This window comes from Caretta caretta, chromosome 12 (genome assembly GCF_965140235.1).
Source record: "Caretta caretta isolate rCarCar2 chromosome 12, rCarCar1.hap1, whole genome shotgun sequence".
NCBI classification, from domain to species: Eukaryota; Metazoa; Chordata; order Testudines; family Cheloniidae; genus Caretta; species Caretta caretta.
In genome coordinates, this window is record NC_134217.1 from 4512 (window position 1) to 76600 (window position 72089).

The following is a 72089-nucleotide window of genomic DNA, read 5'->3' on the forward strand; positions in this document are numbered from 1 at the left end:
AATAAACAAAAAATAGATAGCTAGATTTTCAGTGATTAGAAGGGAGAGCAAACAGAAGAAGGCAGATTGCTAAGCAACCACAAATACGCACGCGTGCTGAGCCTAAGATCTTCAAGAGAGTGGATTCAAGAAGTAATTTCCCCTCCTACATGTCTTTCGGCAACTTGAAGAGTTTCTGTAGCTTAGACTTCCCGTTGTTTCTCTCTACAGACTAGACTTCTGTTTTGGGCTGGACTTCCCCCTTCTCATTTCCTTTGTCACTTCAGGTCCTTTCAGCAGCCTTTCTACTGCCCTGCATGATTTTCGTCCGCTCCGACTTTTCCATGGCTCCCGAGACCTCACTGGTGGGAATGCACACCTACCCGTATCCTGTGAAGGGACACGGCACGAGGAGAGAAGAGGAGAGAAGAGAAAGAGAGAGTTGGCGAACACAGGAGAGAAAACAGAGAAACAGGAGAGCAAGGCGAGCAACTCACCACCTGGAGTCATCCTCTTGGATCCAAGCTTCAGTTGTGGAGAAGACACCGTTCCTGACCAGAGAAACGAGCAGCCTCTGAAAATGGGACCTTTTCTCCCTCGTAACCACAACTGATCAGGAACCTTTTCTTACAAACCGAACCCGAATGGACGGGGCTTCCCGACCCGGACTCAGGTGGGGCGTGAGCAGAGTCCTCACCAAACCAGACACTTCTCTCACCGAGACTGGCGAGAGCTCGGCTCCCAGATGGAGGGCTCTTGCCTGGCATCCCCAACGGTCACAGGCTCGCTGCTCTCACTCACATTCCGTCGCATGAGGGCAGTAGACTCTGAGGCTTGACTGCTTTTTCCTTGCTACTAAACCCAGCCCAAGGGGAAAAAGACAAGTAAGTTACCATCTCAGTCGGCAACGTCTCGGAGGCTCCTCTCTTTGCCTCTCCCGCACGGCGGGGATCCGCCCTCCACTCTCCTCCCATTACACCTGGAGCATCCCAACCAAAATCTCCTTTTCTAACGGCACCCCACAGAGTCACTCTGCTCAAGAGACTCTGGCCTCTCCCCACCTTCATCCCCCCGAGCCCCGTCCCCAGCGAGGACGCCCACGGCCGCTGAGGAGGACGACAGCGAGTGCGGACGAGGAACTGGAAGCACTGACCTGACAGCCAGGTCTGCAGAGGGCAGAGAGCGGAGGCCTGGTTCCGCCTCCTTGGAAAAAGGCCCAAGCGGCTCAGGCCCCCTCCTGCCGTTTTCCCCTCCGGCGAGAGCTCCGGCGCCATTCCTCGCCAGAGCCGCTGCGAAAGCCGAGCCGGAGCCCTCGCTCCACAGCGCTCGACACGTTGTGGGTCGTCTTGTGTTGAGTGAGTGTGTGTTTGTGAGATGCTGTGGGTCGTGTGTGTCATGTTTTTTGTGTGATGCTCTCCGTGTCGCTGTGTGTGTGTGTGTGTGTGTCTTTGTCGTGTGTTATTTTTGGGTGTCGTGTTCTGTGCCCTTCTGTGTCATCCTATCGAAAAGCATTTTGGTGAATCATTCGAGGAGAGCTTTAGCACTCGTACTTGTCAATAATTTAAGTCTCCTTCGGAGTAATTTTCTTGAACCAATCGCTACGAACTCACCAGGAGAGAAGCTGGATTGCTGGAGTCTTTACCACTAGGGACTTGTAAAGAATGATTTTCTACCTTGAGTCATTTGCACGAACCGATCTGTTCCAACGCACCAAGGGAGAATGCCTTTGCTTTTCTGCTGGATGATTCCGTGGGAAATTTATCAGAAGACGGATGAGGAATGAATTGTCTCATTTCTAGTCATTTTCACGAACCGATTTTAGTCCAAATCTCCAGGAGCTAATTATGACTATAGTCCGGAGGATGATTCCATGTGTAATTAATTGCGAACATTGATCAGAAAGAACTGCCTCCTTTTAAATAATTTCGAGCAAATCGTCAAGTGATATCTACCGAATCACAAGGAGCCAAATCTGAAAGGCTTTTGGAGGATGATTCCATTTGTCATTGATTATTAGCATTGATCAGTTATAACTTTCTCTTTTTTAGCAATTTTCACGATAAATCTCTGCCAAATGCCGAAGAGAGAATAGACTTGCTTTTTGGTGGATGGTTCCATGAGAAAGACATCGGGATACCTGATTACGAATGACGTTCTCATTTTGAGTCATTTTCGGCAACCTGCTCTGTACCGTCTGACGAGAAGTGAATCCTCGGGGTTTTCGGGAAGATTCCCTCTCAAATTTATCTGTCGCAGAGGTCGAAGATGAATTTCTCTAGTTTAGTATATTTCAAGAAACGATTTCTTCCAAATCACCAGCAGGGGATCGAAAAGCGTTTTGGTGAATCATTCGAGGAGAAATTGATCACTCGTACTTGTCAATAATGTATGTCGCATTCTGAGTAATGTTCTTGAACAGATCTCTACCAAATGATCAGGCGAGATTACGGATAGCTTTTCGAGGAAGAGTGCATGAGATATCAACGTCTACATCTGATTAGTAATGAATGTCTCATTTTAGGAATTTACACTTCCCATCTGTATGTTTGACGTGTTCTGTGTGTGTGCGCGCGTCGGTGTCGTGCTGCGTGTGATGTCTTGGGTGGCCACACAGGGTAATGCACAAAGCATTCCCCTCCTGGAGGAAGAGTGACACGACGTGGCCACTCAGGAGTAACACACAAACAATCCCCCGCCTCCTCCCCCACCCCCCACCCCGGAGCAACAGTGATGTGTGTGGCCAATTCAGGTCATGCACAAAGCATTTCCCTCCTGGAGCAACAGTGACACTGGGTGGGCCACTTGGAGTAATGCAGAAAGCATTTCCCTCACGGAGCAATGGTGACACTGCGTGGCCAATTCAGGTAGTGCTCAAATCATTTCCCTCCTGGAGCAACAGTGACACCGGGCAGCCCCTTGCACTCATACACAAATCATTTCCTCACGGAGCACCAGTTGCACAAACTGCGTTTAATAATAATATACCATAATAATAAACAAAAAATAGATAGCTAGATTTTCAGTGATTAGAAGGGAGAGCAAACAGAAGAAGGCAGATTGCTAAGCAACCACAAATACGCACGCGTGCTGAGCCTAAGATCTTCAAGAGAGTGGATTCAAGAAGTAATTTCCCCTCCTACATGTCTTTCGGCAACTTGAAGAGTTTCTGTAGCTTAGACTTCCCGTTGTTTCTCTCTACAGACTAGACTTCTGTTTTGGGCTGGACTTCCCCCTTCTCATTTCCTTTGTCACTTCAGGTCCTTTCAGCAGCCTTTCTACTGCCCTGCATGATTTTCGTCCGCTCCGACTTTTCCATGGCTCCCGAGACCTCACTGGTGGGAATGCACACCTACCCGTATCCTGTGAAGGGACACGGCACGAGGAGAGAAGAGGAGAGAAGAGAAAGAGAGAGTTGGCGAACACAGGAGAGAAAACAGAGAAACAGGAGAGCAAGGCGAGCAACTCACCACCTGGAGTCATCCTCTTGGATCCAAGCTTCAGTTGTGGAGAAGACACCGTTCCTGACCAGAGAAACGAGCAGCCTCTGAAAATGGGACCTTTTCTCCCTCGTAACCACAACTGATCAGGAACCTTTTCTTACAAACCGAACCCGAATGGACGGGGCTTCCCGACCCGGACTCAGGTGGGGCGTGAGCAGAGTCCTCACCAAACCAGACACTTCTCTCACCGAGACTGGCGAGAGCTCGGCTCCCAGATGGAGGGCTCTTGCCTGGCATCCCCAACGGTCACAGGCTCGCTGCTCTCACTCACATTCCGTCGCATGAGGGCAGTAGACTCTGAGGCTTGACTGCTTTTTCCTTGCTACTAAACCCAGCCCAAGGGGAAAAAGACAAGTAAGTTACCATCTCAGTCGGCAACGTCTCGGAGGCTCCTCTCTTTGCCTCTCCCGCACGGCGGGGATCCGCCCTCCACTCTCCTCCCATTACACCTGGAGCATCCCAACCAAAATCTCCTTTTCTAACGGCACCCCACAGAGTCACTCTGCTCAAGAGACTCTGGCCTCTCCCCACCTTCATCCCCCCGAGCCCCGTCCCCAGCGAGGACGCCCACGGCCGCTGAGGAGGACGACAGCGAGTGCGGACGAGGAACTGGAAGCACTGACCTGACAGCCAGGTCTGCAGAGGGCAGAGAGCGGAGGCCTGGTTCCGCCTCCTTGGAAAAAGGCCCAAGCGGCTCAGGCCCCCTCCTGCCGTTTTCCCCTCCGGCGAGAGCTCCGGCGCCATTCCTCGCCAGAGCCGCTGCGAAAGCCGAGCCGGAGCCCTCGCTCCACAGCGCTCGACACGTTGTGGGTCGTCTTGTGTTGAGTGAGTGTGTGTTTGTGAGATGCTGTGGGTCGTGTGTGTCATGTTTTTTGTGTGATGCTCTCCGTGTCGCTGTGTGTGTGTGTGTGTGTGTCTTTGTCGTGTGTTATTTTTGGGTGTCGTGTTCTGTGCCCTTCTGTGTCATCCTATCGAAAAGCATTTTGGTGAATCATTCGAGGAGAGCTTTAGCACTCGTACTTGTCAATAATTTAAGTCTCCTTCGGAGTAATTTTCTTGAACCAATCGCTACGAACTCACCAGGAGAGAAGCTGGATTGCTGGAGTCTTTACCACTAGGGACTTGTAAAGAATGATTTTCTACCTTGAGTCATTTGCACGAACCGATCTGTTCCAACGCACCAAGGGAGAATGCCTTTGCTTTTCTGCTGGATGATTCCGTGGGAAATTTATCAGAAGACGGATGAGGAATGAATTGTCTCATTTCTAGTCATTTTCACGAACCGATTTTAGTCCAAATCTCCAGGAGCTAATTATGACTATAGTCCGGAGGATGATTCCATGTGTAATTAATTGCGAACATTGATCAGAAAGAACTGCCTCCTTTTAAATAATTTCGAGCAAATCGTCAAGTGATATCTACCGAATCACAAGGAGCCAATCTGAAAGGCTTTTGGAGGATGATTCCATTTGTCATTGATTATTAGCATTGATCAGTTATAACTTTCTCTTTTTTAGCAATTTTCACGATAAATCTCTGCCAAATGCCGAAGAGAGAATAGACTTGCTTTTTGGTGGATGGTTCCATGAGAAAGACATCGGGATACCTGATTACGAATGACGTTCTCATTTTGAGTCATTTTCGCAACCTGCTCTGTACCGTCTGACGAGAAGTGAATCCTCGGGGTTTTCGGGAAGATTCCCTCTCAAATTTATCTGTCGCAGAGGTCGAAGATGAATTTCTCTAGTTTAGTATATTTCAAGAAACGATTTCTTCCAAATCACCAGCAGGGGATCGAAAAGCGTTTTGGTGAATCATTCGAGGAGAAATTGATCACTCGTACTTGTCAATAATGTATGTCGCATTCTGAGTAATGTTCTTGAACAGATCTCTACCAAATGATCAGGCGAGATTACGGATAGCTTTTCGAGGAAGAGTGCATGAGATATCAACGTCTACATCTGATTAGTAATGAATGTCTCATTTTTAGGAATTTACACTTCCCATCTGTATGTTTGACGTGTTCTGTGTGTGTGCGCGCGTCGGTGTCGTGCTGCGTGTGATGTCTTGGGTGGCCACACAGGGTAATGCACAAAGCATTCCCCTCCTGGAGGAAGAGTGACACGACGTGGCCACTCAGGAGTAACACACAAACAATCCCCCGCCTCCTCCCCCACCCCCCACCCCGGAGCAACAGTGATGTGTGTGGCCAATTCAGGTCATGCACAAAGCATTTCCCTCCTGGAGCAACAGTGACACTGGGTGGGCCACTTGGAGTAATGCAGAAAGCATTTCCCTCACGGAGCAATGGTGACACTGCGTGGCCAATTCAGGTAGTGCTCAAATCATTTCCCTCCTGGAGCAACAGTGACACCGGGCAGCCCCTTGCACTCATACACAAATCATTTCCTCACGGAGCACCAGTTGCACAAACTGCGTTTAATAATAATATACCATAATAATAAACAAAAAATAGATAGCTAGATTTTCAGTGATTAGAAGGGAGAGCAAACAGAAGAAGGCAGATTGCTAAGCAACCACAAATACGCACGCGTGCTGAGCCTAAGATCTTCAAGAGAGTGGATTCAAGAAGTAATTTCCCCTCCTACATGTCTTTCGGCAACTTGAAGAGTTTCTGTAGCTTAGACTTCCCGTTGTTTCTCTCTACAGACTAGACTTCTGTTTTGGGCTGGACTTCCCCCTTCTCATTTCCTTTGTCACTTCAGGTCCTTTCAGCAGCCTTTCTACTGCCCTGCATGATTTTCGTCCGCTCCGACTTTTCCATGGCTCCCGAGACCTCACTGGTGGGAATGCACACCTACCCGTATCCTGTGAAGGGACACGGCACGAGGAGAGAAGAGGAGAGAAGAGAAAGAGAGAGTTGGCGAACACAGGAGAGAAAACAGAGAAACAGGAGAGCAAGGCGAGCAACTCACCACCTGGAGTCATCCTCTTGGATCCAAGCTTCAGTTGTGGAGAAGACACCGTTCCTGACCAGAGAAACGAGCAGCCTCTGAAAATGGGACCTTTTCTCCCTCGTAACCACAACTGATCAGGAACCTTTTCTTACAAACCGAACCCGAATGGACGGGGCTTCCCGACCCGGACTCAGGTGGGGCGTGAGCAGAGTCCTCACCAAACCAGACACTTCTCTCACCGAGACTGGCGAGAGCTCGGCTCCCAGATGGAGGGCTCTTGCCTGGCATCCCCAACGGTCACAGGCTCGCTGCTCTCACTCACATTCCGTCGCATGAGGGCAGTAGACTCTGAGGCTTGACTGCTTTTTCCTTGCTACTAAACCCAGCCCAAGGGGAAAAAGACAAGTAAGTTACCATCTCAGTCGGCAACGTCTCGGAGGCTCCTCTCTTTGCCTCTCCCGCACGGCGGGGATCCGCCCTCCACTCTCCTCCCATTACACCTGGAGCATCCCAACCAAAATCTCCTTTTCTAACGGCACCCCACAGAGTCACTCTGCTCAAGAGACTCTGGCCTCTCCCCACCTTCATCCCCCCGAGCCCCGTCCCCAGCGAGGACGCCCACGGCCGCTGAGGAGGACGACAGCGAGTGCGGACGAGGAACTGGAAGCACTGACCTGACAGCCAGGTCTGCAGAGGGCAGAGAGCGGAGGCCTGGTTCCGCCTCCTTGGAAAAAGGCCCAAGCGGCTCAGGCCCCCTCCTGCCGTTTTCCCCTCCGGCGAGAGCTCCGGCGCCATTCCTCGCCAGAGCCGCTGCGAAAGCCGAGCCGGAGCCCTCGCTCCACAGCGCTCGACACGTTGTGGGTCGTCTTGTGTTGAGTGAGTGTGTGTTTGTGAGATGCTGTGGGTCGTGTGTGTCATGTTTTTTGTGTGATGCTCTCCGTGTCGCTGTGTGTGTGTGTGTGTGTGTCTTTGTCGTGTGTTATTTTTGGGTGTCGTGTTCTGTGCCCTTCTGTGTCATCCTATCGAAAAGCATTTTGGTGAATCATTCGAGGAGAGCTTTAGCACTCGTACTTGTCAATAATTTAAGTCTCCTTCGGAGTAATTTTCTTGAACCAATCGCTACGAACTCACCAGGAGAGAAGCTGGATTGCTGGAGTCTTTACCACTAGGGACTTGTAAAGAATGATTTTCTACCTTGAGTCATTTGCACGAACCGATCTGTTCCAACGCACCAAGGGAGAATGCCTTTGCTTTTCTGCTGGATGATTCCGTGGGAAATTTATCAGAAGACGGATGAGGAATGAATTGTCTCATTTCTAGTCATTTTCACGAACCGATTTTAGTCCAAATCTCCAGGAGCTAATTATGACTATAGTCCGGAGGATGATTCCATGTGTAATTAATTGCGAACATTGATCAGAAAGAACTGCCTCCTTTTAAATAATTTCGAGCAAATCGTCAAGTGATATCTACCGAATCACAAGGAGCCAATCTGAAAGGCTTTTGGAGGATGATTCCATTTGTCATTGATTATTAGCATTGATCAGTTATAACTTTCTCTTTTTTAGCAATTTTCACGATAAATCTCTGCCAAATGCCGAAGAGAGAATAGACTTGCTTTTTGGTGGATGGTTCCATGAGAAAGACATCGGGATACCTGATTACGAATGACGTTCTCATTTTGAGTCATTTTCGCAACCTGCTCTGTACCGTCTGACGAGAAGTGAATCCTCGGGGTTTTCGGGAAGATTCCCTCTCAAATTTATCTGTCGCAGAGGTCGAAGATGAATTTCTCTAGTTTAGTATATTTCAAGAAACGATTTCTTCCAAATCACCAGCAGGGGATCGAAAAGCGTTTTGGTGAATCATTCGAGGAGAAATTGATCACTCGTACTTGTCAATAATGTATGTCGCATTCTGAGTAATGTTCTTGAACAGATCTCTACCAAATGATCAGGCGAGATTACGGATAGCTTTTCGAGGAAGAGTGCATGAGATATCAACGTCTACATCTGATTAGTAATGAATGTCTCATTTTTAGGAATTTACACTTCCCATCTGTATGTTTGACGTGTTCTGTGTGTGTGCGCGCGTCGGTGTCGTGCTGCGTGTGATGTCTTGGGTGGCCACACAGGGTAATGCACAAAGCATTCCCCTCCTGGAGGAAGAGTGACACGACGTGGCCACTCAGGAGTAACACACAAACAATCCCCCGCCTCCTCCCCCACCCCCCACCCCGGAGCAACAGTGATGTGTGTGGCCAATTCAGGTCATGCACAAAGCATTTCCCTCCTGGAGCAACAGTGACACTGGGTGGGCCACTTGGAGTAATGCAGAAAGCATTTCCCTCACGGAGCAATGGTGACACTGCGTGGCCAATTCAGGTAGTGCTCAAATCATTTCCCTCCTGGAGCAACAGTGACACCGGGCAGCCCCTTGCACTCATACACAAATCATTTCCTCACGGAGCACCAGTTGCACAAACTGCGTTTAATAATAATATACCATAATAATAAACAAAAAATAGATAGCTAGATTTTCAGTGATTAGAAGGGAGAGCAAACAGAAGAAGGCAGATTGCTAAGCAACCACAAATACGCACGCGTGCTGAGCCTAAGATCTTCAAGAGAGTGGATTCAAGAAGTAATTTCCCCTCCTACATGTCTTTCGGCAACTTGAAGAGTTTCTGTAGCTTAGACTTCCCGTTGTTTCTCTCTACAGACTAGACTTCTGTTTTGGGCTGGACTTCCCCCTTCTCATTTCCTTTGTCACTTCAGGTCCTTTCAGCAGCCTTTCTACTGCCCTGCATGATTTTCGTCCGCTCCGACTTTTCCATGGCTCCCGAGACCTCACTGGTGGGAATGCACACCTACCCGTATCCTGTGAAGGGACACGGCACGAGGAGAGAAGAGGAGAGAAGAGAAAGAGAGAGTTGGCGAACACAGGAGAGAAAACAGAGAAACAGGAGAGCAAGGCGAGCAACTCACCACCTGGAGTCATCCTCTTGGATCCAAGCTTCAGTTGTGGAGAAGACACCGTTCCTGACCAGAGAAACGAGCAGCCTCTGAAAATGGGACCTTTTCTCCCTCGTAACCACAACTGATCAGGAACCTTTTCTTACAAACCGAACCCGAATGGACGGGGCTTCCCGACCCGGACTCAGGTGGGGCGTGAGCAGAGTCCTCACCAAACCAGACACTTCTCTCACCGAGACTGGCGAGAGCTCGGCTCCCAGATGGAGGGCTCTTGCCTGGCATCCCCAACGGTCACAGGCTCGCTGCTCTCACTCACATTCCGTCGCATGAGGGCAGTAGACTCTGAGGCTTGACTGCTTTTTCCTTGCTACTAAACCCAGCCCAAGGGGAAAAAGACAAGTAAGTTACCATCTCAGTCGGCAACGTCTCGGAGGCTCCTCTCTTTGCCTCTCCCGCACGGCGGGGATCCGCCCTCCACTCTCCTCCCATTACACCTGGAGCATCCCAACCAAAATCTCCTTTTCTAACGGCACCCCACAGAGTCACTCTGCTCAAGAGACTCTGGCCTCTCCCCACCTTCATCCCCCCGAGCCCCGTCCCCAGCGAGGACGCCCACGGCCGCTGAGGAGGACGACAGCGAGTGCGGACGAGGAACTGGAAGCACTGACCTGACAGCCAGGTCTGCAGAGGGCAGAGAGCGGAGGCCTGGTTCCGCCTCCTTGGAAAAAGGCCCAAGCGGCTCAGGCCCCCTCCTGCCGTTTTCCCCTCCGGCGAGAGCTCCGGCGCCATTCCTCGCCAGAGCCGCTGCGAAAGCCGAGCCGGAGCCCTCGCTCCACAGCGCTCGACACGTTGTGGGTCGTCTTGTGTTGAGTGAGTGTGTGTTTGTGAGATGCTGTGGGTCGTGTGTGTCATGTTTTTTGTGTGATGCTCTCCGTGTCGCTGTGTGTGTGTGTGTGTGTGTCTTTGTCGTGTGTTATTTTTGGGTGTCGTGTTCTGTGCCCTTCTGTGTCATCCTATCGAAAAGCATTTTGGTGAATCATTCGAGGAGAGCTTTAGCACTCGTACTTGTCAATAATTTAAGTCTCCTTCGGAGTAATTTTCTTGAACCAATCGCTACGAACTCACCAGGAGAGAAGCTGGATTGCTGGAGTCTTTACCACTAGGGACTTGTAAAGAATGATTTTCTACCTTGAGTCATTTGCACGAACCGATCTGTTCCAACGCACCAAGGGAGAATGCCTTTGCTTTTCTGCTGGATGATTCCGTGGGAAATTTATCAGAAGACGGATGAGGAATGAATTGTCTCATTTCTAGTCATTTTCACGAACCGATTTTAGTCCAAATCTCCAGGAGCTAATTATGACTATAGTCCGGAGGATGATTCCATGTGTAATTAATTGCGAACATTGATCAGAAAGAACTGCCTCCTTTTAAATAATTTCGAGCAAATCGTCAAGTGATATCTACCGAATCACAAGGAGCCAATCTGAAAGGCTTTTGGAGGATGATTCCATTTGTCATTGATTATTAGCATTGATCAGTTATAACTTTCTCTTTTTTAGCAATTTTCACGATAAATCTCTGCCAAATGCCGAAGAGAGAATAGACTTGCTTTTTGGTGGATGGTTCCATGAGAAAGACATCGGGATACCTGATTACGAATGACGTTCTCATTTTGAGTCATTTTCGCAACCTGCTCTGTACCGTCTGACGAGAAGTGAATCCTCGGGGTTTTCGGGAAGATTCCCTCTCAAATTTATCTGTCGCAGAGGTCGAAGATGAATTTCTCTAGTTTAGTATATTTCAAGAAACGATTTCTTCCAAATCACCAGCAGGGGATCGAAAAGCGTTTTGGTGAATCATTCGAGGAGAAATTGATCACTCGTACTTGTCAATAATGTATGTCGCATTCTGAGTAATGTTCTTGAACAGATCTCTACCAAATGATCAGGCGAGATTACGGATAGCTTTTCGAGGAAGAGTGCATGAGATATCAACGTCTACATCTGATTAGTAATGAATGTCTCATTTTTAGGAATTTACACTTCCCATCTGTATGTTTGACGTGTTCTGTGTGTGTGCGCGCGTCGGTGTCGTGCTGCGTGTGATGTCTTGGGTGGCCACACAGGGTAATGCACAAAGCATTCCCCTCCTGGAGGAAGAGTGACACGACGTGGCCACTCAGGAGTAACACACAAACAATCCCCCGCCTCCTCCCCCACCCCCCACCCCGGAGCAACAGTGATGTGTGTGGCCAATTCAGGTCATGCACAAAGCATTTCCCTCCTGGAGCAACAGTGACACTGGGTGGGCCACTTGGAGTAATGCAGAAAGCATTTCCCTCACGGAGCAATGGTGACACTGCGTGGCCAATTCAGGTAGTGCTCAAATCATTTCCCTCCTGGAGCAACAGTGACACCGGGCAGCCCCTTGCACTCATACACAAATCATTTCCTCACGGAGCACCAGTTGCACAAACTGCGTTTAATAATAATATACCATAATAATAAACAAAAAATAGATAGCTAGATTTTCAGTGATTAGAAGGGAGAGCAAACAGAAGAAGGCAGATTGCTAAGCAACCACAAATACGCACGCGTGCTGAGCCTAAGATCTTCAAGAGAGTGGATTCAAGAAGTAATTTCCCCTCCTACATGTCTTTCGGCAACTTGAAGAGTTTCTGTAGCTTAGACTTCCCGTTGTTTCTCTCTACAGACTAGACTTCTGTTTTGGGCTGGACTTCCCCCTTCTCATTTCCTTTGTCACTTCAGGTCCTTTCAGCAGCCTTTCTACTGCCCTGCATGATTTTCGTCCGCTCCGACTTTTCCATGGCTCCCGAGACCTCACTGGTGGGAATGCACACCTACCCGTATCCTGTGAAGGGACACGGCACGAGGAGAGAAGAGGAGAGAAGAGAAAGAGAGAGTTGGCGAACACAGGAGAGAAAACAGAGAAACAGGAGAGCAAGGCGAGCAACTCACCACCTGGAGTCATCCTCTTGGATCCAAGCTTCAGTTGTGGAGAAGACACCGTTCCTGACCAGAGAAACGAGCAGCCTCTGAAAATGGGACCTTTTCTCCCTCGTAACCACAACTGATCAGGAACCTTTTCTTACAAACCGAACCCGAATGGACGGGGCTTCCCGACCCGGACTCAGGTGGGGCGTGAGCAGAGTCCTCACCAAACCAGACACTTCTCTCACCGAGACTGGCGAGAGCTCGGCTCCCAGATGGAGGGCTCTTGCCTGGCATCCCCAACGGTCACAGGCTCGCTGCTCTCACTCACATTCCGTCGCATGAGGGCAGTAGACTCTGAGGCTTGACTGCTTTTTCCTTGCTACTAAACCCAGCCCAAGGGGAAAAAGACAAGTAAGTTACCATCTCAGTCGGCAACGTCTCGGAGGCTCCTCTCTTTGCCTCTCCCGCACGGCGGGGATCCGCCCTCCACTCTCCTCCCATTACACCTGGAGCATCCCAACCAAAATCTCCTTTTCTAACGGCACCCCACAGAGTCACTCTGCTCAAGAGACTCTGGCCTCTCCCCACCTTCATCCCCCCGAGCCCCGTCCCCAGCGAGGACGCCCACGGCCGCTGAGGAGGACGACAGCGAGTGCGGACGAGGAACTGGAAGCACTGACCTGACAGCCAGGTCTGCAGAGGGCAGAGAGCGGAGGCCTGGTTCCGCCTCCTTGGAAAAAGGCCCAAGCGGCTCAGGCCCCCTCCTGCCGTTTTCCCCTCCGGCGAGAGCTCCGGCGCCATTCCTCGCCAGAGCCGCTGCGAAAGCCGAGCCGGAGCCCTCGCTCCACAGCGCTCGACACGTTGTGGGTCGTCTTGTGTTGAGTGAGTGTGTGTTTGTGAGATGCTGTGGGTCGTGTGTGTCATGTTTTTTGTGTGATGCTCTCCGTGTCGCTGTGTGTGTGTGTGTGTGTGTCTTTGTCGTGTGTTATTTTTGGGTGTCGTGTTCTGTGCCCTTCTGTGTCATCCTATCGAAAAGCATTTTGGTGAATCATTCGAGGAGAGCTTTAGCACTCGTACTTGTCAATAATTTAAGTCTCCTTCGGAGTAATTTTCTTGAACCAATCGCTACGAACTCACCAGGAGAGAAGCTGGATTGCTGGAGTCTTTACCACTAGGGACTTGTAAAGAATGATTTTCTACCTTGAGTCATTTGCACGAACCGATCTGTTCCAACGCACCAAGGGAGAATGCCTTTGCTTTTCTGCTGGATGATTCCGTGGGAAATTTATCAGAAGACGGATGAGGAATGAATTGTCTCATTTCTAGTCATTTTCACGAACCGATTTTAGTCCAAATCTCCAGGAGCTAATTATGACTATAGTCCGGAGGATGATTCCATGTGTAATTAATTGCGAACATTGATCAGAAAGAACTGCCTCCTTTTAAATAATTTCGAGCAAATCGTCAAGTGATATCTACCGAATCACAAGGAGCCAATCTGAAAGGCTTTTGGAGGATGATTCCATTTGTCATTGATTATTAGCATTGATCAGTTATAACTTTCTCTTTTTTAGCAATTTTCACGATAAATCTCTGCCAAATGCCGAAGAGAGAATAGACTTGCTTTTTGGTGGATGGTTCCATGAGAAAGACATCGGGATACCTGATTACGAATGACGTTCTCATTTTGAGTCATTTTCGCAACCTGCTCTGTACCGTCTGACGAGAAGTGAATCCTCGGGGTTTTCGGGAAGATTCCCTCTCAAATTTATCTGTCGCAGAGGTCGAAGATGAATTTCTCTAGTTTAGTATATTTCAAGAAACGATTTCTTCCAAATCACCAGCAGGGGATCGAAAAGCGTTTTGGTGAATCATTCGAGGAGAAATTGATCACTCGTACTTGTCAATAATGTATGTCGCATTCTGAGTAATGTTCTTGAACAGATCTCTACCAAATGATCAGGCGAGATTACGGATAGCTTTTCGAGGAAGAGTGCATGAGATATCAACGTCTACATCTGATTAGTAATGAATGTCTCATTTTTAGGAATTTACACTTCCCATCTGTATGTTTGACGTGTTCTGTGTGTGTGCGCGCGTCGGTGTCGTGCTGCGTGTGATGTCTTGGGTGGCCACACAGGGTAATGCACAAAGCATTCCCCTCCTGGAGGAAGAGTGACACGACGTGGCCACTCAGGAGTAACACACAAACAATCCCCCGCCTCCTCCCCCACCCCCCACCCCGGAGCAACAGTGATGTGTGTGGCCAATTCAGGTCATGCACAAAGCATTTCCCTCCTGGAGCAACAGTGACACTGGGTGGGCCACTTGGAGTAATGCAGAAAGCATTTCCCTCACGGAGCAATGGTGACACTGCGTGGCCAATTCAGGTAGTGCTCAAATCATTTCCCTCCTGGAGCAACAGTGACACCGGGCAGCCCCTTGCACTCATACACAAATCATTTCCTCACGGAGCACCAGTTGCACAAACTGCGTTTAATAATAATATACCATAATAATAAACAAAAAATAGATAGCTAGATTTTCAGTGATTAGAAGGGAGAGCAAACAGAAGAAGGCAGATTGCTAAGCAACCACAAATACGCACGCGTGCTGAGCCTAAGATCTTCAAGAGAGTGGATTCAAGAAGTAATTTCCCCTCCTACATGTCTTTCGGCAACTTGAAGAGTTTCTGTAGCTTAGACTTCCCGTTGTTTCTCTCTACAGACTAGACTTCTGTTTTGGGCTGGACTTCCCCCTTCTCATTTCCTTTGTCACTTCAGGTCCTTTCAGCAGCCTTTCTACTGCCCTGCATGATTTTCGTCCGCTCCGACTTTTCCATGGCTCCCGAGACCTCACTGGTGGGAATGCACACCTACCCGTATCCTGTGAAGGGACACGGCACGAGGAGAGAAGAGGAGAGAAGAGAAAGAGAGAGTTGGCGAACACAGGAGAGAAAACAGAGAAACAGGAGAGCAAGGCGAGCAACTCACCACCTGGAGTCATCCTCTTGGATCCAAGCTTCAGTTGTGGAGAAGACACCGTTCCTGACCAGAGAAACGAGCAGCCTCTGAAAATGGGACCTTTTCTCCCTCGTAACCACAACTGATCAGGAACCTTTTCTTACAAACCGAACCCGAATGGACGGGGCTTCCCGACCCGGACTCAGGTGGGGCGTGAGCAGAGTCCTCACCAAACCAGACACTTCTCTCACCGAGACTGGCGAGAGCTCGGCTCCCAGATGGAGGGCTCTTGCCTGGCATCCCCAACGGTCACAGGCTCGCTGCTCTCACTCACATTCCGTCGCATGAGGGCAGTAGACTCTGAGGCTTGACTGCTTTTTCCTTGCTACTAAACCCAGCCCAAGGGGAAAAAGACAAGTAAGTTACCATCTCAGTCGGCAACGTCTCGGAGGCTCCTCTCTTTGCCTCTCCCGCACGGCGGGGATCCGCCCTCCACTCTCCTCCCATTACACCTGGAGCATCCCAACCAAAATCTCCTTTTCTAACGGCACCCCACAGAGTCACTCTGCTCAAGAGACTCTGGCCTCTCCCCACCTTCATCCCCCCGAGCCCCGTCCCCAGCGAGGACGCCCACGGCCGCTGAGGAGGACGACAGCGAGTGCGGACGAGGAACTGGAAGCACTGACCTGACAGCCAGGTCTGCAGAGGGCAGAGAGCGGAGGCCTGGTTCCGCCTCCTTGGAAAAAGGCCCAAGCGGCTCAGGCCCCCTCCTGCCGTTTTCCCCTCCGGCGAGAGCTCCGGCGCCATTCCTCGCCAGAGCCGCTGCGAAAGCCGAGCCGGAGCCCTCGCTCCACAGCGCTCGACACGTTGTGGGTCGTCTTGTGTTGAGTGAGTGTGTGTTTGTGAGATGCTGTGGGTCGTGTGTGTCATGTTTTTTGTGTGATGCTCTCCGTGTCGCTGTGTGTGTGTGTGTGTGTGTCTTTGTCGTGTGTTATTTTTGGGTGTCGTGTTCTGTGCCCTTCTGTGTCATCCTATCGAAAAGCATTTTGGTGAATCATTCGAGGAGAGCTTTAGCACTCGTACTTGTCAATAATTTAAGTCTCCTTCGGAGTAATTTTCTTGAACCAATCGCTACGAACTCACCAGGAGAGAAGCTGGATTGCTGGAGTCTTTACCACTAGGGACTTGTAAAGAATGATTTTCTACCTTGAGTCATTTGCACGAACCGATCTGTTCCAACGCACCAAGGGAGAATGCCTTTGCTTTTCTGCTGGATGATTCCGTGGGAAATTTATCAGAAGACGGATGAGGAATGAATTGTCTCATTTCTAGTCATTTTCACGAACCGATTTTAGTCCAAATCTCCAGGAGCTAATTATGACTATAGTCCGGAGGATGATTCCATGTGTAATTAATTGCGAACATTGATCAGAAAGAACTGCCTCCTTTTAAATAATTTCGAGCAAATCGTCAAGTGATATCTACCGAATCACAAGGAGCCAATCTGAAAGGCTTTTGGAGGATGATTCCATTTGTCATTGATTATTAGCATTGATCAGTTATAACTTTCTCTTTTTTAGCAATTTTCACGATAAATCTCTGCCAAATGCCGAAGAGAGAATAGACTTGCTTTTTGGTGGATGGTTCCATGAGAAACACATCGGGATACCTGATTACGAATGACGTTCTCATTTTGAGTCATTTTCGCAACCTGCTCTGTACCGTCTGACGAGAAGTGAATCCTCGGGGTTTTCGGGAAGATTCCCTCTCAAATTTATCTGTCGCAGAGGTCGAAGATGAATTTCTCTAGTTTAGTATATTTCAAGAAACGATTTCTTCCAAATCACCAGCAGGGGATCGAAAAGCGTTTTGGTGAATCATTCGAGGAGAAATTGATCACTCGTACTTGTCAATAATGTATGTCGCATTCTGAGTAATGTTCTTGAACAGATCTCTACCAAATGATCAGGCGAGATTACGGATAGCTTTTCGAGGAAGAGTGCATGAGATATCAACGTCTACATCTGATTAGTAATGAATGTCTCATTTTTAGGAATTTACACTTCCCATCTGTATGTTTGACGTGTTCTGTGTGTGTGCGCGCGTCGGTGTCGTGCTGCGTGTGATGTCTTGGGTGGCCACACAGGGTAATGCACAAAGCATTCCCCTCCTGGAGGAAGAGTGACACGACGTGGCCACTCAGGAGTAACACACAAACAATCCCCCGCCTCCTCCCCCACCCCCCACCCCGGAGCAACAGTGATGTGTGTGGCCAATTCAGGTCATGCACAAAGCATTTCCCTCCTGGAGCAACAGTGACACTGGGTGGGCCACTTGGAGTAATGCAGAAAGCATTTCCCTCACGGAGCAATGGTGACACTGCGTGGCCAATTCAGGTAGTGCTCAAATCATTTCCCTCCTGGAGCAACAGTGACACCGGGCAGCCCCTTGCACTCATACACAAATCATTTCCTCACGGAGCACCAGTTGCACAAACTGCGTTTAATAATAATATACCATAATAATAAACAAAAAATAGATAGCTAGATTTTCAGTGATTAGAAGGGAGAGCAAACAGAAGAAGGCAGATTGCTAAGCAACCACAAATACGCACGCGTGCTGAGCCTAAGATCTTCAAGAGAGTGGATTCAAGAAGTAATTTCCCCTCCTACATGTCTTTCGGCAACTTGAAGAGTTTCTGTAGCTTAGACTTCCCGTTGTTTCTCTCTACAGACTAGACTTCTGTTTTGGGCTGGACTTCCCCCTTCTCATTTCCTTTGTCACTTCAGGTCCTTTCAGCAGCCTTTCTACTGCCCTGCATGATTTTCGTCCGCTCCGACTTTTCCATGGCTCCCGAGACCTCACTGGTGGGAATGCACACCTACCCGTATCCTGTGAAGGGACACGGCACGAGGAGAGAAGAGGAGAGAAGAGAAAGAGAGAGTTGGCGAACACAGGAGAGAAAACAGAGAAACAGGAGAGCAAGGCGAGCAACTCACCACCTGGAGTCATCCTCTTGGATCCAAGCTTCAGTTGTGGAGAAGACACCGTTCCTGACCAGAGAAACGAGCAGCCTCTGAAAATGGGACCTTTTCTCCCTCGTAACCACAACTGATCAGGAACCTTTTCTTACAAACCGAACCCGAATGGACGGGGCTTCCCGACCCGGACTCAGGTGGGGCGTGAGCAGAGTCCTCACCAAACCAGACACTTCTCTCACCGAGACTGGCGAGAGCTCGGCTCCCAGATGGAGGGCTCTTGCCTGGCATCCCCAACGGTCACAGGCTCGCTGCTCTCACTCACATTCCGTCGCATGAGGGCAGTAGACTCTGAGGCTTGACTGCTTTTTCCTTGCTACTAAACCCAGCCCAAGGGGAAAAAGACAAGTAAGTTACCATCTCAGTCGGCAACGTCTCGGAGGCTCCTCTCTTTGCCTCTCCCGCACGGCGGGGATCCGCCCTCCACTCTCCTCCCATTACACCTGGAGCATCCCAACCAAAATCTCCTTTTCTAACGGCACCCCACAGAGTCACTCTGCTCAAGAGACTCTGGCCTCTCCCCACCTTCATCCCCCCGAGCCCCGTCCCCAGCGAGGACGCCCACGGCCGCTGAGGAGGACGACAGCGAGTGCGGACGAGGAACTGGAAGCACTGACCTGACAGCCAGGTCTGCAGAGGGCAGAGAGCGGAGGCCTGGTTCCGCCTCCTTGGAAAAAGGCCCAAGCGGCTCAGGCCCCCTCCTGCCGTTTTCCCCTCCGGCGAGAGCTCCGGCGCCATTCCTCGCCAGAGCCGCTGCGAAAGCCGAGCCGGAGCCCTCGCTCCACAGCGCTCGACACGTTGTGGGTCGTCTTGTGTTGAGTGAGTGTGTGTTTGTGAGATGCTGTGGGTCGTGTGTGTCATGTTTTTTGTGTGATGCTCTCCGTGTCGCTGTGTGTGTGTGTGTGTGTGTCTTTGTCGTGTGTTATTTTTGGGTGTCGTGTTCTGTGCCCTTCTGTGTCATCCTATCGAAAAGCATTTTGGTGAATCATTCGAGGAGAGCTTTAGCACTCGTACTTGTCAATAATTTAAGTCTCCTTCGGAGTAATTTTCTTGAACCAATCGCTACGAACTCACCAGGAGAGAAGCTGGATTGCTGGAGTCTTTACCACTAGGGACTTGTAAAGAATGATTTTCTACCTTGAGTCATTTGCACGAACCGATCTGTTCCAACGCACCAAGGGAGAATGCCTTTGCTTTTCTGCTGGATGATTCCGTGGGAAATTTATCAGAAGACGGATGAGGAATGAATTGTCTCATTTCTAGTCATTTTCACGAACCGATTTTAGTCCAAATCTCCAGGAGCTAATTATGACTATAGTCCGGAGGATGATTCCATGTGTAATTAATTGCGAACATTGATCAGAAAGAACTGCCTCCTTTTAAATAATTTCGAGCAAATCGTCAAGTGATATCTACCGAATCACAAGGAGCCAATCTGAAAGGCTTTTGGAGGATGATTCCATTTGTCATTGATTATTAGCATTGATCAGTTATAACTTTCTCTTTTTTAGCAATTTTCACGATAAATCTCTGCCAAATGCCGAAGAGAGAATAGACTTGCTTTTTGGTGGATGGTTCCATGAGAAACACATCGGGATACCTGATTACGAATGACGTTCTCATTTTGAGTCATTTTCGCAACCTGCTCTGTACCGTCTGACGAGAAGTGAATCCTCGGGGTTTTCGGGAAGATTCCCTCTCAAATTTATCTGTCGCAGAGGTCGAAGATGAATTTCTCTAGTTTAGTATATTTCAAGAAACGATTTCTTCCAAATCACCAGCAGGGGATCGAAAAGCGTTTTGGTGAATCATTCGAGGAGAAATTGATCACTCGTACTTGTCAATAATGTATGTCGCATTCTGAGTAATGTTCTTGAACAGATCTCTACCAAATGATCAGGCGAGATTACGGATAGCTTTTCGAGGAAGAGTGCATGAGATATCAACGTCTACATCTGATTAGTAATGAATGTCTCATTTTTAGGAATTTACACTTCCCATCTGTATGTTTGACGTGTTCTGTGTGTGTGCGCGCGTCGGTGTCGTGCTGCGTGTGATGTCTTGGGTGGCCACACAGGGTAATGCACAAAGCATTCCCCTCCTGGAGGAAGAGTGACACGACGTGGCCACTCAGGAGTAACACACAAACAATCCCCCGCCTCCTCCCCCACCCCCCACCCCGGAGCAACAGTGATGTGTGTGGCCAATTCAGGTCATGCACAAAGCATTTCCCTCCTGGAGCAACAGTGACACTGGGTGGGCCACTTGGAGTAATGCAGAAAGCATTTCCCTCACGGAGCAATGGTGACACTGCGTGGCCAATTCAGGTAGTGCTCAAATCATTTCCCTCCTGGAGCAACAGTGACACCGGGCAGCCCCTTGCACTCATACACAAATCATTTCCTCACGGAGCACCAGTTGCACAAACTGCGTTTAATAATAATATACCATAATAATAAACAAAAAATAGATAGCTAGATTTTCAGTGATTAGAAGGGAGAGCAAACAGAAGAAGGCAGATTGCTAAGCAACCACAAATACGCACGCGTGCTGAGCCTAAGATCTTCAAGAGAGTGGATTCAAGAAGTAATTTCCCCTCCTACATGTCTTTCGGCAACTTGAAGAGTTTCTGTAGCTTAGACTTCCCGTTGTTTCTCTCTACAGACTAGACTTCTGTTTTGGGCTGGACTTCCCCCTTCTCATTTCCTTTGTCACTTCAGGTCCTTTCAGCAGCCTTTCTACTGCCCTGCATGATTTTCGTCCGCTCCGACTTTTCCATGGCTCCCGAGACCTCACTGGTGGGAATGCACACCTACCCGTATCCTGTGAAGGGACACGGCACGAGGAGAGAAGAGGAGAGAAGAGAAAGAGAGAGTTGGCGAACACAGGAGAGAAAACAGAGAAACAGGAGAGCAAGGCGAGCAACTCACCACCTGGAGTCATCCTCTTGGATCCAAGCTTCAGTTGTGGAGAAGACACCGTTCCTGACCAGAGAAACGAGCAGCCTCTGAAAATGGGACCTTTTCTCCCTCGTAACCACAACTGATCAGGAACCTTTTCTTACAAACCGAACCCGAATGGACGGGGCTTCCCGACCCGGACTCAGGTGGGGCGTGAGCAGAGTCCTCACCAAACCAGACACTTCTCTCACCGAGACTGGCGAGAGCTCGGCTCCCAGATGGAGGGCTCTTGCCTGGCATCCCCAACGGTCACAGGCTCGCTGCTCTCACTCACATTCCGTCGCATGAGGGCAGTAGACTCTGAGGCTTGACTGCTTTTTCCTTGCTACTAAACCCAGCCCAAGGGGAAAAAGACAAGTAAGTTACCATCTCAGTCGGCAACGTCTCGGAGGCTCCTCTCTTTGCCTCTCCCGCACGGCGGGGATCCGCCCTCCACTCTCCTCCCATTACACCTGGAGCATCCCAACCAAAATCTCCTTTTCTAACGGCACCCCACAGAGTCACTCTGCTCAAGAGACTCTGGCCTCTCCCCACCTTCATCCCCCCGAGCCCCGTCCCCAGCGAGGACGCCCACGGCCGCTGAGGAGGACGACAGCGAGTGCGGACGAGGAACTGGAAGCACTGACCTGACAGCCAGGTCTGCAGAGGGCAGAGAGCGGAGGCCTGGTTCCGCCTCCTTGGAAAAAGGCCCAAGCGGCTCAGGCCCCCTCCTGCCGTTTTCCCCTCCGGCGAGAGCTCCGGCGCCATTCCTCGCCAGAGCCGCTGCGAAAGCCGAGCCGGAGCCCTCGCTCCACAGCGCTCGACACGTTGTGGGTCGTCTTGTGTTGAGTGAGTGTGTGTTTGTGAGATGCTGTGGGTCGTGTGTGTCATGTTTTTTGTGTGATGCTCTCCGTGTCGCTGTGTGTGTGTGTGTGTGTGTCTTTGTCGTGTGTTATTTTTGGGTGTCGTGTTCTGTGCCCTTCTGTGTCATCCTATCGAAAAGCATTTTGGTGAATCATTCGAGGAGAGCTTTAGCACTCGTACTTGTCAATAATTTAAGTCTCCTTCGGAGTAATTTTCTTGAACCAATCGCTACGAACTCACCAGGAGAGAAGCTGGATTGCTGGAGTCTTTACCACTAGGGACTTGTAAAGAATGATTTTCTACCTTGAGTCATTTGCACGAACCGATCTGTTCCAACGCACCAAGGGAGAATGCCTTTGCTTTTCTGCTGGATGATTCCGTGGGAAATTTATCAGAAGACGGATGAGGAATGAATTGTCTCATTTCTAGTCATTTTCACGAACCGATTTTAGTCCAAATCTCCAGGAGCTAATTATGACTATAGTCCGGAGGATGATTCCATGTGTAATTAATTGCGAACATTGATCAGAAAGAACTGCCTCCTTTTAAATAATTTCGAGCAAATCGTCAAGTGATATCTACCGAATCACAAGGAGCCAATCTGAAAGGCTTTTGGAGGATGATTCCATTTGTCATTGATTATTAGCATTGATCAGTTATAACTTTCTCTTTTTTAGCAATTTTCACGATAAATCTCTGCCAAATGCCGAAGAGAGAATAGACTTGCTTTTTGGTGGATGGTTCCATGAGAAAGACATCGGGATACCTGATTACGAATGACGTTCTCATTTTGAGTCATTTTCGCAACCTGCTCTGTACCGTCTGACGAGAAGTGAATCCTCGGGGTTTTCGGGAAGATTCCCTCTCAAATTTATCTGTCGCAGAGGTCGAAGATGAATTTCTCTAGTTTAGTATATTTCAAGAAACGATTTCTTCCAAATCACCAGCAGGGGATCGAAAAGCGTTTTGGTGAATCATTCGAGGAGAAATTGATCACTCGTACTTGTCAATAATGTATGTCGCATTCTGAGTAATGTTCTTGAACAGATCTCTATCAAATGATCAGGCGAGATTACGGATAGCTTTTCGAGGAAGAGTGCATGAGATATCAACGTCTACATCTGATTAGTAATGAATGTCTCATTTTTAGGAATTTACACTTCCCATCTGTATGTTTGACGTGTTCTGTGTGTGTGCGCGCGTCGGTGTCGTGCTGCGTGTGATGTCTTGGGTGGCCACACAGGGTAATGCACAAAGCATTCCCCTCCTGGAGGAAGAGTGACACGACGTGGCCACTCAGGAGTAACACACAAACAATCCCCCGCCTCCTCCCCCACCCCCCACCCCGGAGCAACAGTGATGTGTGTGGCCAATTCAGGTCATGCACAAAGCATTTCCCTCCTGGAGCAACAGTGACACTGGGTGGGCCACTTGGAGTAATGCAGAAAGCATTTCCCTCACGGAGCAATGGTGACACTGCGTGGCCAATTCAGGTAGTGCTCAAATCATTTCCCTCCTGGAGCAACAGTGACACCGGGCAGCCCCTTGCACTCATACACAAATCATTTCCTCACGGAGCACCAGTTGCACAAACTGCGTTTAATAATAATATACCATAATAATAAACAAAAAATAGATAGCTAGATTTTCAGTGATTAGAAGGGAGAGCAAACAGAAGAAGGCAGATTGCTAAGCAACCACAAATACGCACGCGTGCTGAGCCTAAGATCTTCAAGAGAGTGGATTCAAGAAGTAATTTCCCCTCCTACATGTCTTTCGGCAACTTGAAGAGTTTCTGTAGCTTAGACTTCCCGTTGTTTCTCTCTACAGACTAGACTTCTGTTTTGGGCTGGACTTCCCCCTTCTCATTTCCTTTGTCACTTCAGGTCCTTTCAGCAGCCTTTCTACTGCCCTGCATGATTTTCGTCCGCTCCGACTTTTCCATGGCTCCCGAGACCTCACTGGTGGGAATGCACACCTACCCGTATCCTGTGAAGGGACACGGCACGAGGAGAGAAGAGGAGAGAAGAGAAAGAGAGAGTTGGCGAACACAGGAGAGAAAACAGAGAAACAGGAGAGCAAGGCGAGCAACTCACCACCTGGAGTCATCCTCTTGGATCCAAGCTTCAGTTGTGGAGAAGACACCGTTCCTGACCAGAGAAACGAGCAGCCTCTGAAAATGGGACCTTTTCTCCCTCGTAACCACAACTGATCAGGAACCTTTTCTTACAAACCGAACCCGAATGGACGGGGCTTCCCGACCCGGACTCAGGTGGGGCGTGAGCAGAGTCCTCACCAAACCAGACACTTCTCTCCCCGAGACTGGCGAGAGCTCGGCTCCCAGATGGAGGGCTCTTGCCTGGCATCCCCAACGGTCACAGGCTCGCTGCTCTCACTCACATTCCGTCGCATGAGGGCAGTAGACTCTGAGGCTTGACTGCTTTTTCCTTGCTACTAAACCCAGCCCAAGGGGAAAAAGACAAGTAAGTTACCATCTCAGTCGGCAACGTCTCGGAGGCTCCTCTCTTTGCCTCTCCCGCACGGCGGGGATCCGCCCTCCACTCTCCTCCCATTACACCTGGAGCATCCCAACCAAAATCTCCTTTTCTAACGGCACCCCACAGAGTCACTCTGCTCAAGAGACTCTGGCCTCTCCCCACCTTCATCCCCCCGAGCCCCGTCCCCAGCGAGGACGCCCACGGCCGCTGAGGAGGACGACAGCGAGTGCGGACGAGGAACTGGAAGCACTGACCTGACAGCCAGGTCTGCAGAGGGCAGAGAGCGGAGGCCTGGTTCCGCCTCCTTGGAAAAAGGCCCAAGCGGCTCAGGCCCCCTCCTGCCGTTTTCCCCTCCGGCGAGAGCTCCGGCGCCATTCCTCGCCAGAGCCGCTGCGAAAGCCGAGCCGGAGCCCTCGCTCCACAGCGCTCGACATGTTGTGGGTCGTCTTGTGTTGAGTGAGTGTGTGTTTGTGAGATGCTGTGGGTCGTGTGTGTCATGTTTTTTGTGTGATGCTCTCCGTGTCGCTGTGTGTGTGTGTGTGTGTGTCTTTGTCGTGTGTTATTTTTGGGTGTCGTGTTCTGTGCCCTTCTGTGTCATCCTATCGAAAAGCATTTTGGTGAATCATTCGAGGAGAGCTTTAGCACTCGTACTTGTCAATAATTTAAGTCTCCTTCGGAGTAATTTTCTTGAACCAATCGCTACGAACTCACCAGGAGAGAAGCTGGATTGCTGGAGTCTTTACCACTAGGGACTTGTAAAGAATGATTTTCTACCTTGAGTCATTTGCACGAACCGATCTGTTCCAACGCACCAAGGGAGAATGCCTTTGCTTTTCTGCTGGATGATTCCGTGGGAAATTTATCAGAAGACGGATGAGGAATGAATTGTCTCATTTCTAGTCATTTTCACGAACCGATTTTAGTCCAAATCTCCAGGAGCTAATTATGACTATAGTCCGGAGGATGATTCCATGTGTAATTAATTGCGAACATTGATCAGAAAGAACTGCCTCCTTTTAAATAATTTCGAGCAAATCGTCAAGTGATATCTACCGAATCACAAGGAGCCAATCTGAAAGGCTTTTGGAGGATGATTCCATTTGTCATTGATTATTAGCATTGATCAGTTATAACTTTCTCTTTTTTAGCAATTTTCACGATAAATCTCTGCCAAATGCCGAAGAGAGAATAGACTTGCTTTTTGGTGGATGGTTCCATGAGAAAGACATCGGGATACCTGATTACGAATGACGTTCTCATTTTGAGTCATTTTCGCAACCTGCTCTGTACCGTCTGACGAGAAGTGAATCCTCGGGGTTTTCGGGAAGATTCCCTCTCAAATTTATCTGTCGCAGAGGTCGAAGATGAATTTCTCTAGTTTAGTATATTTCAAGAAACGATTTCTTCCAAATCACCAGCAGGGGATCGAAAAGCGTTTTGGTGAATCATTCGAGGAGAAATTGATCACTCGTACTTGTCAATAATGTATGTCGCATTCTGAGTAATGTTCTTGAACAGATCTCTACCAAATGATCAGGCGAGATTACGGATAGCTTTTCGAGGAAGAGTGCATGAGATATCAACGTCTACATCTGATTAGTAATGAATGTCTCATTTTTAGGAATTTACACTTCCCATCTGTATGTTTGACGTGTTCTGTGTGTGTGCGCGCGTCGGTGTCGTGCTGCGTGTGATGTCTTGGGTGGCCACACAGGGTAATGCACAAAGCATTCCCCTCCTGGAGGAAGAGTGACACGACGTGGCCACTCAGGAGTAACACACAAACAATCCCCCGCCTCCTCCCCCACCCCCCACCCCGGAGCAACAGTGATGTGTGTGGCCAATTCAGGTCATGCACAAAGCATTTCCCTCCTGGAGCAACAGTGACACTGGGTGGGCCACTTGGAGTAATGCAGAAAGCATTTCCCTCACGGAGCAATGGTGACACTGCGTGGCCAATTCAGGTAGTGCTCAAATCATTTCCCTCCTGGAGCAACAGTGACACCGGGCAGCCCCTTGCACTCATACACAAATCATTTCCTCACGGAGCACCAGTTGCACAAACTGCGTTTAATAATAATATACCATAATAATAAACAAAAAATAGATAGCTAGATTTTCAGTGATTAGAAGGGAGAGCAAACAGAAGAAGGCAGATTGCTAAGCAACCACAAATACGCACGCGTGCTGAGCCTAAGATCTTCAAGAGAGTGGATTCAAGAAGTAATTTCCCCTCCTACATGTCTTTCGGCAACTTGAAGAGTTTCTGTAGCTTAGACTTCCCGTTGTTTCTCTCTACAGACTAGACTTCTGTTTTGGGCTGGACTTCCCCCTTCTCATTTCCTTTGTCACTTCAGGTCCTTTCAGCAGCCTTTCTACTGCCCTGCATGATTTTCGTCCGCTCCGACTTTTCCATGGCTCCCGAGACCTCACTGGTGGGAATGCACACCTACCCGTATCCTGTGAAGGGACACGGCACGAGGAGAGAAGAGGAGAGAAGAGAAAGAGAGAGTTGGCGAACACAGGAGAGAAAACAGAGAAACAGGAGAGCAAGGCGAGCAACTCACCACCTGGAGTCATCCTCTTGGATCCAAGCTTCAGTTGTGGAGAAGACACCGTTCCTGACCAGAGAAACGAGCAGCCTCTGAAAATGGGACCTTTTCTCCCTCGTAACCACAACTGATCAGGAACCTTTTCTTACAAACCGAACCCGAATGGACGGGGCTTCCCGACCCGGACTCAGGTGGGGCGTGAGCAGAGTCCTCACCAAACCAGACACTTCTCTCCCCGAGACTGGCGAGAGCTCGGCTCCCAGATGGAGGGCTCTTGCCTGGCATCCCCAACGGTCACAGGCTCGCTGCTCTCACTCACATTCCGTCGCATGAGGGCAGTAGACTCTGAGGCTTGACTGCTTTTTCCTTGCTACTAAACCCAGCCCAAGGGGAAAAAGACAAGTAAGTTACCATCTCAGTCGGCAACGTCTCGGAGGCTCCTCTCTTTGCCTCTCCCGCACGGCGGGGATCCGCCCTCCACTCTCCTCCCATTACACCTGGAGCATCCCAACCAAAATCTCCTTTTCTAACGGCACCCCACAGAGTCACTCTGCTCAAGAGACTCTGGCCTCTCCCCACCTTCATCCCCCCGAGCCCCGTCCCCAGCGAGGACGCCCACGGCCGCTGAGGAGGACGACAGCGAGTGCGGACGAGGAACTGGAAGCACTGACCTGACAGCCAGGTCTGCAGAGGGCAGAGAGCGGAGGCCTGGTTCCGCCTCCTTGGAAAAAGGCCCAAGCGGCTCAGGCCCCCTCCTGCCGTTTTCCCCTCCGGCGAGAGCTCCGGCGCCATTCCTCGCCAGAGCCGCTGCGAAAGCCGAGCCGGAGCCCTCGCTCCACAGCGCTCGACACGTTGTGGGTCGTCTTGTGTTGAGTGAGTGTGTGTTTGTGAGATGCTGTGGGTCGTGTGTGTCATGTTTTTTGTGTGATGCTCTCCGTGTCGCTGTGTGTGTGTGTGTGTGTGTCTTTGTCGTGTGTTATTTTTGGGTGTCGTGTTCTGTGCCCTTCTGTGTCATCCTATCGAAAAGCATTTTGGTGAATCATTCGAGGAGAGCTTTAGCACTCGTACTTGTCAATAATTTAAGTCTCCTTCGGAGTAATTTTCTTGAACCAATCGCTACGAACTCACCAGGAGAGAAGCTGGATTGCTGGAGTCTTTACCACTAGGGACTTGTAAAGAATGATTTTCTACCTTGAGTCATTTGCACGAACCGATCTGTTCCAACGCACCAAGGGAGAATGCCTTTGCTTTTCTGCTGGATGATTCCGTGGGAAATTTATCAGAAGACGGATGAGGAATGAATTGTCTCATTTCTAGTCATTTTCACGAACCGATTTTAGTCCAAATCTCCAGGAGCTAATTATGACTATAGTCCGGAGGATGATTCCATGTGTAATTAATTGCGAACATTGATCAGAAAGAACTGCCTCCTTTTAAATAATTTCGAGCAAATCGTCAAGTGATATCTACCGAATCACAAGGAGCCAATCTGAAAGGCTTTTGGAGGATGATTCCATTTGTCATTGATTATTAGCATTGATCAGTTATAACTTTCTCTTTTTTAGCAATTTTCACGATAAATCTCTGCCAAATGCCGAAGAGAGAATAGACTTGCTTTTTGGTGGATGGTTCCATGAGAAAGACATCGGGATACCTGATTACGAATGACGTTCTCATTTTGAGTCATTTTCGCAACCTGCTCTGTACCGTCTGACGAGAAGTGAATCCTCGGGGTTTTCGGGAAGATTCCCTCTCAAATTTATCTGTCGCAGAGGTCGAAGATGAATTTCTCTAGTTTAGTATATTTCAAGAAACGATTTCTTCCAAATCACCAGCAGGGGATCGAAAAGCGTTTTGGTGAATCATTCGAGGAGAAATTGATCACTCGTACTTGTCAATAATGTATGTCGCATTCTGAGTAATGTTCTTGAACAGATCTCTACCAAATGATCAGGCGAGATTACGGATAGCTTTTCGAGGAAGAGTGCATGAGATATCAACGTCTACATCTGATTAGTAATGAATGTCTCATTTTTAGGAATTTACACTTCCCATCTGTATGTTTGACGTGTTCTGTGTGTGTGCGCGCGTCGGTGTCGTGCTGCGTGTGATGTCTTGGGTGGCCACACAGGGTAATGCACAAAGCATTCCCCTCCTGGAGGAAGAGTGACACGACGTGGCCACTCAGGAGTAACACACAAACAATCCCCCGCCTCCTCCCCCACCCCCCACCCCGGAGCAACAGTGATGTGTGTGGCCAATTCAGGTCATGCACAAAGCATTTCCCTCCTGGAGCAACAGTGACACTGGGTGGGCCACTTGGAGTAATGCAGAAAGCATTTCCCTCACGGAGCAATGGTGACACTGCGTGGCCAATTCAGGTAGTGCTCAAATCATTTCCCTCCTGGAGCAACAGTGACACCGGGCAGCCCCTTGCACTCATACACAAATCATTTCCTCACGGAGCACCAGTTGCACAAACTGCGTTTAATAATAATATACCATAATAATAAACAAAAAATAGATAGCTAGATTTTCAGTGATTAGAAGGGAGAGCAAACAGAAGAAGGCAGATTGCTAAGCAACCACAAATACGCACGCGTGCTGAGCCTAAGATCTTCAAGAGAGTGGATTCAAGAAGTAATTTCCCCTCCTACATGTCTTTCGGCAACTTGAAGAGTTTCTGTAGCTTAGACTTCCCGTTGTTTCTCTCTACAGACTAGACTTCTGTTTTGGGCTGGACTTCCCCCTTCTCATTTCCTTTGTCACTTCAGGTCCTTTCAGCAGCCTTTCTACTGCCCTGCATGATTTTCGTCCGCTCCGACTTTTCCATGGCTCCCGAGACCTCACTGGTGGGAATGCACACCTACCCGTATCCTGTGAAGGGACACGGCACGAGGAGAGAAGAGGAGAGAAGAGAAAGAGAGAGTTGGCGAACACAGGAGAGAAAACAGAGAAACAGGAGAGCAAGGCGAGCAACTCACCACCCGGAGTCATCCTCTTGGATCCAAGCTTCAGTTGTGGAGAAGACACCGTTCCTGACCAGAGAAACGAGCAGCCTCTGAAAATGGGACCTTTTCTCCCTCGTAACCACAACTGATCAGGAACCTTTTCTTACAAACCGAACCCGAATGGACGGGGCTTCCCGACCCGGACTCAGGTGGGGCGTGAGCAGAGTCCTCACCAAACCAGACACTTCTCTCCCCGAGACTGGCGAGAGCTCGGCTCCCAGATGGAGGGCTCTTGCCTGGCATCCCCAACGGTCACAGGCTCGCTGCTCTCACTCACATTCCGTCGCATGAGGGCAGTAGACTCTGAGGCTTGACTGCTTTTTCCTTGCTACTAAACCCAGCCCAAGGGGAAAAAGACAAGTAAGTTACCATCTCAGTCGGCAACGTCTCGGAGGCTCCTCTCTTTGCCTCTCCCGCACGGCGGGGATCCGCCCTCCACTCTCCTCCCATTACACCTGGAGCATCCCAACCAAAATCTCCTTTTCTAACGGCACCCCACAGAGTCACTCTGCTCAAGAGACTCTGGCCTCTCCCCACCTTCATCCCCCCGAGCCCCGTCCCCAGCGAGGACGCCCACGGCCGCTGAGGAGGACGACAGCGAGTGCGGACGAGGAACTGGAAGCACTGACCTGACAGCCAGGTCTGCAGAGGGCAGAGAGCGGAGGCCTGGTTCCGCCTCCTTGGAAAAAGGCCCAAGCGGCTCAGGCCCCCTCCTGCCGTTTTCCCCTCCGGCGAGAGCTCCGGCGCCATTCCTCGCCAGAGCCGCTGCGAAAGCCGAGCCGGAGCCCTCGCTCCACAGTGCTCGACACGTTGTGGGTCGTCTTGTGTTGAGTGAGTGTGTGTTTGTGAGATGCTGTGGGTCGTGTGTGTCATGTTTTTTGTGTGATGCTCTCCGTGTCGCTGTGTGTGTGTGTGTGTGTGTCTTTGTCGTGTGTTATTTTTGGGTGTCGTGTTCTGTGCCCTTCTGTGTCATCCTATCGAAAAGCATTTTGGTGAATCATTCGAGGAGAGCTTTAGCACTCGTACTTGTCAATAATTTAAGTCTCCTTCGGAGTAATTTTCTTGAACCAATCGCTACGAACTCACCAGGAGAGAAGCTGGATTGCTGGAGTCTTTACCACTAGGGACTTGTAAAGAATGATTTTCTACCTTGAGTCATTTGCACGAACCGATCTGTTCCAACGCACCAAGGGAGAATGCCTTTGCTTTTCTGCTGGATGATTCCGTGGGAAATTTATCAGAAGACGGATGAGGAATGAATTGTCTCATTTCTAGTCATTTTCACGAACCGATTTGAGTCCAAATCTCCAGGAGCTAATTATGACTATAGTCCGGAGGATGATTCCATGTGTAATTAATTGCGAACATTGATCAGAAAGAACTGCCTCCTTTTAAATAATTTCGAGCAAATCGTCAAGTGATATCTACCGAATCACAAGGAGCCAATCTGAAAGGCTTTTGGAGGATGATTCCATTTGTCATTGATTATTAGCATTGATCAGTTATAACTTTCTCTTTTTTAGCAATTTTCACGATAAATCTCTGCCAAATGCCGAAGAGAGAATAGACTTGCTTTTTGGTGGATGGTTCCATGAGAAAGACATCGGGATACCTGATTACGAATGACGTTCTCATTTTGAGTCATTTTCGCAACCTGCTCTGTACCGTCTGACGAGAAGTGAATCCTCGGGGTTTTCGGGAAGATTCCCTCTCAAATTTATCTGTCGCAGAGGTCGAAGATGAATTTCTCTAGTTTAGTATATTTCAAGAAACGATTTCTTCCAAATCACCAGCAGGGGATCGAAAAGCGTTTTGGTGAATCATTCGAGGAGAAATTGATCACTCGTACTTGTCAATAATGTATGTCGCATTCTGAGTAATGTTCTTGAACAGATCTCTACCAAATGATCAGGCGAGATTACGGATAGCTTTTCGAGGAAGAGTGCATGAGATATCAACGTCTACATCTGATTAGTAATGAATGTCTCATTTTTAGGAATTTACACTTCCCATCTGTATGTTTGACGTGTTCTGTGTGTGTGCGCGCGTCGGTGTCGTGCTGCGTGTGATGTCTTGGGTGGCCACACAGGGTAATGCACAAAGCATTCCCCTCCTGGAGGAAGAGTGACACGACGTGGCCACTCAGGAGTAACACACAAACAATCCCCCGCCTCCTCCCCCACCCCCCACCCCGGAGCAACAGTGATGTGTGTGGCCAATTCAGGTCATGCACAAAGCATTTCCCTCCTGGAGCAACAGTGACACTGGGTGGGCCACTTGGAGTAATGCAGAAAGCATTTCCCTCACGGAGCAATGGTGACACTGCGTGGCCAATTCAGGTAGTGCTCAAATCATTTCCCTCCTGGAGCAACAGTGACACCGGGCAGCCCCTTGCACTCATACACAAATCATTTCCTCACGGAGCACCAGTTGCACAAACTGCGTTTAATAATAATATACCATAATAATAAACAAAAAATAGATAGCTAGATTTTCAGTGATTAGAAGGGAGAGCAAACAGAAGAAGGCAGATTGCTAAGCAACCACAAATACGCACGCGTGCTGAGCCTAAGATCTTCAAGAGAGTGGATTCAAGAAGTAATTTCCCCTCCTACATGTCTTTCGGCAACTTGAAGAGTTTCTGTAGCTTAGACTTCCCGTTGTTTCTCTCTACAGACTAGACTTCTGTTTTGGGCTGGACTTCCCCCTTCTCATTTCCTTTGTCACTTCAGGTCCTTTCAGCAGCCTTTCTACTGCCCTGCATGATTTTCGTCCGCTCCGACTTTTCCATGGCTCCCGAGACCTCACTGGTGGGAATGCACACCTACCCGTATCCTGTGAAGGGACACGGCACGAGGAGAGAAGAGGAGAGAAGAGAAAGAGAGAGTTGGCGAACACAGGAGAGAAAACAGAGAAACAGGAGAGCAAGGCGAGCAACTCACCACCTGGAGTCATCCTCTTGGATCCAAGCTTCAGTTGTGGAGAAGACACCGTTCCTGACCAGAGAAACGAGCAGCCTCTGAAAATGGGACCTTTTCTCCCTCGTAACCACAACTGATCAGGAACCTTTTCTTACAAACCGAACCCGAATGGACGGGGCTTCCCGACCCGGACTCAGGTGGGGCGTGAGCAGAGTCCTCACCAAACCAGACACTTCTCTCCCCGAGACTGGCGAGAGCTCGGCTCCCAGATGGAGGGCTCTTGCCTGGCATCCCCAACGGTCACAGGCTCGCTGCTCTCACTCACATTCCGTCGCATGAGGGCAGTAGACTCTGAGGCTTGACTGCTTTTTCCTTGCTACTAAACCCAGCCCAAGGGGAAAAAGACAAGTAAGTTACCATCTCAGTCGGCAACATCTCGGAGGCTCCTCTCTTTGCCTCTCCCGCACGGCGGGGATCCGCCCTCCACTCTCCTCCCATTACACCTGGAGCATCCCAACCAAAATCTCCTTTTCTAACGGCACCCCACAGAGTCACTCTGCTCAAGAGACTCTGGCCTCTCCCCACCTTCATCCCCCCGAGCCCCGTCCCCAGCGAGGACGCCCACGGCCGCTGAGGAGGACGACAGCGAGTGCGGACGAGGAACTGGAAGCACTGACCTGACAGCCAGGTCTGCAGAGGGCAGAGAGCGGAGGCCTGGTTCCGCCTCCTTGGAAAAAGGCCCAAGCGGCTCAGGCCCCCTCCTGCCGTTTTCCCCTCCGGCGAGAGCTCCGGCGCCATTCCTCGCCAGAGCCGCTGCGAAAGCCGAGCCGGAGCCCTCGCTCCACAGCGCTCGACACGTTGTGGGTCGTCTTGTGTTGAGTGAGTGTGTGTTTGTGAGATGCTGTGGGTCGTGTGTGTCATGTTTTTTGTGTGATGCTCTCCGTGTCGCTGTGTGTGTGTGTGTGTGTGTCTTTGTCGTGTGTTATTTTTGGGTGTCGTGTTCTGTGCCCTTCTGTGTCATCCTATCGAAAAGCATTTTGGTGAATCATTCGAGGAGAGCTTTAGCACTCGTACTTGTCAATAATTTAAGTCTCCTTCGGAGTAATTTTCTTGAACCAATCGCTACGAACTCACCAGGAGAGAAGCTGGATTGCTGGAGTCTTTACCACTAGGGACTTGTAAAGAATGATTTTCTACCTTGAGTCATTTGCACGAACCGATCTGTTCCAACGCACCAAGGGAGAATGCCTTTGCTTTTCTGCTGGATGATTCCGTGGGAAATTTATCAGAAGACGGATGAGGAATGAATTGTCTCATTTCTAGTCATTTTCACGAACCGATTTTAGTCCAAATCTCCAGGAGCTAATTATGACTATAGTCCGGAGGATGATTCCATGTGTAATTAATTGCGAACATTGATCAGAAAGAACTGCCTCCTTTTAAATAATTTCGAGCAAATCGTCAAGTGATATCTACCGAATCACAAGGAGCCAATCTGAAAGGCTTTTGGAGGATGATTCCATTTGTCATTGATTATTAGCATTGATCAGTTATAACTTTCTCTTTTTTAGCAATTTTCACGATAAATCTCTGCCAAATGCCGAAGAGAGAATAGACTTGCTTTTTGGTGGATGGTTCCATGAGAAAGACATCGGGATACCTGATTACGAATGACGTTCTCATTTTGAGTCATTTTCGCAAACTGCTCTGTACCGTCTGACGAGAAGTGAATCCTCGGGGTTTTCGGGAAGATTCCCTCTCAAATTTATCTGTCGCAGAGGTCGAAGATGAATTTCTCTAGTTTAGTATATTTCAAGAAACGATTTCTTCCAAATCACCAGCAGGGGATCGAAAAGCGTTTTGGTGAATCATTCGAGGAGAAATTGATCACTCGTACTTGTCAATAATGTATGTCGCATTCTGAGTAATGTTCTTGAACAGATCTCTACCAAATGATCAGGCGAGATTACGGATAGCTTTTCGAGGAAGAGTGCATGAGATATCAACGTCTACATCTGATTAGTAATGAATGTCTCATTTTTAGGAATTTACACTTCCCATCTGTATGTTTGACGTGTTCTGTGTGTGTGCGCGCGTCGGTGTCGTGCTGCGTGTGATGTCTTGGGTGGCCACACAGGGTAATGCACAAAGCATTCCCCTCCTGGAGGAAGAGTGACACGACGTGGCCACTCAGGAGTAACACACAAACAATCCCCCGCCTCCTCCCCCACCCCCCACCCCGGAGCAACAGTGATGTGTGTGGCCAATTCAGGTCATGCACAAAGCATTTCCCTCCTGGAGCAACAGTGACACTGGGTGGGCCACTTGGAGTAATGCAGAAAGCATTTCCCTCACGGAGCAATGGTGACACTGCGTGGCCAATTCAGGTAGTGCTCAAATCATTTCCCTCCTGGAGCAACAGTGACACCGGGCAGCCCCTTGCACTCATACACAAATCATTTCCTCACGGAGCACCAGTTGCACAAACTGCGTTTAATAATAATATACCATAATAATAAACAAAAAATAGATAGCTAGATTTTCAGTGATTAGAAGGGAGAGCAAACAGAAGAAGGCAGATTGCTAAGCAACCACAAATACGCACGCGTGCTGAGCCTAAGATCTTCAAGAGAGTGGATTCAAGAAGTAATTTCCCCTCCTACATGTCTTTCGGCAACTTGAAGAGTTTCTGTAGCTTAGACTTCCCGTTGTTTCTCTCTACAGACTAGACTTCTGTTTTGGGCTGGACTTCCCCCTTCTCATTTCCTTTGTCACTTCAGGTCCTTTCAGCAGCCTTTCTACTGCCCTGCATGATTTTCGTCCGCTCCGACTTTTCCATGGCTCCCGAGACCTCACTGGTGGGAATGCACACCTACCCGTATCCTGTGAAGGGACACGGCACGAGGAGAGAAGAGGAGAGAAGAGAAAGAGAGAGTTGGCGAACACAGGAGAGAAAACAGAGAAACAGGAGAGCAAGGCGAGCAACTCACCACCTGGAGTCATCCTCTTGGATCCAAGCTTCAGTTGTGGAGAAGACACCGTTCCTGACCAGAGAAACGAGCAGCCTCTGAAAATGGGACCTTTTCTCCCTCGTAACCACAACTGATCAGGAACCTTTTCTTACAAACCGAACCCGAATGGACGGGGCTTCCCGACCCGGACTCAGGTGGGGCGTGAGCAGAGTCCTCACCAAACCAGACACTTCTCTCCCCGAGACTGGCGAGAGCTCGGCTCCCAGATGGAGGGCTCTTGCCTGGCATCCCCAACGGTCACAGGCTCGCTGCTCTCACTCACATTCCGTCGCATGAGGGCAGTAGACTCTGAGGCTTGACTGCTTTTTCCTTGCTACTAAACCCAGCCCAAGGGGAAAAAGACAAGTAAGTTACCATCTCAGTCGGCAACATCTCGGAGGCTCCTCTCTTTGCCTCTCCCGCACGGCGGGGATCCGCCCTCCACTCTCCTCCCATTACACCTGGAGCATCCCAACCAAAATCTCCTTTTCTAACGGCACCCCACAGAGTCACTCTGCTCAAGAGACTCTGGCCTCTCCCCACCTTCATCCCCCCGAGCCCCGTCCCCAGCGAGGACGCCCACGGCCGCTGAGGAGGACGACAGCGAGTGCGGACGAGGAACTGGAAGCACTGACCTGACAGCCAGGTCTGCAGAGGGCAGAGAGCGGAGGCCTGGTTCCGCCTCCTTGGAAAAAGGCCCAAGCGGCTCAGGCCCCCTCCTGCCGTTTTCCCCTCCGGCGAGAGCTCCGGCGCCATTCCTCGCCAGAGCCGCTGCGAAAGCCGAGCCGGAGCCCTCGCTCCACAGCGCTCGACACGTTGTGGGTCGTCTTGTGTTGAGTGAGTGTGTGTTTGTGAGATGCTGTGGGTCGTGTGTGTCATGTTTTTTGTGTGATGCTCTCCGTGTCGCTGTGTGTGTGTGTGTGTGTGTCTTTGTCGTGTGTTATTTTTGGGTGTCGTGTTCTGTGCCCTTCTGTGTCATCCTATCGAAAAGCATTTTGGTGAATCATTCGAGGAGAGCTTTAGCACTCGTACTTGTCAATAATTTAAGTCTCCTTCGGAGTAATTTTCTTGAACCAATCGCTACGAACTCACCAGGAGAGAAGCTGGATTGCTGGAGTCTTTACCACTAGGGACTTGTAAAGAATGATTTTCTACCTTGAGTCATTTGCACGAACCGATCTGTTCCAACGCACCAAGGGAGAATGCCTTTGCTTTTCTGCTGGATGATTCCGTGGGAAATTTATCAGAAGACGGATGAGGAATGAATTGTCTCATTTCTAGTCATTTTCACGAACCGATTTTAGTCCAAATCTCCAGGAGCTAATTATGACTATAGTCCGGAGGATGATTCCATGTGTAATTAATTGCGAACATTGATCAGAAAGAACTGCCTCCTTTTAAATAATTTCGAGCAAATCGTCAAGTGATATCTACCGAATCACAAGGAGCCAATCTGAAAGGCTTTTGGAGGATGATTCCATTTGTCATTGATTATTAGCATTGATCAGTTATAACTTTCTCTTTTTTAGCAATTTTCACGATAAATCTCTGCCAAATGCCGAAGAGAGAATAGACTTGCTTTTTGGTGGATGGTTCCATGAGAAAGACATCGGGATACCTGATTACGAATGACGTTCTCATTTTGAGTCATTTTCGCAAACTGCTCTGTACCGTCTGACGAGAAGTGAATCCTCGGGGTTTTCGGGAAGATTCCCTCTCAAATTTATCTGTCGCAGAGGTCGAAGATGAATTTCTCTAGTTTAGTATATTTCAAGAAACGATTTCTTCCAAATCACCAGCAGGGGATCGAAAAGCGTTTTGGTGAATCATTCGAGGAGAAATTGATCACTCGTACTTGTCAATAATGTATGTCGCATTCTGAGTAATGTTCTTGAACAGATCTCTACCAAATGATCAGGCGAGATTACGGATAGCTTTTCGAGGAAGAGTGCATGAGATATCAACGTCTACATCTGATTAGTAATGAATGTCTCATTTTTAGGAATTTACACTTCCCATCTGTATGTTTGACGTGTTCTGTGTGTGTGCGCGCGTCGGTGTCGTGCTGCGTGTGATGTCTTGGGTGGCCACACAGGGTAATGCACAAAGCATTCCCCTCCTGGAGGAAGAGTGACACGACGTGGCCACTCAGGAGTAACACACAAACAATCCCCCGCCTCCTCCCCCACCCCCCACCCCGGAGCAACAGTGATGTGTGTGGCCAATTCAGGTCATGCACAAAGCATTTCCCTCCTGGAGCAACAGTGACACTGGGTGGGCCACTTGGAGTAATGCAGAAAGCATTTCCCTCACGGAGCAATGGTGACACTGCGTGGCCAATTCAGGTAGTGCTCAAATCATTTCCCTCCTGGAGCAACAGTGACACCGGGCAGCCCCTTGCACTCATACACAAATCATTTCCTCACGGAGCACCAGTTGCACAAACTGCGTTTAATAATAATATACCATAATAATAAACAAAAAATAGATAGCTAGATTTTCAGTGATTAGAAGGGAGAGCAAACAGAAGAAGGCAGATTGCTAAGCAACCACAAATACGCACGCGTGCTGAGCCTAAGATCTTCAAGAGAGTGGATTCAAGAAGTAATTTCCCCTCCTACATGTCTTTCGGCAACTTGAAGAGTTTCTGTAGCTTAGACTTCCCGTTGTTTCTCTCTACAGACTAGACTTCTGTTTTGGGCTGGACTTCCCCCTTATCATTTCCTTTGTCACTTCAGGTCCTTTCAGCAGCCTTTCTACTGCCCTGCATGATTTTCGTCCGCTCCGACTTTTCCATGGCTCCCGAGACCTCACTGGTGGGAATGCACACCTACCCGTATCCTGTGAAGGGACACGGCACGAGGAGAGAAGAGGAGAGAAGAGAAAGAGAGAGTTGGCGAACACAGGAGAGAAAACAGAGAAACAGGAGAGCAAGGCGAGCAACTCACCACCTGGAGTCATCCTCTTGGATCCAAGCTTCAGTTGTGGAGAAGACACCGTTCCTGACCAGAGAAACGAGCAGCCTCTGAAAATGGGACCTTTTCTCCCTCGTAACCACAACTGATCAGGAACCTTTTCTTACAAACCAAACCCGAATGGACGGGGCTTCCCGACCCGGACTCAGGTGGGGCGTGAGCAGAGTCCTCACCAAACCAGACACTTCTCTCCCCGAGACTGGCGAGAGCTCGGCTCCCAGATGGAGGGCTCTTGCCTGGCATCCCCAACGGTCACAGGCTCGCTGCTCTCACTCACATTCCGTCGCATGAGGGCAGTAGACTCTGAGGCTTGACTGCTTTTTCCTTGCTACTAAACCCAGCCCAAGGGGAAAAAGACAAGTAAGTTACCATCTCAGTCGGCAACGTCTCGGAGGCTCCTCTCTTTGCCTCTCCCGCACGGCGGGGATCCGCCCTCCACTCTCCTCCCATTACACCTGGAGCATCCCAACCAAAATCTCCTTTTCTAACGGCACCCCACAGAGTCACTCTGCTCAAGAGACTCTGGCCTCTCCCCACCTTCATCCCCCCGAGCCCCGTCCCCAGCGAGGACGCCCACGGCCGCTGAGGAGGACGACAGCGAGTGCGGACGAGGAACTGGAAGCACTGACCTGACAGCCAGGTCTGCAGAGGGCAGAGAGCGGAGGCCTGGTTCCGCCTCCTTGGAAAAAGGCCCAAGCGGCTCAGGCCCCCTCCTGCCGTTTTCCCCTCCGGCGAGAGCTCCGGCGCCATTCCTCGCCAGAGCCGCTGCGAAAGCCGAGCCGGAGCCCTCGCTCCACAGCGCTCGACACGTTGTGGGTCGTCTTGTGTTGAGTGAGTGTGTGTTTGTGAGATGCTGTGGGTCGTGTGTGTCATGTTTTTTGTGTGATGCTCTCCGTGTCGCTGTGTGTGTGTGTGTGTGTGTCTTTGTCGTGTGTTATTTTTGGGTGTCGTGTTCTGTGCCCTTCTGTGTCATCCTATCGAAAAGCATTTTGGTGAATCATTCGAGGAGAGCTTTAGCACTCGTACTTGTCAATAATTTAAGTCTCCTTCGGAGTAATTTTCTTGAACCAATCGCTACGAACTCACCAGGAGAGAAGCTGGATTGCTGGAGTCTTTACCACTAGGGACTTGTAAAGAATGATTTTCTACCTTGAGTCATTTGCACGAACCGATCTGTTCCAACGCACCAAGGGAGAATGCCTTTGCTTTTCTGCTGGATGATTCCGTGGGAAATTTATCAGAAGACGGATGAGGAATGAATTGTCTCATTTCTAGTCATTTTCACGAACCGATTTTAGTCCAAATCTCCAGGAGCTAATTATGACTATAGTCCGGAGGATGATTCCATGTGTAATTAATTGCGAACATTGATCAGAAAGAACTGCCTCCTTTTAAATAATTTCGAGCAAATCGTCAAGTGATATCTACCGAATCACAAGGAGCCAATCTGAAAGGCTTTTGGAGGATGATTCCATTTGTCATTGATTATTAGCATTGATCAGTTATAACTTTCTCTTTTTTAGCAATTTTCACGATAAATCTCTGCCAAATGCCGAAGAGAGAATAGACTTGCTTTTTGGTGGATGGTTCCATGAGAAAGACATCGGGATACCTGATTACGAATGACGTTCTCATTTTGAGTCATTTTCGCAAACTGCTCTGTACCGTCTGACGAGAAGTGAATCCTCGGGGTTTTCGGGAAGATTCCCTCTCAAATTTATCTGTCGCAGAGGTCGAAGATGAATTTCTCTAGTTTAGTATATTTCAAGAAACGATTTCTTCCAAATCACCAGCAGGGGATCGAAAAGCGTTTTGGTGAATCATTCGAGGAGAAATTGATCACTCGTACTTGTCAATAATGTATGTCGCATTCTGAGTAATGTTCTTGAACAGATCTCTACCAAATGATCAGGCGAGATTACGGATAGCTTTTCGAGGAAGAGTGCATGAGATATCAACGTCTACATCTGATTAGTAATGAATGTCTCATTTTTAGGAATTTACACTTCCCATCTGTATGTTTGACGTGTTCTGTGTGTGTGCGCGCGTCGGTGTCGTGCTGCGTGTGATGTCTTGGGTGGCCACACAGGGTAATGCACAAAGCATTCCCCTCCTGGAGGAAGAGTGACACGACGTGGCCACTCAGGAGTAACACACAAACAATCCCCCGCCTCCTCCCCCACCCCCCACCCCGGAGCAACAGTGATGTGTGTGGCCAATTCAGGTCATGCACAAAGCATTTCCCTCCTGGAGCAACAGTGACACTGGGTGGGCCACTTGGAGTAATGCAGAAAGCATTTCCCTCACGGAGCAATGGTGACACTGCGTGGCCAATTCAGGTAGTGCTCAAATCATTTCCCTCCTGGAGCAACAGTGACACCGGGCAGCCCCTTGCACTCATACACAAATCATTTCCTCACGGAGCACCAGTTGCACAAACTGCGTTTAATAATAATATACCATAATAATAAACAAAAAATAGATAGCTAGATTTTCAGTGATTAGAAGGGAGAGCAAACAGAAGAAGGCAGATTGCTAAGCAACCACAAATACGCACGCGTGCTGAGCCTAAGATCTTCAAGAGAGTGGATTCAAGAAGTAATTTCCCCTCCTACATGTCTTTCGGCAACTTGAAGAGTTTCTGTAGCTTAGACTTCCCGTTGTTTCTCTCTACAGACTAGACTTCTGTTTTGGGCTGGACTTCCCCCTTCTCATTTCCTTTGTCACTTCAGGTCCTTTCAGCAGCCTTTCTACTGCCCTGCATGATTTTCGTCCGCTCCGACTTTTCCATGGCTCCCGAGACCTCACTGGTGGGAATGCACACCTACCCGTATCCTGTGAAGGGACACGGCACGAGGAGAGAAGAGGAGAGAAGAGAAAGAGAGAGTTGGCGAACACAGGAGAGAAAACAGAGAAACAGGAGAGCAAGGCGAGCAACTCACCACCTGGAGTCATCCTCTTGGATCCAAGCTTCAGTTGTGGAGAAGACACCGTTCCTGACCAGAGAAACGAGCAGCCTCTGAAAATGGGACCTTTTCTCCCTCGTAACCACAACTGATCAGGAACCTTTTCTTACAAACCGAACCCGAATGGACGGGGCTTCCCGACCCGGACTCAGGTGGGGCGTGAGCAGAGTCCTCACCAAACCAGACACTTCTCTCCCCGAGACTGGCGAGAGCTCGGCTCCCAGATGGAGGGCTCTTGCCTGGCATCCCCAACGGTCACAGGCTCGCTGCTCTCACTCACATTCCGTCGCATGAGGGCAGTAGACTCTGAGGCTTGACTGCTTTTTCCTTGCTACTAAACCCAGCCCAAGGGGAAAAAGACAAGTAAGTTACCATCTCAGTCGGCAACGTCTCGGAGGCTCCTCTCTTTGCCTCTCCCGCACGGCGGGGATCCGCCCTCCACTCTCCTCCCATTACACCTGGAGCATCCCAACCAAAATCTCCTTTTCTAACGGCACCCCACAGAGTCACTCTGCTCAAGAGACTCTGGCCTCTCCCCACCTTCATCCCCCCGAGCCCCGTCCCCAGCGAGGACGCCCACGGCCGCTGAGGAGGACGACAGCGAGTGCGGACGAGGAACTGGAAGCACTGACCTGACAGCCAGGTCTGCAGAGGGCAGAGAGCGGAGGCCTGGTTCCGCCTCCTTGGAAAAAGGCCCAAGCGGCTCAGGCCCCCTCCTGCCGTTTTCCCCTCCGGCGAGAGCTCCGGCGCCATTCCTCGCCAGAGCCGCTGCGAAAGCCGAGCCGGAGCCCTCGCTCCACAGAGCTCGACACGTTGTGGGTCGTCTTGTGTTGAGTGAGTGTGTGTTTGTGAGATGCTGTGGGTCGTGTGTGTCATGTTTTTTGTGTGATGCTCTCCGTGTCGCTGTGTGTGTGTGTGTGTGTCTTTGTCGTGTGTTATTTTTGGGTGTCGTGTTCTGTGCCCTTCTGTGTCATCCTATCGAAAAGCATTTTGGTGAATCATTCGAGGAGAGCTTTAGCACTCGTACTTGTCAATAATTTAAGTCTCCTTCGGAGTAATTTTCTTGAACCAATCGCTACGAACTCACCAGGAGAGAAGCTGGATTGCTGGAGTCTTTACCACTAGGGACTTGTAAAGAATGATTTTCTACCTTGAGTCATTTGCACGAACCGATCTGTTCCAACGCACCAAGGGAGAATGCCTTTGCTTTTCTGCTGGATGATTCCGTGGGAAATTTATCAGAAGACGGATGAGGAATGAATTGTCTCATTTCTAGTCATTTTCACGAACCGATTTTAGTCCAAATCTCCAGGAGCTAATTATGACTATAGTCCGGAGGATGATTCCATGTGTAATTAATTGCGAACATTGATCAGAAAGAACTGCCTCCTTTTAAATAATTTCGAGCAAATCGTCAAGTGATATCTACCGAATCACAAGGAGCCAATCTGAAAGGCTTTTGGAGGATGATTCCATTTGTCATTGATTATTAGCATTGATCAGTTATAACTTTCTCTTTTTTAGCAATTTTCACGATAAATCTCTGCCAAATGCCGAAGAGAGAATAGACTTGCTTTTTGGTGGATGGTTCCATGAGAAAGACATCGGGATACCTGATTACGAATGACGTTCTCATTTTGAGTCATTTTCGCAAACTGCTCTGTACCGTCTGACGAGAAGTGAATCCTCGGGGTTTTCGGGAAGATTCCCTCTCAAATTTATCTGTCGCAGAGGTCGAAGATGAATTTCTCTAGTTTAGTATATTTCAAGAAACGATTTCTTCCAAATCACCAGCAGGGGATCGAAAAGCGTTTTGGTGAATCATTCGAGGAGAAATTGATCACTCGTACTTGTCAATAATGTATGTCGCATTCTGAGTAATGTTCTTGAACAGATCTCTACCAAATGATCAGGCGAGATTACGGATAGCTTTTCGAGGAAGAGTGCATGAGATATCAACGTCTACATCTGATTAGTAATGAATGTCTCATTTTTAGGAATTTACACTTCCCATCTGTATGTTTGACGTGTTCTGTGTGTGTGCGCGCGTCGGTGTCGTGCTGCGTGTGATGTCTTGGGTGGCCACACAGGGTAATGCACAAAGCATTCCCCTCCTGGAGGAAGAGTGACACGATGTGGCCACTCAGGAGTAACACACAAACAATCCCCCGCCTCCTCCCCCACCCCCCACCCCGGAGCAACAGTGATGTGTGTGGCCAATTCAGGTCATGCACAAAGCATTTCCCTCCTGGAGCAACAGTGACACTGGGTGGGCCACTTGGAGTAATGCAGAAAGCATTTCCCTCACGGAGCAATGGTGACACTGCGTGGCCAATTCAGGTAGTGCTCAAATCATTTCCCTCCTGGAGCAACAGTGACACCGGGCAGCCCCTTGCACTCATACACAAATCATTTCCTCACGGAGCACCAGTTGCACAAACTGCGTTTAATAATAATATACCATAATAATAAACAAAAAATAGATAGCTAGATTTTCAGTGATTAGAAGGGAGAGCAAACAGAAGAAGGCAGATTGCTAAGCAACCACAAATACGCACGCGTGCTGAGCCTAAGATCTTCAAGAGAGTGGATTCAAGAAGTAATTTCCCCTCCTACATGTCTTTCGGCAACTTGAAGAGTTTCTGTAGCTTAGACTTCCCGTTGTTTCTCTCTACAGACTAGACTTCTGTTTTGGGCTGGACTTCCCCCTTCTCATTTCCTTTGTCACTTCAGGTCCTTTCAGCAGCCTTTCTACTGCCCTGCATGATTTTCGTCCGCTCCGACTTTTCCATGGCTCCCGAGACCTCACTGGTGGGAATGCACACCTACCCGTATCCTGTGAAGGGACACGGCACGAGGAGAGAAGAGGAGAGAAGAGAAAGAGAGAGTTGGCGAACACAGGAGAGAAAACAGAGAAACAGGAGAGCAAGGCGAGCAACTCACCACCTGGAGTCATCCTCTTGGATCCAAGCTTCAGTTGTGGAGAAGACACCGTTCCTGACCAGAGAAACGAGCAGCCTCTGAAAATGGGACCTTTTCTCCCTCGTAACCACAACTGATCAGGAACCTTTTCTTACAAACCGAACCCGAATGGACGGGGCTTCCCGACCCGGACTCAGGTGGGGCGTGAGCAGAGTCCTCACCAAACCAGACACTTCTCTCACCGAGACTGGCGAGAGCTCGGCTCCCAGATGGAGGGCTCTTGCCTGGCATCCCCAACGGTCACAGGCTCGCTGCTCTCACTCACATTCCGTCGCATGAGGGCAGTAGACTCTGAGGCTTGACTGCTTTTTCCTTGCTACTAAACCCAGCCCAAGGGGAAAAAGACAAGTAAGTTACCATCTCAGTCGGCAACGTCTCGGAGGCTCCTCTCTTTGCCTCTCCCGCACGGCGGGGATCCGCCCTCCACTCTCCTCCCATTACACCTGGAGCATCCCAACCAAAATCTCCTTTTCTAACGGCACCCCACAGAGTCACTCTGCTCAAGAGACTCTGGCCTCTCCCCACCTTCATCCCCCCGAGCCCCGTCCCCAGCGAGGACGCCCACGGCCGCTGAGGAGGACGACAGTGAGTGCGGACGAGGAACTGGAAGCACTGACCTGACAGCCAGGTCTGCAGAGGGCAGAGAGCGGAGGCCTGGTTCCGCCTCCTTGGAAAAAGGCCCAAGCGGCTCAGGCCCCCTCCTGCCGTTTTCCCCTCCGGCGAGAGCTCCGGCGCCATTCCTCGCCAGAGCCGCTGCGAAAGCCGAGCCGGAGCCCTCGCTCCACAGAGCTCGACACGTTGTGGGTCGTCTTGTGTTGAGTGAGTGTGTGTTTGTGAGATGCTGTGGGTCGTGTGTGTCATGTTTTTTGTGTGATGCTCTCCGTGTCGCTGTGTGTGTGTGTGTGTGTCTTTGTCGTGTGTTATTTTTGGGTGTCGTGTTCTGTGCCCTTCTGTGTCATCCTATCGAAAAGCATTTTGGTGAATCATTCGAGGAGAGCTTTAGCACTCGTACTTGTCAATAATTTAAGTCTCCTTCGGAGTAATTTTCTTGAACCAATCGCTACGAACTCACCAGGAGAGAAGCTGGATTGCTGGAGTCTTTACCACTAGGGACTTGTAAAGAATGATTTTCTACCTTGAGTCATTTGCACGAACCGATCTGTTCCAACGCACCAAGGGAGAATGCCTTTGCTTTTCTGCTGGATGATTCCGTGGGAAATTTATCAGAAGACGGATGAGGAATGAATTGTCTCATTTCTAGTCATTTTCACGAACCGATTTTAGTCCAAATCTCCAGGAGCTAATTATGACTATAGTCCGGAGGATGATTCCATGTGTAATTAATTGCGAACATTGATCAGAAAGAACTGCCTCCTTTTAAATAATTTCGAGCAAATCGTCAAGTGATATCTACCGAATCACAAGGAGCCAATCTGAAAGGCTTTTGGAGGATGATTCCATTTGTCATTGATTATTAGCATTGATCAGTTATAACTTTCTCTTTTTTAGCAATTTTCACGATAAATCTCTGCCAAATGCCGAAGAGAGAATAGACTTGCTTTTTGGTGGATGGTTCCATGAGAAAGACATCGGGATACCTGATTACGAATGACGTTCTCATTTTGAGTCATTTTCGCAAACTGCTCTGTACCGTCTGACGAGAAGTGAATCCTCGGGGTTTTCGGGAAGATTCCCTCTCAAATTTATCTGTCGCAGAGGTCGAAGATGAATTTCTCTAGTTTAGTATATTTCAAGAAACGATTTCTTCCAAATCACCAGCAGGGGATCGAAAAGCGTTTTGGTGAATCATTCGAGGAGAAATTGATCACTCGTACTTGTCAATAATGTATGTCGCATTCTGAGTAATGTTCTTGAACAGATCTCTACCAAATGATCAGGCGAGATTACGGATAGCTTTTCGAGGAAGAGTGCATGAGATATCAACGTCTACATCTGATTAGTAATGAATGTCTCATTTTTAGGAATTTACACTTCCCATCTGTATGTTTGACGTGTTCTGTGTGTGTGCGCGCGTCGGTGTCGTGCTGCGTGTGATGTCTTGGGTGGCCACACAGGGTAATGCACAAAGCATTCCCCTCCTGGAGGAAGAGTGACACGACGTGGCCACTCAGGAGTAACACACAAACAATCCCCCGCCTCCTCCCCCACCCCCCACCCCGGAGCAACAGTGATGTGTGTGGCCAATTCAGGTCATGCACAAAGCATTTCCCTCCTGGAGCAACAGTGACACTGGGTGGGCCACTTGGAGTAATGCAGAAAGCATTTCCCTCACGGAGCAATGGTGACACTGCGTGGCCAATTCAGGTAGTGCTCAAATCATTTCCCTCCTGGAGCAACAGTGACACCGGGCAGCCCCTTGCACTCATACACAAATCATTTCCTCACGGAGCACCAGTTGCACAAACTGCGTTTAATAATAATATACCATAATAATAAACAAAAAATAGATAGCTAGATTTTCAGTGATTAGAAGGGAGAGCAAACAGAAGAAGGCAGATTGCTAAGCAACCACAAATACGCACGCGTGCTGAGCCTAAGATCTTCAAGAGAGTGGATTCAAGAAGTAATTTCCCCTCCTACATGTCTTTCGGCAACTTGAAGAGTTTCTGTAGCTTAGACTTCCCGTTGTTTCTCTCTACAGACTAGACTTCTGTTTTGGGCTGGACTTCCCCCTTCTCATTTCCTTTGTCACTTCAGGTCCTTTCAGCAGCCTTTCTACTGCCCTGCATGATTTTCGTCCGCTCCGACTTTTCCATGGCTCCCGAGACCTCACTGGTGGGAATGCACACCTACCCGTATCCTGTGAAGGGACACGGCACGAGGAGAGAAGAGGAGAGAAGAGAAAGAGAGAGTTGGCGAACACAGGAGAGAAAACAGAGAAACAGGAGAGCAAGGCGAGCAACTCACCACCTGGAGTCATCCTCTTGGATCCAAGCTTCAGTTGTGGAGAAGACACCGTTCCTGACCAGAGAAACGAGCAGCCTCTGAAAATGGGACCTTTTCTCCCTCGTAACCACAACTGATCAGGAACCTTTTCTTACAAACCGAACCCGAATGGACGGGGCTTCCCGACCCGGACTCAGGTGGGGCGTGAGCAGAGTCCTCACCAAACCAGACACTTCTCTCACCGAGACTGGCGAGAGCTCGGCTCCCAGATGGAGGGCTCTTGCCTGGCATCCCCAACGGTCACAGGCTCGCTGCTCTCACTCACATTCCGTCGCATGAGGGCAGTAGACTCTGAGGCTTGACTGCTTTTTCCTTGCTACTAAACCCAGCCCAAGGGGAAAAAGACAAGTAAGTTACCATCTCAGTCGGCAACGTCTCGGAGGCTCCTCTCTTTGCCTCTCCCGCACGGCGGGGATCCGCCCTCCACTCTCCTCCCATTACACCTGGAGCATCCCAACCAAAATCTCCTTTTCTAACGGCACCCCACAGAGTCACTCTGCTCAAGAGACTCTGGCCTCTCCCCACCTTCATCCCCCCGAGCCCCGTCCCCAGCGAGGACGCCCACGGCCGCTGAGGAGGACGACAGCGAGTGCGGACGAGGAACTGGAAGCACTGACCTGACAGCCAGGTCTGCAGAGGGCAGAGAGCGGAGGCCTGGTTCCGCCTCCTTGGAAAAAGGCCCAAGCGGCTCAGGCCCCCTCCTGCCGTTTTCCCCTCCGGCGAGAGCTCCGGCGCCATTCCTCGCCAGAGCCGCTGCGAAAGCCGAGCCGGAGCCCTCGCTCCACAGCGCTCGACACGTTGTGGGTCGTCTTGTGTTGAGTGAGTGTGTGTTTGTGAGATGCTGTGGGTCGTGTGTGTCATGTTTTTTGTGTGATGCTCTCCGTGTCGCTGTGTGTGTGTGTGTGTGTGTCTTTGTCGTGTGTTATTTTTGGGTGTCGTGTTCTGTGCCCTTCTGTGTCATCCTATCGAAAAGCATTTTGGTGAATCATTCGAGGAGAGCTTTAGCACTCGTACTTGTCAATAATTTAAGTCTCCTTCGGAGTAATTTTCTTGAACCAATCGCTACGAACTCACCAGGAGAGAAGCTGGATTGCTGGAGTCTTTACCACTAGGGACTTGTAAAGAATGATTTTCTACCTTGAGTCATTTGCACGAACCGATCTGTTCCAACGCACCAAGGGAGAATGCCTTTGCTTTTCTGCTGGATGATTCCGTGGGAAATTTATCAGAAGACGGATGAGGAATGAATTGTCTCATTTCTAGTCATTTTCACGAACCGATTTTAGTCCAAATCTCCAGGAGCTAATTATGACTATAGTCCGGAGGATGATTCCATGTGTAATTAATTGCGAACATTGATCAGAAAGAACTGCCTCCTTTTAAATAATTTCGAGCAAATCGTCAAGTGATATCTACCGAATCACAAGGAGCCAATCTGAAAGGCTTTTGGAGGATGATTCCATTTGTCATTGATTATTAGCATTGATCAGTTATAACTTTCTCTTTTTTAGCAATTTTCACGATAAATCTCTGCCAAATGCCGAAGAGAGAATAGACTTGCTTTTTGGTGGATGGTTCCATGAGAAAGACATCGGGATACCTGATTACGAATGACGTTCTCATTTTGAGTCATTTTCGCAAACTGCTCTGTACCGTCTGACGAGAAGTGAATCCTCGGGGTTTTCGGGAAGATTCCCTCTCAAATTTATCTGTCGCAGAGGTCGAAGATGAATTTCTCTAGTTTAGTATATTTCAAGAAACGATTTCTTCCAAATCACCAGCAGGGGATCGAAAAGCGTTTTGGTGAATCATTCGAGGAGAAATTGATCACTCGTACTTGTCAATAATGTATGTCGCATTCTGAGTAATGTTCTTGAACAGATCTCTACCAAATGATCAGGCGAGATTACGGATAGCTTTTCGAGGAAGAGTGCATGAGATATCAACGTCTACATCTGATTAGTAATGAATGTCTCATTTTTAGGAATTTACACTTCCCATCTGTATGTTTGACGTGTTCTGTGTGTGTGCGCGCGTCGGTGTCGTGCTGCGTGTGATGTCTTGGGTGGCCACACAGGGTAATGCACAAAGCATTCCCCTCCTGGAGGAAGAGTGACACGACGTGGCCACTCAGGAGTAACACACAAACAATCCCCCGCCTCCTCCCCCACCCCCCACCCCGGAGCAACAGTGATGTGTGTGGCCAATTCAGGTCATGCACAAAGCATTTCCCTCCTGGAGCAACAGTGACACTGGGTGGGCCACTTGGAGTAATGCAGAAAGCATTTCCCTCACGGAGCAATGGTGACACTGCGTGGCCAATTCAGGTAGTGCTCAAATCATTTCCCTCCTGGAGCAACAGTGACACCGGGCAGCCCCTTGCACTCATACACAAATCATTTCCTCACGGAGCACCAGTTGCACAAACTGCGTTTAATAATAATATACCATAATAATAAACAAAAAATAGATAGCTAGATTTTCAGTGATTAGAAGGGAGAGCAAACAGAAGAAGGCAGATTGCTAAGCAACCACAAATACGCACGCGTGCTGAGCCTAAGATCTTCAAGAGAGTGGATTCAAGAAGTAATTTCCCCTCCTACATGTCTTTCGGCAACTTGAAGAGTTTCTGTAGCTTAGACTTCCCGTTGTTTCTCTCTACAGACTAGACTTCTGTTTTGGGCTGGACTTCCCCCTTCTCATTTCCTTTGTCACTTCAGGTCCTTTCAGCAGCCTTTCTACTGCCCTGCATGATTTTCGTCTGCTCCGACTTTTCCATGGCTCCCGAGACCTCACTGGTGGGAATGCACACCTACCCGTATCCTGTGAAGGGACACGGCACGAGGAGAGAAGAGGAGAGAAGAGAAAGAGAGAGTTGGCGAACACAGGAGAGAAAACAGAGAAACAGGAGAGCAAGGCGAGCAACTCACCACCTGGAGTCATCCTCTTGGATCCAAGCTTCAGTTGTGGAGAAGACACCGTTCCTGACCAGAGAAACGAGCAGCCTCTGAAAATGGGACCTTTTCTCCCTCGTAACCACAACTGATCAGGAACCTTTTCTTACAAACCGAACCCGAATGGACGGGGCTTCCCGACCCGGACTCAGGTGGGGCGTGAGCAGAGTCCTCACCAAACCAGACACTTCTCTCACCGAGACTGGCGAGAGCTCGGCTCCCAGATGGAGGGCTCTTGCCTGGCATCCCCAACGGTCACAGGCTCGCTGCTCTCACTCACATTCCGTCGCATGAGGGCAGTAGACTCTGAGGCTTGACTGCTTTTTCCTTGCTACTAAACCCAGCCCAAGGGGAAAAAGACAAGTAAGTTACCATCTCAGTCGGCAACGTCTCGGAGGCTCCTCTCTTTGCCTCTCCCGCACGGCGGGGATCCGCCCTCCACTCTCCTCCCATTACACCTGGAGCATCCCAACCAAAATCTCCTTTTCTAACGGCACCCCACAGAGTCACTCTGCTCAAGAGACTCTGGCCTCTCCCCACCTTCATCCCCCCGAGCCCCGTCCCCAGCGAGGACGCCCACGGCCGCTGAGGAGGACGACAGCGAGTGCGGACGAGGAACTGGAAGCACTGACCTGACAGCCAGGTCTGCAGAGGGCAGAGAGCGGAGGCCTGGTTCCGCCTCCTTGGAAAAAGGCCCAAGCGGCTCAGGCCCCCTCCTGCCGTTTTCCCCTCCGGCGAGAGCTCCGGCGCCATTCCTCGCCAGAGCCGCTGCGAAAGCCGAGCCGGAGCCCTCGCTCCACAGCGCTCGACACGTTGTGGGTCGTCTTGTGTTGAGTGAGTGTGTGTTTGTGAGATGCTGTGGGTCGTGTGTGTCATGTTTTTTGTGTGATGCTCTCCGTGTCGCTGTGTGTGTGTGTGTGTGTGTCTTTGTCGTGTGTTATTTTTGGGTGTCGTGTTCTGTGCCCTTCTGTGTCATCCTATCGAAAAGCATTTTGGTGAATCATTCGAGGAGAGCTTTAGCACTCGTACTTGTCAATAATTTAAGTCTCCTTCGGAGTAATTTTCTTGAACCAATCGCTACGAACTCACCAGGAGAGAAGCTGGATTGCTGGAGTTTTTACCACTAGGGACTTGTAAAGAATGATTTTCTACCTTGAGTCATTTGCACGAACCGATCTGTTCCAACGCACCAAGGGAGAATGCCTTTGCTTTTCTGCTGGATGATTCCGTGGGAAATTTATCAGAAGACGGATGAGGAATGAATTGTCTCATTTCTAGTCATTTTCACGAACCGATTTTAGTCCAAATCTCCAGGAGCTAATTATGACTATAGTCCGGAGGATGATTCCATGTGTAATTAATTGCGAACATTGATCAGAAAGAACTGCCTCCTTTTAAATAATTTCGAGCAAATCGTCAAGTGATATCTACCGAATCACAAGGAGCCAATCTGAAAGGCTTTTGGAGGATGATTCCATTTGTCATTGATTATTAGCATTGATCAGTTATAACTTTCTCTTTTTTAGCAATTTTCACGATAAATCTCTGCCAAATGCCGAAGAGAGAATAGACTTGCTTTTTGGTGGATGGTTCCATGAGAAAGACATCGGGATACCTGATTACGAATGACGTTCTCATTTTGAGTCATTTTCGCAAACTGCTCTGTACCGTCTGACGAGAAGTGAATCCTCGGGGTTTTCGGGAAGATTCCCTCTCAAATTTATCTGTCGCAGAGGTCGAAGATGAATTTCTCTAGTTTAGTATATTTCAAGAAACGATTTCTTCCAAATCACCAGCAGGGGATCGAAAAGCGTTTTGGTGAATCATTCGAGGAGAAATTGATCACTCGTACTTGTCAATAATGTATGTCGCATTCTGAGTAATGTTCTTGAACAGATCTCTACCAAATGATCAGGCGAGATTACGGATAGCTTTTCGAGGAAGAGTGCATGAGATATCAACGTCTACATCTGATTAGTAATGAATGTCTCATTTTTAGGAATTTACACTTCCCATCTGTATGTTTGACGTGTTCTGTGTGTGTGCGCGCGTCGGTGTCGTGCTGCGTGTGATGTCTTGGGTGGCCACACAGGGTAATGCACAAAGCATTCCCCTCCTGGAGGAAGAGTGACACGACGTGGCCACTCAGGAGTAACACACAAACAATCCCCCGCCTCCTCCCCCACCCCCCACCCCGGAGCAACAGTGATGTGTGTGGCCAATTCAGGTCATGCACAAAGCATTTCCCTCCTGGAGCAACAGTGACACTGGGTGGGCCACTTGGAGTAATGCAGAAAGCATTTCCCTCACGGAGCAATGGTGACACTGCGTGGCCAATTCAGGTAGTGCTCAAATCATTTCCCTCCTGGAGCAACAGTGACACCGGGCAGCCCCTTGCACTCATACACAAATCATTTCCTCACGGAGCACCAGTTGCACAAACTGCGTTTAATAATAATATACCATAATAATAAACAAAAAATAGATAGCTAGATTTTCAGTGATTAGAAGGGAGAGCAAACAGAAGAAGGCAGATTGCTAAGCAACCACAAATACGCACGCGTGCTGAGCCTAAGATCTTCAAGAGAGTGGATTCAAGAAGTAATTTCCCCTCCTACATGTCTTTCGGCAACTTGAAGAGTTTCTGTAGCTTAGACTTCCCGTTGTTTCTCTCTACAGACTAGACTTCTGTTTTGGGCTGGACTTCCCCCTTCTCATTTCCTTTGTCACTTCAGGTCCTTTCAGCAGCCTTTCTACTGCCCTGCATGATTTTCGTCCGCTCCGACTTTTCCATGGCTCCCGAGACCTCACTGGTGGGAATGCACACCTACCCGTATCCTGTGAAGGGACACGGCACGAGGAGAGAAGAGGAGAGAAGAGAAAGAGAGAGTTGGCGAACACAGGAGAGAAAACAGAGAAACAGGAGAGCAAGGCGAGCAACTCACCACCTGGAGTCATCCTCTTGGATCCAAGCTTCAGTTGTGGAGAAGACACCGTTCCTGACCAGAGAAACGAGCAGCCTCTGAAAATGGGACCTTTTCTCCCTCGTAACCACAACTGATCAGGAACCTTTTCTTACAAACCGAACCCGAATGGACGGGGCTTCCCGACCCGGACTCAGGTGGGGCGTGAGCAGAGTCCTCACCAAACCAGACACTTCTCTCACCGAGACTGGCGAGAGCTCGGCTCCCAGATGGAGGGCTCTTGCCTGGCATCCCCAACGGTCACAGGCTCGCTGCTCTCACTCACATTCCGTCGCATGAGGGCAGTAGACTCTGAGGCTTGACTGCTTTTTCCTTGCTACTAAACCCAGCCCAAGGGGAAAAAGACAAGTAAGTTACCATCTCAGTCGGCAACGTCTCGGAGGCTCCTCTCTTTGCCTCTCCCGCACGGCGGGGATCCGCCCTCCACTCTCCTCCCATTACACCTGGAGCATCCCAACCAAAATCTCCTTTTCTAACGGCACCCCACAGAGTCACTCTGCTCAAGAGACTCTGGCCTCTCCCCACCTTCATCCCCCCGAGCCCCGTCCCCAGCGAGGACGCCCACGGCCGCTGAGGAGGACGACAGCGAGTGCGGACGAGGAACTGGAAGCACTGACCTGACAGCCAGGTCTGCAGAGGGCAGAGAGCGGAGGCCTGGTTCCGCCTCCTTGGAAAAAGGCCCAAGCGGCTCAGGCCCCCTCCTGCCGTTTTCCCCTCCGGCGAGAGCTCCGGCGCCATTCCTCGCCAGAGCCGCTGCGAAAGCCGAGCCGGAGCCCTCGCTCCACAGCGCTCGACACGTTGTGGGTCGTCTTGTGTTGAGTGAGTGTGTGTTTGTGAGATGCTGTGGGTCGTGTGTGTCATGTTTTTTGTGTGATGCTCTCCGTGTCGCTGTGTGTGTGTGTGTGTGTGTCTTTGTCGTGTGTTATTTTTGGGTGTCGTGTTCTGTGCCCTTCTGTGTCATCCTATCGAAAAGCATTTTGGTGAATCATTCGAGGAGAGCTTTAGCACTCGTACTTGTCAATAATTTAAGTCTCCTTCGGAGTAATTTTCTTGAACCAATCGCTACGAACTCACCAGGAGAGAAGCTGGATTGCTGGAGTCTTTACCACTAGGGACTTGTAAAGAATGATTTTCTACCTTGAGTCATTTGCACGAACCGATCTGTTCCAACGCACCAAGGGAGAATGCCTTTGCTTTTCTGCTGGATGATTCCGTGGGAAATTTATCAGAAGACGGATGAGGAATGAATTGTCTCATTTCTAGTCATTTTCACGAACCGATTTTAGTCCAAATCTCCAGGAGCTAATTATGACTATAGTCCGGAGGATGATTCCATGTGTAATTAATTGCGAACATTGATCAGAAAGAACTGCCTCCTTTTAAATAATTTCGAGCAAATCGTCAAGTGATATCTACCGAATCACAAGGAGCCAATCTGAAAGGCTTTTGGAGGATGATTCCATTTGTCATTGATTATTAGCATTGATCAGTTATAACTTTCTCTTTTTTAGCAATTTTCACGATAAATCTCTGCCAAATGCCGAAGAGAGAATAGACTTGCTTTTTGGTGGATGGTTCCATGAGAAAGACATCGGGATACCTGATTACGAATGACGTTCTCATTTTGAGTCATTTTCGCAAACTGCTCTGTACCGTCTGACGAGAAGTGAATCCTCGGGGTTTTCGGGAAGATTCCCTCTCAAATTTATCTGTCGCAGAGGTCGAAGATGAATTTCTCTAGTTTAGTATATTTCAAGAAACGATTTCTTCCAAATCACCAGCAGGGGATCGAAAAGCGTTTTGGTGAATCATTCGAGGAGAAATTGATCACTCGTACTTGTCAATAATGTATGTCGCATTCTGAGTAATGTTCTTGAACAGATCTCTACCAAATGATCAGGCGAGATTACGGATAGCTTTTCGAGGAAGAGTGCATGAGATATCAACGTCTACATCTGATTAGTAATGAATGTCTCATTTTTAGGAATTTACACTTCCCATCTGTATGTTTGACGTGTTCTGTGTGTGTGCGCGCGTCGGTGTCGTGCTGCGTGTGATGTCTTGGGTGGCCACACAGGGTAATGCACAAAGCATTCCCCTCCTGGAGGAAGAGTGACACGACGTGGCCACTCAGGAGTAACACACAAACAATCCCCCGCCTCCTCCCCCACCCCCCACCCCGGAGCAACAGTGATGTGTGTGGCCAATTCAGGTCATGCACAAAGCATTTCCCTCCTGGAGCAACAGTGACACTGGGTGGGCCACTTGGAGTAATGCAGAAAGCATTTCCCTCACGGAGCAATGGTGACACTGCGTGGCCAATTCAGGTAGTGCTCAAATCATTTCCCTCCTGGAGCAACAGTGACACCGGGCAGCCCCTTGCACTCATACACAAATCATTTCCTCACGGAGCACCAGTTGCACAAACTGCGTTTAATAATAATATACCATAATAATAAACAAAAAATAGATAGCTAGATTTTCAGTGATTAGAAGGGAGAGCAAACAGAAGAAGGCAGATTGCTAAGCAACCACAAATACGCACGCGTGCTGAGCCTAAGATCTTCAAGAGAGTGGATTCAAGAAGTAATTTCCCCTCCTACATGTCTTTCGGCAACTTGAAGAGTTTCTGTAGCTTAGACTTCCCGTTGTTTCTCTCTACAGACTAGACTTCTGTTTTGGGCTGGACTTCCCCCTTCTCATTTCCTTTGTCACTTCAGGTCCTTTCAGCAGCCTTTCTACTGCCCTGCATGATTTTCGTCCGCTCCGACTTTTCCATGGCTCCCGAGACCTCACTGGTGGGAATGCACACCTACCCGTATCCTGTGAAGGGACACGGCACGAGGAGAGAAGAGGAGAGAAGAGAAAGAGAGAGTTGGCGAACACAGGAGAGAAAACAGAGAAACAGGAGAGCAAGGCGAGCAACTCACCACCTGGAGTCATCCTCTTGGATCCAAGCTTCAGTTGTGGAGAAGACACCGTTCCTGACCAGAGAAACGAGCAGCCTCTGAAAATGGGACCTTTTCTCCCTCGTAACCACAACTGATCAGGAACCTTTTCTTACAAACCGAACCCGAATGGACGGGGCTTCCCGACCCGGACTCAGGTGGGGCGTGAGCAGAGTCCTCACCAAACCAGACACTTCTCTCACCGAGACTGGCGAGAGCTCGGCTCCCAGATGGAGGGCTCTTGCCTGGCATCCCCAACGGTCACAGGCTCGCTGCTCTCACTCACATTCCGTCGCATGAGGGCAGTAGACTCTGAGGCTTGACTGCTTTTTCCTTGCTACTAAACCCAGCCCAAGGGGAAAAAGACAAGTAAGTTACCATCTCAGTCGGCAACGTCTCGGAGGCTCCTCTCTTTGCCTCTCCCGCACGGCGGGGATCCGCCCTCCACTCTCCTCCCATTACACCTGGAGCATCCCAACCAAAATCTCCTTTTCTAACGGCACCCCACAGAGTCACTCTGCTCAAGAGACTCTGGCCTCTCCCCACCTTCATCCCCCCGAGCCCCGTCCCCAGCGAGGACGCCCACGGCCGCTGAGGAGGACGACAGCGAGTGCGGACGAGGAACTGGAAGCACTGACCTGACAGCCAGGTCTGCAGAGGGCAGAGAGCGGAGGCCTGGTTCCGCCTCCTTGGAAAAAGGCCCAAGCGGCTCAGGCCCCCTCCTGCCGTTTTCCCCTCCGGCGAGAGCTCCGGCGCCATTCCTCGCCAGAGCCGCTGCGAAAGCCGAGCCGGAGCCCTCGCTCCACAGCGCTCGACACGTTGTGGGTCGTCTTGTGTTGAGTGAGTGTGTGTTTGTGAGATGCTGTGGGTCGTGTGTGTCATGTTTTTTGTGTGATGCTCTCCGTGTCGCTGTGTGTGTGTGTGTGTGTCTTTGTCGTGTGTTATTTTTGGGTGTCGTGTTCTGTGCCCTTCTGTGTCATCCTATCGAAAAGCATTTTGGTGAATCATTCGAGGAGAGCTTTAGCACTCGTACTTGTCAATAATTTAAGTCTCCTTCGGAGTAATTTTCTTGAACCAATCGCTACGAACTCACCAGGAGAGAAGCTGGATTGCTGGAGTCTTTACCACTAGGGACTTGTAAAGAATGATTTTCTACCTTGAGTCATTTGCACGAACCGATCTGTTCCAACGCACCAAGGGAGAATGCCTTTGCTTTTCTGCTGGATGATTCCGTGGGAAATTTATCAGAAGACGGATGAGGAATGAATTGTCTCATTTCTAGTCATTTTCACGAACCGATTTTAGTCCAAATCTCCAGGAGCTAATTATGACTATAGTCCGGAGGATGATTCCATGTGTAATTAATTGCGAACATTGATCAGAAAGAACTGCCTCCTTTTAAATAATTTCGAGCAAATCGTCAAGTGATATCTACCGAATCACAAGGAGCCAATCTGAAAGGCTTTTGGAGGATGATTCCATTTGTCATTGATTATTAGCATTGATCAGTTATAACTTTCTCTTTTTTAGCAATTTTCACGATAAATCTCTGCCAAATGCCGAAGAGAGAATAGACTTGCTTTTTGGTGGATGGTTCCATGAGAAAGACATCGGGATACCTGATTACGAATGACGTTCTCATTTTGAGTCATTTTCGCAAACTGCTCTGTACCGTCTGACGAGAAGTGAATCCTCGGGGTTTTCGGGAAGATTCCCTCTCAAATTTATCTGTCGCAGAGGTCGAAGATGAATTTCTCTAGTTTAGTATATTTCAAGAAACGATTTCTTCCAAATCACCAGCAGGGGATCGAAAAGCGTTTTGGTGAATCATTCGAGGAGAAATTGATCACTCGTACTTGTCAATAATGTATGTCGCATTCTGAGTAATGTTCTTGAACAGATCTCTACCAAATGATCAGGCGAGATTACGGATAGCTTTTCGAGGAAGAGTGCATGAGATATCAACGTCTACATCTGATTAGTAATGAATGTCTCATTTTTAGGAATTTACACTTCCCATCTGTATGTTTGACGTGTTCTGTGTGTGTGCGCGCGTCGGTGTCGTGCTGCGTGTGATGTCTTGGGTGGCCACACAGGGTAATGCACAAAGCATTCCCCTCCTGGAGGAAGAGTGACACGACGTGGCCACTCAGGAGTAACACACAAACAATCCCCCGCCTCCTCCCCCACCCCCCACCCCGGAGCAACAGTGATGTGTGTGGCCAATTCAGGTCATGCACAAAGCATTTCCCTCCTGGAGCAACAGTGACACTGGGTGGGCCACTTGGAGTAATGCAGAAAGCATTTCCCTCACGGAGCAATGGTGACACTGCGTGGCCAATTCAGGTAGTGCTCAAATCATTTCCCTCCTGGAGCAACAGTGACACCGGGCAGCCCCTTGCACTCATACACAAATCATTTCCTCACGGAGCACCAGTTGCACAAACTGCGTTTAATAATAATATACCATAATAATAAACAAAAAATAGATAGCTAGATTTTCAGTGATTAGAAGGGAGAGCAAACAGAAGAAGGCAGATTGCTAAGCAACCACAAATACGCACGCGTGCTGAGCCTAAGATCTTCAAGAGAGTGGATTCAAGAAGTAATTTCCCCTCCTACATGTCTTTCGGCAACTTGAAGAGTTTCTGTAGCTTAGACTTCCCGTTGTTTCTCTCTACAGACTAGACTTCTGTTTTGGGCTGGACTTCCCCCTTCTCATTTCCTTTGTCACTTCAGGTCCTTTCAGCAGCCTTTCTACTGCCCTGCATGATTTTCGTCCGCTCCGACTTTTCCATGGCTCCCGAGACCTCACTGGTGGGAATGCACACCTACCCGTATCCTGTGAAGGGACACGGCACGAGGAGAGAAGAGGAGAGAAGAGAAAGAGAGAGTTGGCGAACACAGGAGAGAAAACAGAGAAACAGGAGAGCAAGGCGAGCAACTCACCACCTGGAGTCATCCTCTTGGATCCAAGCTTCAGTTGTGGAGAAGACACCGTTCCTGACCAGAGAAACGAGCAGCCTCTGAAAATGGGACCTTTTCTCCCTCGTAACCACAACTGATCAGGAACCTTTTCTTACAAACCGAACCCGAATGGACGGGGCTTCCCGACCCGGACTCAGGTGGGGCGTGAGCAGAGTCCTCACCAAACCAGACACTTCTCTCACCGAGACTGGCGAGAGCTCGGCTCCCAGATGGAGGGCTCTTGCCTGGCATCCCCAACGGTCACAGGCTCGCTGCTCTCACTCACATTCCGTCGCATGAGGGCAGTAGACTCTGAGGCTTGACTGCTTTTTCCTTGCTACTAAACCCAGCCCAAGGGGAAAAAGACAAGTAAGTTACCATCTCAGTCGGCAACGTCTCGGAGGCTCCTCTCTTTGCCTCTCCCGCACGGCGGGGATCCGCCCTCCACTCTCCTCCCATTACACCTGGAGCATCCCAACCAAAATCTCCTTTTCTAACGGCACCCCACAGAGTCACTCTGCTCAAGAGACTCTGGCCTCTCCCCACCTTCATCCCCCCGAGCCCCGTCCCCAGCGAGGACGCCCACGGCCGCTGAGGAGGACGACAGCGAGTGCGGACGAGGAACTGGAAGCACTGACCTGACAGCCAGGTCTGCAGAGGGCAGAGAGCGGAGGCCTGGTTCCGCCTCCTTGGAAAAAGGCCCAAGCGGCTCAGGCCCCCTCCTGCCGTTTTCCCCTCCGGCGAGAGCTCCGGCGCCATTCCTCGCCAGAGCCGCTGCGAAAGCCGAGCCGGAGCCCTCGCTCCACAGCGCTCGACACGTTGTGGGTCGTCTTGTGTTGAGTGAGTGTGTGTTTGTGAGATGCTGTGGGTCGTGTGTGTCATGTTTTTTGTGTGATGCTCTCCGTGTCGCTGTGTGTGTGTGTGTGTGTCTTTGTCGTGTGTTATTTTTGGGTGTCGTGTTCTGTGCCCTTCTGTGTCATCCTATCGAAAAGCATTTTGGTGAATCATTCGAGGAGAGCTTTAGCACTCGTACTTGTCAATAATTTAAGTCTCCTTCGGAGTAATTTTCTTGAACCAATCGCTACGAACTCACCAGGAGAGAAGCTGGATTGCTGGAGTCTTTACCACTAGGGACTTGTAAAGAATGATTTTCTACCTTGAGTCATTTGCACGAACCGATCTGTTCCAACGCACCAAGGGAGAATGCCTTTGCTTTTCTGCTGGATGATTCCGTGGGAAATTTATCAGAAGACGGATGAGGAATGAATTGTCTCATTTCTAGTCATTTTCACGAACCGATTTTAGTCCAAATCTCCAGGAGCTAATTATGACTATAGTCCGGAGGATGATTCCATGTGTAATTAATTGCGAACATTGATCAGAAAGAACTGCCTCCTTTTAAATAATTTCGAGCAAATCGTCAAGTGATATCTACCGAATCACAAGGAGCCAATCTGAAAGGCTTTTGGAGGATGATTCCATTTGTCATTGATTATTAGCATTGATCAGTTATAACTTTCTCTTTTTTAGCAATTTTCACGATAAATCTCTGCCAAATGCCGAAGAGAGAATAGACTTGCTTTTTGGTGGATGGTTCCATGAGAAAGACATCGGGATACCTGATTACGAATGACGTTCTCATTTTGAGTCATTTTCGCAAACTGCTCTGTACCGTCTGACGAGAAGTGAATCCTCGGGGTTTTCGGGAAGATTCCCTCTCAAATTTATCTGTCGCAGAGGTCGAAGATGAATTTCTCTAGTTTAGTATATTTCAAGAAACGATTTCTTCCAAATCACCAGCAGGGGATCGAAAAGCGTTTTGGTGAATCATTCGAGGAGAAATTGATCACTCGTACTTGTCAATAATGTATGTCGCATTCTGAGTAATGTTCTTGAACAGATCTCTACCAAATGATCAGGCGAGATTACGGATAGCTTTTCGAGGAAGAGTGCATGAGATATCAACGTCTACATCTGATTAGTAATGAATGTCTCATTTTTAGGAATTTACACTTCCCATCTGTATGTTTGACGTGTTCTGTGTGTGTGCGCGCGTCGGTGTCGTGCTGCGTGTGATGTCTTGGGTGGCCACACAGGGTAATGCACAAAGCATTCCCCTCCTGGAGGAAGAGTGACACGACGTGGCCACTCAGGAGTAACACACAAACAATCCCCCGCCTCCTCCCCCACCCCCCACCCCGGAGCAACAGTGATGTGTGTGGCCAATTCAGGTCATGCACAAAGCATTTCCCTCCTGGAGCAACAGTGACACTGGGTGGGCCACTTGGAGTAATGCAGAAAGCATTTCCCTCACGGAGCAATGGTGACACTGCGTGGCCAATTCAGGTAGTGCTCAAATCATTTCCCTCCTGGAGCAACAGTGACACCGGGCAGCCCCTTGCACTCATACACAAATCATTTCCTCACGGAGCACCAGTTGCACAAACTGCGTTTAATAATAATAAATAATAATAATAAACAAAAAATAGATAGCTAGATTTTCAGTGATTAGAAGGGAGAGCAAACAGAAGAAGGCAGATTGCTAAGCAACCACAAATACGCACGCGTGCTGAGCCTAAGATCTTCAAGAGAGTGGATTCAAGAAGTAATTTCCCCTCCTACATGTCTTTCGGCAACTTGAAGAGTTTCTGTAGCTTAGACTTCCCGTTGTTTCTCTCTACAGACTAGACTTCTGTTTTGGGCTGGACTTCCCCCTTCTCATTTCCTTTGTCACTTCAGGTCCTTTCAGCAGCCTTTCTACTGCCCTGCATGATTTTCGTCCGCTCCGACTTTTCCATGGCTCCCGAGACCTCACTGGTGGGAATGCACACCTACCCGTATCCTGTGAAGGGACACGGCACGAGGAGAGAAGAGGAGAGAAGAGAAAGAGAGAGTTGGCGAACACAGGAGAGAAAACAGAGAAACAGGAGAGCAAGGCGAGCAACTCACCACCTGGAGTCATCCTCTTGGATCCAAGCTTCAGTTGTGGAGAAGACACCGTTCCTGACCAGAGAAACGAGCAGCCTCTGAAAATGGGACCTTTTCTCCCTCGTAACCACAACTGATCAGGAACCTTTTCTTACAAACCGAACCCGAATGGACGGGGCTTCCCGACCCGGACTCAGGTGGGGCGTGAGCAGAGTCCTCACCAAACCAGACACTTCTCTCACCGAGACTGGCGAGAGCTCGGCTCCCAGATGGAGGGCTCTTGCCTGGCATCCCCAACGGTCACAGGCTCGCTGCTCTCACTCACATTCCGTCGCATGAGGGCAGTAGACTCTGAGGCTTGACTGCTTTTTCCTTGCTACTAAACCCAGCCCAAGGGGAAAAAGACAAGTAAGTTACCATCTCAGTCGGCAACGTCTCGGAGGCTCCTCTCTTTGCCTCTCCCGCACGGCGGGGATCCGCCCTCCACTCTCCTCCCATTACACCTGGAGCATCCCAACCAAAATCTCCTTTTCTAACGGCACCCCACAGAGTCACTCTGCTCAAGAGACTCTGGCCTCTCCCCACCTTCATCCCCCCGAGCCCCGTCCCCAGCGAGGACGCCCACGGCCGCTGAGGAGGACGACAGCGAGTGCGGACGAGGAACTGGAAGCACTGACCTGACAGCCAGGTCTGCAGAGGGCAGAGAGCGGAGGCCTGGTTCCGCCTCCTTGGAAAAAGGCCCAAGCGGCTCAGGCCCCCTCCTGCCGTTTTCCCCTCCGGCGAGAGCTCCGGCGCCATTCCTCGCCAGAGCCGCTGCGAAAGCCGAGCCGGAGCCCTCGCTCCACAGCGCTCGACACGTTGTGGGTCGTCTTGTGTTGAGTGAGTGTGTGTTTGTGAGATGCTGTGGGTCGTGTGTGTCATGTTTTTTGTGTGATGCTCTCCGTGTCGCTGTGTGTGTGTGTGTGTGTCTTTGTCGTGTGTTATTTTTGGGTGTCGTGTTCTGTGCCCTTCTGTGTCATCCTATCGAAAAGCATTTTGGTGAATCATTCGAGGAGAGCTTTAGCACTCGTACTTGTCAATAATTTAAGTCTCCTTCGGAGTAATTTTCTTGAACCAATCGCTACGAACTCACCAGGAGAGAAGCTGGATTGCTGGAGTCTTTACCACTAGGGACTTGTAAAGAATGATTTTCTACCTTGAGTCATTTGCACGAACCGATCTGTTCCAACGCACCAAGGGAGAATGCCTTTGCTTTTCTGCTGGATGATTCCGTGGGAAATTTATCAGAAGACGGATGAGGAATGAATTGTCTCATTTCTAGTCATTTTCACGAACCGATTTTAGTCCAAATCTCCAGGAGCTAATTATGACTATAGTCCGGAGGATGATTCCATGTGTAATTAATTGCGAACATTGATCAGAAAGAACTGCCTCCTTTTAAATAATTTCGAGCAAATCGTCAAGTGATATCTACCGAATCACAAGGAGCCAATCTGAAAGGCTTTTGGAGGATGATTCCATTTGTCATTGATTATTAGCATTGATCAGTTATAACTTTCTCTTTTTTAGCAATTTTCACGATAAATCTCTGCCAAATGCCGAAGAGAGAATAGACTTGCTTTTTGGTGGATGGTTCCATGAGAAAGACATCGGGATACCTGATTACGAATGACGTTCTCATTTTGAGTCATTTTCGCAAACTGCTCTGTACCGTCTGACGAGAAGTGAATCCTCGGGGTTTTCGGGAAGATTCCCTCTCAAATTTATCTGTCGCAGAGGTCGAAGATGAATTTCTCTAGTTTAGTATATTTCAAGAAACGATTTCTTCCAAATCACCAGCAGGGGATCGAAAAGCGTTTTGGTGAATCATTCGAGGAGAAATTGATCACTCGTACTTGTCAATAATGTATGTCGCATTCTGAGTAATGTTCTTGAACAGATCTCTACCAAATGATCAGGCGAGATTACGGATAGCTTTTCGAGGAAGAGTGCATGAGATATCAACGTCTACATCTGATTAGTAATGAATGTCTCATTTTTAGGAATTTACACTTCCCATCTGTATGTTTGACGTGTTCTGTGTGTGTGCGCGCGTCGGTGTCGTGCTGCGTGTGATGTCTTGGGTGGCCACACAGGGTAATGCACAAAGCATTCCCCTCCTGGAGGAAGAGTGACACGACGTGGCCACTCAGGAGTAACACACAAACAATCCCCCGCCTCCTCCCCCACCCCCCACCCCGGAGCAACAGTGATGTGTGTGGCCAATTCAGGTCATGCACAAAGCATTTCCCTCCTGGAGCAACAGTGACACTGGGTGGGCCACTTGGAGTAATGCAGAAAGCATTTCCCTCACGGAGCAATGGTGACACTGCGTGGCCAATTCAGGTAGTGCTCAAATCATTTCCCTCCTGGAGCAACAGTGACACCGGGCAGCCCCTTGCACTCATACACAAATCATTTCCTCACGGAGCACCAGTTGCACAAACTGCGTTTAATAATAATATACCATAATAATAAACAAAAAATAGATAGCTAGATTTTCAGTGATTAGAAGGGAGAGCAAACAGAAGAAGGCAGATTGCTAAGCAACCACAAATACGCACGCGTGCTGAGCCTAAGATCTTCAAGAGAGTGGATTCAAGAAGTAATTTCCCCTCCTACATGTCTTTCGGCAACTTGAAGAGTTTCTGTAGCTTAGACTTCCCGTTGTTTCTCTCTACAGACTAGACTTCTGTTTTGGGCTGGACTTCCCCCTTCTCATTTCCTTTGTCACTTCAGGTCCTTTCAGCAGCCTTTCTACTGCCCTGCATGATTTTCGTCCGCTCCGACTTTTCCATGGCTCCCGAGACCTCACTGGTGGGAATGCACACCTACCCGTATCCTGTGAAGGGACACGGCACGAGGAGAGAAGAGGAGAGAAGAGAAAGAGAGAGTTGGCGAACACAGGAGAGAAAACAGAGAAACAGGAGAGCAAGGCGAGCAACTCACCACCTGGAGTCATCCTCTTGGATCCAAGCTTCAGTTGTGGAGAAGACACCGTTCCTGACCAGAGAAACGAGCAGCCTCTGAAAATGGGACCTTTTCTCCCTCGTAACCACAACTGATCAGGAACCTTTTCTTACAAACCGAACCCGAATGGACGGGGCTTCCCGACCCGGACTCAGGTGGGGCGTGAGCAGAGTCCTCACCAAACCAGACACTTCTCTCACCGAGACTGGCGAGAGCTCGGCTCCCAGATGGAGGGCTCTTGCCTGGCATCCCCAACGGTCACAGGCTCGCTGCTCTCACTCACATTCCGTCGCATGAGGGCAGTAGACTCTGAGGCTTGACTGCTTTTTCCTTGCTACTAAACCCAGCCCAAGGGGAAAAAGACAAGTAAGTTACCATCTCAGTCGGCAACGTCTCGGAGGCTCCTCTCTTTGCCTCTCCCGCACGGCGGGGATCCGCCCTCCACTCTCCTCCCATTACACCTGGAGCATCCCAACCAAAATCTCCTTTTCTAACGGCACCCCACAGAGTCACTCTGCTCAAGAGACTCTGGCCTCTCCCCACCTTCATCCCCCCGAGCCCCGTCCCCAGCGAGGACGCCCACGGCCGCTGAGGAGGACGACAGCGAGTGCGGACGAGGAACTGGAAGCACTGACCTGACAGCCAGGTCTGCAGAGGGCAGAGAGCGGAGGCCTGGTTCCGCCTCCTTGGAAAAAGGCCCAAGCGGCTCAGGCCCCCTCCTGCCGTTTTCCCCTCCGGCGAGAGCTCCGGCGCCATTCCTCGCCAGAGCCGCTGCGAAAGCCGAGCCGGAGCCCTCGCTCCACAGCGCTCGACACGTTGTGGGTCGTCTTGTGTTGAGTGAGTGTGTGTTTGTGAGATGCTGTGGGTCGTGTGTGTCATGTTTTTTGTGTGATGCTCTCCGTGTCGCTGTGTGTGTGTGTGTGTGTCTTTGTCGTGTGTTATTTTTGGGTGTCGTGTTCTGTGCCCTTCTGTGTCATCCTATCGAAAAGCATTTTGGTGAATCATTCGAGGAGAGCTTTAGCACTCGTACTTGTCAATAATTTAAGTCTCCTTCGGAGTAATTTTCTTGAACCAATCGCTACGAACTCACCAGGAGAGAAGCTGGATTGCTGGAGTCTTTACCACTAGGGACTTGTAAAGAATGATTTTCTACCTTGAGTCATTTGCACGAACCGATCTGTTCCAACGCACCAAGGGAGAATGCCTTTGCTTTTCTGCTGGATGATTCCGTGGGAAATTTATCAGAAGACGGATGAGGAATGAATTGTCTCATTTCTAGTCATTTTCACGAACCGATTTTAGTCCAAATCTCCAGGAGCTAATTATGACTATAGTCCGGAGGATGATTCCATGTGTAATTAATTGCGAACATTGATCAGAAAGAACTGCCTCCTTTTAAATAATTTCGAGCAAATCGTCAAGTGATATCTACCGAATCACAAGGAGCCAATCTGAAAGGCTTTTGGAGGATGATTCCATTTGTCATTGATTATTAGCATTGATCAGTTATAACTTTCTCTTTTTTAGCAATTTTCACGATAAATCTCTGCCAAATGCCGAAGAGAGAATAGACTTGCTTTTTGGTGGATGGTTCCATGAGAAAGACATCGGGATACCTGATTACGAATGACGTTCTCATTTTGAGTCATTTTCGCAAACTGCTCTGTACCGTCTGACGAGAAGTGAATCCTCGGGGTTTTCGGGAAGATTCCCTCTCAAATTTATCTGTCGCAGAGGTCGAAGATGAATTTCTCTAGTTTAGTATATTTCAAGAAACGATTTCTTCCAAATCACCAGCAGGGGATCGAAAAGCGTTTTGGTGAATCATTCGAGGAGAAATTGATCACTCGTACTTGTCAATAATGTATGTCGCATTCTGAGTAATGTTCTTGAACAGATCTCTACCAAATGATCAGGCGAGATTACGGATAGCTTTTCGAGGAAGAGTGCATGAGATATCAACGTCTACATCTGATTAGTAATGAATGTCTCCTTTTTAGGAATTTACACTTCCCATCTGTATGTTTGACGTGTTCTGTGTGTGTGCGCGCGTCGGTGTCGTGCTGCGTGTGATGTCTTGGGTGGCCACACAGGGTAATGCACAAAGCATTCCCCTCCTGGAGGAAGAGTGACACGACGTGGCCACTCAGGAGTAACACACAAACAATCCCCCGCCTCCTCCCCCACCCCCCACCCCGGAGCAACAGTGATGTGTGTGGCCAATTCAGGTCATGCACAAAGCATTTCCCTCCTGGAGCAACAGTGACACTGGGTGGGCCACTTGGAGTAATGCAGAAAGCATTTCCCTCACGGAGCAATGGTGACACTGCGTGGCCAATTCAGGTAGTGCTCAAATCATTTCCCTCCTGGAGCAACAGTGACACCGGGCAGCCCCTTGCACTCATACACAAATCATTTCCTCACGGAGCACCAGTTGCACAAACTGCGTTTAATAATAATAAATAATAATAATAAACAAAAAATAGATAGCTAGATTTTCAGTGATTAGAAGGGAGAGCAAACAGAAGAAGGCAGATTGCTAAGCAACCACAAATACGCACGCGTGCTGAGCCTAAGATCTTCAAGAGAGTGGATTCAAGAAGTAATTTCCCCTCCTACATGTCTTTCGGCAACTTGAAGAGTTTCTGTAGCTTAGACTTCCCGTTGTTTCTCTCTACAGACTAGACTTCTGTTTTGGGCTGGACTTCCCCCTTCTCATTTCCTTTGTCACTTCAGGTCCTTTCAGCAGCCTTTCTACTGCCCTGCATGATTTTCGTCCGCTCCGACTTTTCCATGGCTCCCGAGACCTCACTGGTGGGAATGCACACCTACCCGTATCCTGTGAAGGGACACGGCACGAGGAGAGAAGAGGAGAGAAGAGAAAGAGAGAGTTGGCGAACACAGGAGAGAAAACAGAGAAACAGGAGAGCAAGGCGAGCAACTCACCACCTGGAGTCATCCTCTTGGATCCAAGCTTCAGTTGTGGAGAAGACACCGTTCCTGACCAGAGAAACGAGCAGCCTCTGAAAATGGGACCTTTTCTCCCTCGTAACCACAACTGATCAGGAACCTTTTCTTACAAACCGAACCCGAATGGACGGGGCTTCCCGACCCGGACTCAGGTGGGGCGTGAGCAGAGTCCTCACCAAACCAGACACTTCTCTCACCGAGACTGGCGAGAGCTCGGCTCCCAGATGGAGGGCTCTTGCCTGGCATCCCCAACGGTCACAGGCTCGCTGCTCTCACTCACATTCCGTCGCATGAGGGCAGTAGACTCTGAGGCTTGACTGCTTTTTCCTTGCTACTAAACCCAGCCCAAGGGGAAAAAGACAAGTAAGTTACCATCTCAGTCGGCAACGTCTCGGAGGCTCCTCTCTTTGCCTCTCCCGCACGGCGGGGATCCGCCCTCCACTCTCCTCCCATTACACCTGGAGCATCCCAACCAAAATCTCCTTTTCTAACGGCACCCCACAGAGTCACTCTGCTCAAGAGACTCTGGCCTCTCCCCACCTTCATCCCCCCGAGCCCCGTCCCCAGCGAGGACGCCCACGGCCGCTGAGGAGGACGACAGCGAGTGCGGACGAGGAACTGGAAGCACTGACCTGACAGCCAGGTCTGCAGAGGGCAGAGAGCGGAGGCCTGGTTCCGCCTCCTTGGAAAAAGGCCCAAGCGGCTCAGGCCCCCTCCTGCCGTTTTCCCCTCCGGCGAGAGCTCCGGCGCCATTCCTCGCCAGAGCCGCTGCGAAAGCCGAGCCGGAGCCCTCGCTCCACAGCGCTCGACACGTTGTGGGTCGTCTTGTGTTGAGTGAGTGTGTGTTTGTGAGATGCTGTGGGTCGTGTGTGTCATGTTTTTTGTGTGATGCTCTCCGTGTCGCTGTGTGTGTGTGTGTGTGTCTTTGTCGTGTGTTATTTTTGGGTGTCGTGTTCTGTGCCCTTCTGTGTCATCCTATCGAAAAGCATTTTGGTGAATCATTCGAGGAGAGCTTTAGCACTCGTACTTGTCAATAATTTAAGTCTCCTTCGGAGTAATTTTCTTGAACCAATCGCTACGAACTCACCAGGAGAGAAGCTGGATTGCTGGAGTCTTTACCACTAGGGACTTGTAAAGAATGATTTTCTACCTTGAGTCATTTGCACGAACCGATCTGTTCCAACGCACCAAGGGAGAATGCCTTTGCTTTTCTGCTGGATGATTCCGTGGGAAATTTATCAGAAGACGGATGAGGAATGAATTGTCTCATTTCTAGTCATTTTCACGAACCGATTTTAGTCCAAATCTCCAGGAGCTAATTATGACTATAGTCCGGAGGATGATTCCATGTGTAATTAATTGCGAACATTGATCAGAAAGAACTGCCTCCTTTTAAATAATTTCGAGCAAATCGTCAAGTGATATCTACCGAATCACAAGGAGCCAATCTGAAAGGCTTTTGGAGGATGATTCCATTTGTCATTGATTATTAGCATTGATCAGTTATAACTTTCTCTTTTTTAGCAATTTTCACGATAAATCTCTGCCAAATGCCGAAGAGAGAATAGACTTGCTTTTTGGTGGATGGTTCCATGAGAAAGACATCGGGATACCTGATTACGAATGACGTTCTCATTTTGAGTCATTTTCGCAAACTGCTCTGTACCGTCTGACGAGAAGTGAATCCTCGGGGTTTTCGGGAAGATTCCCTCTCAAATTTATCTGTCGCAGAGGTCGAAGATGAATTTCTCTAGTTTAGTATATTTCAAGAAACGATTTCTTCCAAATCACCAGCAGGGGATCGAAAAGCGTTTTGGTGAATCATTCGAGGAGAAATTGATCACTCGTACTTGTCAATAATGTATGTCGCATTCTGAGTAATGTTCTTGAACAGATCTCTACCAAATGATCAGGCGAGATTACGGATAGCTTTTCGAGGAAGAGTGCATGAGATATCAACGTCTACATCTGATTAGTAATGAATGTCTCATTTTTAGGAATTTACACTTCCCATCTGTATGTTTGACGTGTTCTGTGTGTGTGCGCGCGTCGGTGTCGTGCTGCGTGTGATGTCTTGGGTGGCCACACAGGGTAATGCACAAAGCATTCCCCTCCTGGAGGAAGAGTGACACGACGTGGCCACTCAGGAGTAACACACAAACAATCCCCCGCCTCCTCCCCCACCCCCCACCCCGGAGCAACAGTGATGTGTGTGGCCAATTCAGGTCATGCACAAAGCATTTCCCTCCTGGAGCAACAGTGACACTGGGTGGGCCACTTGGAGTAATGCAGAAAGCATTTCCCTCACGGAGCAATGGTGACACTGCGTGGCCAATTCAGGTAGTGCTCAAATCATTTCCCTCCTGGAGCAACAGTGACACCGGGCAGCCCCTTGCACTCATACACAAATCATTTCCTCACGGAGCACCAGTTGCACAAACTGCGTTTAATAATAATATACCATAATAATAAACAAAAAATAGATAGCTAGATTTTCAGTGATTAGAAGGGAGAGCAAACAGAAGAAGGCAGATTGCTAAGCAACCACAAATACGCACGCGTGCTGAGCCTAAGATCTTCAAGAGAGTGGATTCAAGAAGTAATTTCCCCTCCTACATGTCTTTCGGCAACTTGAAGAGTTTCTGTAGCTTAGACTTCCCGTTGTTTCTCTCTACAGACTAGACTTCTGTTTTGGGCTGGACTTCCCCCTTCTCATTTCCTTTGTCACTTCAGGTCCTTTCAGCAGCCTTTCTACTGCCCTGCATGATTTTCGTCCGCTCCGACTTTTCCATGGCTCCCGAGACCTCACTGGTGGGAATGCACACCTACCCGTATCCTGTGAAGGGACACGGCACGAGGAGAGAAGAGGAGAGAAGAGAAAGAGAGAGTTGGCGAACACAGGAGAGAAAACAGAGAAACAGGAGAGCAAGGCGAGCAACTCACCACCTGGAGTCATCCTCTTGGATCCAAGCTTCAGTTGTGGAGAAGACACCGTTCCTGACCAGAGAAACGAGCAGCCTCTGAAAATGGGACCTTTTCTCCCTCGTAACCACAACTGATCAGGAACCTTTTCTTACAAACCGAACCCGAATGGACGGGGCTTCCCGACCCGGACTCAGGTGGGGCGTGAGCAGAGTCCTCACCAAACCAGACACTTCTCTCACCGAGACTGGCGAGAGCTCGGCTCCCAGATGGAGGGCTCTTGCCTGGCATCCCCAACGGTCACAGGCTCGCTGCTCTCACTCACATTCCGTCGCATGAGGGCAGTAGACTCTGAGGCTTGACTGCTTTTTCCTTGCTACTAAACCCAGCC